Source organism: Eutrigla gurnardus (assembly GCF_963514095.1).
Source record: "Eutrigla gurnardus genome assembly, chromosome: 16".
Taxonomy (NCBI): Eukaryota; Metazoa; Chordata; class Actinopteri; order Perciformes; family Triglidae; genus Eutrigla; species Eutrigla gurnardus.
The window spans coordinates 10,946,446-11,006,503 of NC_139927.1; the positions used below are offsets into that span (position 1 = coordinate 10,946,446).

Sequence of the window (60,058 nt, forward strand, 5' to 3'; positions counted from 1 at the left end):
AAACCTGTTCATGATCAGGACCAGCATGCATTGCAGCACGCTTAATCAATTTTACCATACGTGGTTGAAAGTGGTGTGTGGGGGGGGAAGCACAATCTGATGCATTAACCTGCATCTTTCTTTTAACCCACGTGCATCTGCTCATAAATCATCATTCTGCTTACAACATAAACGTGGGGAGAGAAATGCGGCGTTGCCTTTTGTGCATTATCTCATTACGTGCAAAGTGAGCCGAGGCCACTTTAGCGACGGCATGATTGCTGGTTGTAAATGTAAATGACCACGCTCTCCAGGGAAATGGCCGATTAGGAGGCTCTTCCTGGATGATGTTTAACACCCGGCCTACTTTATCGCAGGAGTAAAGGTTTTGATTGGAGGCTCAATGTGGCAACCTCACAGGGAACACACGGATTTTAGAAGAAGTATAACAGATGTTAATCAATTAGATGAAAATGCAGGCAGGGATGGCAGAAAGTGTGAGGCGTGAAGTGTCACGATGATAGCAACGCATTAATGGAGAACACAAAGCAGCAGTGATGATGATCCAGCTCATTGATGATGCTCTTTATTCCCAGACAGATACAGTTTGTTCTTTTGGCATAAGACAGGAAAAAAAAAAACCTTATATGAATGTTCATGAGAAAGGAAGGTGGACTGGGGTGAATTTTCTCACACTGATACACCAATTTGCTGCATTACCTTCGGTTAAGCTTTCACTTTAGTCATCTTGCGGGTAAATTCAGAAGCTACTTGGCAGTGTGTAATGCTGTGATATTTTTCACACAGCAATATCTCAAGTTTTATAAAGCTGCGCTCCATTTGAATAGTGAGGTCAGAATTTTTTTCCCCGATTGGAAATTTGAACTGGAACGCTGCCTTTCGTCTGAAAGTTGGATCACTACCAACCCCGACCTCAAAATCCAAGATGGCTGCTTATGAAGTCATACCGTCTAAATGCTCTCTGTGGACATGTTGCTACAGCAAAACCCATGAGGAAGGTGTTGCTCTTTCTTGAAGCTTCACATAAAGATCGACAGAACCTCCATCTGTGTATTGTCATCAGCCCTCCCTCCCATTGATTCCTTTACAAACACATAGGGACGGATCTTTTACTCCTCCCCAAACTTCCGCCTACTTACTATGTAAATATTCCACTTATACACATTGAACACTCCCTGCAGCTTTGATCTGAGGCTGTTGCTCGAGGACAAAAATCCTTCTCTGGTATAAACGCAGCGGCCACCACTGTTCCTTTAGTCTTAATCTGTGAATTTGCTTTCCAGGGATGGCAGATTGATCCCGACGCCGCCGTCCACCTGTAATCGCCCACAGAGACCCACGCAGGGGGCAAATGGGGCCGAGGGAGTTTAATTACCTCTGAGCCCAAAAGACAAGGACACGACATTTCATCACTGTTTGACGTCTAAATCTCCTCCACGTCTCCGCATATCCTTCGCAGCACATTTTTCATGTCAGCTCACCGACATCCTTTCACAAAGAGCTCATATGGATTATCATCTGGCTCCGTGTGTCCTGGAGACAGACCTTTCACCTGTTTCAGCGTGGAGCCACACAGCATGTACTGTGTGAGATCATATGATGGAGATGGAGAGGGGGGGTCAGGCCAACCTTTGCTGAGGGCAGAACTGAGATGAAGGCATTTAATAACTTATGGATTTATGCGTTTGCATTTGAAGTTTCTGCAAAAGGTCTCTGTTCTGGTTATGAATTAATCAGGAATGTGTGTTAATTAGAGAGCTGGAGCCGGTCAGGCTAGAAACAGCCAGCTATCTTTCCATTGTTCGAATCATGCCTATCAGCACCTCAGGAGCTCACAAAGTAGCATGTTGTTCCTCATCGCTGCACAGACAGAAATGTAAAAATGTGTGGTTTTAGGCTGTCTTAAGGGCTGTAACATTTTAAGCTCACTAATTAATATATGGTATCTAAATTTTAAAAAGTGTACAGCATCACCTGGCAGAGGTTCCCATAGGTGGATTTTGTTCCCTTCGGATGGAGCCAGGCTGGCTGTTTTTGGTGCTATGCTAAGCTAAACGGCTACTGGCTGGAGCGCCATATTTATGGTGGTATTGATTTCTAATCTTACTTAATCTTACTCTCTGCTAAAACGCAAGCAAGCGTATTTACCATAATGTCAAACTATTGAATTATTTAACTGCTATTTAACTACATTTTAATGCAGAGACATGGCCTCCCCATCTATCTAACCGACTGTAGGTCTGTAACATAAGTTTCTCCAAATATCTCTGAATCCGCATGTATCATTTAACTGGTATTTCTCCTTTAAGATTTTATGTTTCTTCCTCTTAAAAATTGCATCTCTTATATATCGATTTTGATGACTCACAAGGGAGTTTTACTTGCATGGCAGCAATCAATTATCCAGATCTGCATGGTCATTACATTGATGTTTCCCTTTGTGAAGGAAACAAAGAAGTGTCACGTTAGCCAATGACAGAGACTCAAGGCTGCAAACACAATTATGCGACGGTGTGACAATTTTGACGTCTGGATGATGTTTGAGTCGTTCTGTGACAGAGATGAATCTTCCATCCTAGGACACATAGATCCGATCGGCACCCTCGCTAAATATTGTTTTTATGACCCAGAGACCTAAATTAATTGTTATCATCGTGGCGAGCCGAGGGACCGAGCCAATGATGTTCCACTCCATAAAACATCATTGTCTCTGGACAAGATAATCAGCAGTGGCAAATGTATCGGCAAGCAGGTCAGATCAATCACTTTGCGGCTTTGGTTTCTCCAGGCCAATTCCCTTAATTAGATGTCCATACATTTATCAGCAGAGGTGACACGGGGCCACAACCACATGGCTGATGCAGGGAAATCTGCCCTTTGTGAGCCACTTCTGAAGCTGCGACCATCAGCGGAGGCCATGGACTAAATGACTAAGAGGAAAGAAATAACAAAGTTGCACCAGACGTTGAGCAGGCCCAGTTGCTCTTCGGTATGCAGGCAGCGGTACGGCGCAGAGCCGTTTGTTTCTTTTATGTGTTGTTATTTATAACTCTTTATTCATGCAATTCATTTGCTAAAACAGCCACGCAGCGGACGGATAGACTTTTTAAATAAACCGAGGCGGCTTTAACGAGCGTTTGGCTTTGAAGGAGTTATTTGAAGCCGTCAGTGGATCGCCGCTGTCAAAGCCCGAGTTCATCGGGGGACCGAGCTCGGCAAAAATGCAGAGGGTGTTATTTCAGACCGCCGACGCCGGATCAAAGCCTCAAACAACACAACATAATACATTACATGGCAACAACATGAATAAATAAATCAGGGTTCTGACGTTTCATTTACATGTTCATGTTTTCCAAATGAGTGTTCACTTCTACGCCGGGGGACTCGCCCTGAAAAACAGTGAATTGCATTATTTTACCGCCTTTAGCGACGTTGCCTGAGGGAAATACTGCTGACCTTCACAACTACTTCAATCAATCCTCTTTTTTTTCCTTCTGTAATAATTTGACTAACTTTCAAAGGAATATTTCAAAAGTTTGAGTGAAATCTGAAGATCAGTAACACTTTCAGGTCTTTATATCAACAAGTAAAAAGCTGGAGTAAGGAGGCGATAAGCCTAGCTTAGTCTGGCAGCGGGGGGGGGGGCAGCAGTTAGACAGATCATCGTTTGCAATAAACAAACACAGTGTGTGAGAAAGTCAGCTTTAGAGGTGCTTTTTAACTTTAGACGGGGTCAGGCTAACCGCTTCCCCTGCTGTCATTAGGCTATGCGAAGCTAAGCTAATCACCCGCTTGCTGTATGTGTATGTATGTTTAACCAACAAGCACCGGGTTTATTAGATTTAGGTGTGTGTAACTTATAAATTGGAGACAGTATAAATACGTCTGCACCTGGAAGGTCTGATTTTTGACGAGTCAGCATCGTGGCGAAACCTTCACCAATAAGACAAAGGCTTTCACTTTTAAAGGAGTCATCACCTGGTTTTATACGTATCCAGCCCCCCTTGGATCGCTTTGGATCAATTCGTAAAACTTATTAGAAAAAAAAAAAAAATTTTAATCAAACATTGAGCTTGTTCTGACCCTTTTTCGTACCGCGATTTTATCACGCGAGATTACGCGCGAGGTTTTGACTGGTCCGGATGTGCATTGTATAATATGTAATGAGGCGCGCGTTGATTCGCCGCAGGAAGGACAGAGCCGGGGGGGCTTGCCTGCATGCAGACTCCAAAACATAATGGCGGCGCTTCGGCGATTTCAGGTAGCGGACGGGGCGGGGTTGGGTGGTGAAAGAGGGGTGGGCTTATGCAAGTAGCCGCCACGGTGACGTCACCGAAGGCGCAGAATCAAAATCTCGTGCTTTAGGAATGCACACCCTTGTGTGCTATTCCTGTTCGGAAAAAGAGCAGAAGCGAAAAAACGGCGCCACTTTCAAACTCCAGCCTTTCAGGCAAGTTTCAACTGAGGTCAAACACAGATATGCATGTTTTAACAAGAGAAATTGCGATTTCCAGGTGATGACTCCTTTAAGGTTCTTTTCTGTTGGTCAGTGTCATTAAAGCCACATTAATATGATTAATGTGAAACAGACGGATCAGCGACTAATGCCTCCATAGTAGGCTGATGAAACAATAGCTAACAAAAACCAATAAAATATAATGAGAGACTAGATTAAAATAATATAATGAGGTCTTAAACATTGTTTCCCCTTCTGTCCTTGGTTGACTGTCTAACACATAAATATAATCAGATAAGTATATTGCAGATGAGACACTCAGATGTGGACTAACTTTCCCCCGACAGATACTTGGCTTGTTCTTTGAGCACCAGAGGACTGTAGAGGGCGGGCGTGCCAGGAAGAATATTAAGTAGGAGTCACTACAGATGTTTTCCTGAGTTAAGGCCACATCACCTCCTTGAGACTCAGTATTAAGCTGCGATGGCCCAGAGCCACCTGTATGTACATTAAAGGCACTGTAAAAAAAAAAAAAAAAAAAATCATCAGATAACAACCTGTAAAAAATGAGGCTGTAACTCGCCTGCTGAATCTCACAGATACTGATCTCACGCTGAGACTTAAGGCAGCTTTCATTTTCCTCTATACTCCTTTCGAATAACTTTCCTGCAAACCGATGAGGGATTATTATGTCTGCTGAGACCATGCTTTGGGAACATCGGCCACAATTGCTGCACATGCTTCTCTATTTCCATCCAAACAAAAGGTGAAATGTAAGAGACGTCATGTCTGATCCATTAGGACACTCACTGGTGATTTAATGTATACACACACATCAGTACACCCATAAATATTAACGTATTCTCCGCAGGAGCAAAAGCTTTGCATCAGACCTCGACTCGATTAATCCCCTAAAAAGAAACTGAATCACCGGTGAGAACTCTTTTACAGGCAAATCCCTTTTCTCATATTGAATTTGCAGTTTGCAGTTTTCTATTCCATTTTTATGAGTCCAGAGTAATGTACCAGCAAACAGCAGAAGGCTGCAGCGCTTCGCCCTCGCTGCTCAGTGTTCAGGAGGGGTTTTCAAATGGAAATGTGTGATATTCTGCAGGTTCCAAAAAAAATGCCATACGTGCCGACTTAACGAGAGAGTGTTCTGCAAGAAAGTGGAAGGGGTGAGAAAAATATGATAAGGAAAAGGGCAGGGGGAGTTTAGCGCGCAATCCTTTTCTGCTATTTTGTTGAAGGTCATATTTAATCTATGTAATTATTGTCACACAGTTTTATGCCACACTCCACCTGAAGGAAGGGGGCACATATGCAGCGTTTTAAATATTCCATTTGTTTGCTATTTCTCTCCTCTGATTCTGACATCAGGGAAATTACCTTTTTCTGTCTCCTGTAGCCGAATGCCTTTGTCACACAGAGATAGAGCTCTCACCATGGGCTGTTAAACCACACGATTATGCACACACATTCTTATTCAAATGAATGCGTTTGACCGTCTCCTGCAGGATATAAAGCCATTAACATATCCCATTTGTACCGTTTGAGGGGAGATATTATCCATTTTTATTGTGGCCTCGAGGGCAATATCTCATCCATGATGCGTTTGAATGCCTCAAGTTTTCATCTAGCTTTTTCTCTCTTCTCTTCTTCTCTTTTCTTTTTTTCTCTTATTTTTAACATGCTTTTCTTAACTTTTTTACAAATTCGAGTCGTAAAAATGAATGAACAACTCTCTTTTCCTATAGTGGCGGGTTTTTTGACAGTTTTAAACATTAACTAATAAAGAACTTTGCATGAGTTTGTATTGAACTTCCACTTGCCTGTCCAATTTGTTACAGTATCTGCAAGGATTTCCCTATTTTTAGATGTGAGCAGAAGAATATCCCCTTCCTGAAGGTCGGTGGAGAGGGGAGCGGGGTCTCTGTCATCAAAATGTTTGGGTGGAACTCAACACCAATATGACAGACCAGAAAACAATCGGCGCTGGGAGTCAGCGGGATGGGGTGTTTGAGTTTCTGGAATAACTTTGATTTCCTAAAAAAGTCGTGCCTCAGGCAGAATGTCATACTTTGTTTATTTACAGCATCCTAAAAGCACGATCCATGATTTAACACCAGGTTATTGAAGTGTACATCGAAACAAACACAACACTTTAATTCTACTCCTCCACCCTCAATTAATCTTGGCTTAGTAGGCTAAAAGCAAGACAGTGTAAACACTGTTAGAAATAAAAGAGAAAATTAACTGAATCACCAGCTGGACAATTTAAATGAGAACTTTCCTCATAATCACACCTACTCAGATGTGATCTTTTTAGTCACTTTTCCCACAATATCTTCAGAATTGTTAAAGAAAACACATCCATCTTCTCTGTGAACTCCCGTCTCAGAATAAAACGACTCTGAACATCTAGAGAAGGGTATTGATCTCGTAGCATCAGCCACATTTCTCACAGTAATTGTAACTATGTTTTCCGAGGATAATGAGCACGATGTTCAGTGAAATCTCAGGAATACCGCTCATCTTAAACACCCACTGAATGCCACGGATGACCAACGTGTGGGTGTAAAAATTGGTGATTAGCCAGCAGATCACAGCAGGTCACAGCAGAGTAGATCACACATGGCCGTGGGTATATGGGTGAAGAAGTGTGTGTGTGTGTGTGTGTGTGTGTGTGTGTATCTAATTATTTGTGTGCACTTGTGGGTAGGCGGCAGAGAGGAGGGGGGATGTTTGTATATGCTGGTGTGTGCTTGTAAATCTAAATTTGAACCTGAGGTTGCATGTGTATTTGCATGCGCGTCTGCCGGAGTAACATTGTTCCGTTACACAATGTGCGCCTTTGACATTCCTGCTCCACCTGTCAGCGTGCACAAAGGCCTTTCTCCCAGGCTTTGACGTGTGCGACTGTGCTGCTGGCCAGGAGAGATAGCCGAGGCCTGAGCAGGACACGTGTGGGTGGACAGCCTGCAGAGTCCATCCTGACCTCCTCAGCGATCTTTCCTTCACGGGCTGTAGAACTTAGACTCAGTGAGAAACATCACGGATGTGGTGCGTAATCATGAATCAGTGCCCTGTTATCAACCAAACAAACTGACATTGTGTCAGTCTGATTGATGACATTCTGTCAGCACGGCTGTGGGAAGATGCATCACTCGTCTTCGTTCCTTTAAAGGTGCTGAATTTGAAATTCAAAGGGGAACACCGTGTCAGCTGGCCCTGGGTCCTGGGAGGGGGAAGACTGTCTACACCTTTAAATCCCTTGCTTTGGAGATCTTCTTGTCCGGCAGCCCTGTTGATGCGGCATCAGTTGGGATGGCATTATCAGCCGTAACTGCTGTATGAATGCATGAGCTAGCTGGTGCGGCACGCTCACATGCACTAACACGTCTGCTATGTAAAGAAAGCACAGAAGCTCAGATTACAACACAGGAAGGTTACAGTTAAGGTAACTTTTACTCTACAGCAGTGGTTCCCAAACAGAACCAAAACACGTCCAGCTTCAATCAAATGTTGGAACATGGGAGGAATATCAGATATTGTGTTTAAAGATTGGGAACCAAGGTTTGGCTAAGGTGAGGTAAAGGTAAAAATGGAAAAACTCAGGGCAAAAATGTCTTTCCATCAACTGCATCATTCCACTTCCAGGCTACCTGCTGTTATTAAAGCCCTCATCTTCTTCTTCTTTTTTGTATTATTTGTCTTTTTCTTCTTTTGGTGAGAAAATCACCTGCATAGGCATAACAAGCCCTTATGCTGATTTCTTAAATGTTCACAGAATTAGACCGGGGCACACAAACAAAATGTTGACATAAATCTTCAGGTTGCAACAGGATCAAACCTCTGACATCTGAGGTTTTTAATTATAGCTCCCCTACTGTGTGTGGTTTCTAAGGGTTGTGCAGCACGTTTCACGTCACTCAGACTAATGTTGGAGGAGTTGAGACCTTTCTAAGTGTGAAACTTTTACCTTTAAATACAGCGGCCATTAACCCAATGTAGAGTGCATTTTTTTAAAGATGTGAAAATGTATTTCTGCTCTTCATGTCGGGGACCTGCTGCCCTGATAATGGATGCCATTTTGATGAATTCATTTTCATCATCAGAAACCGCTCTTTTTCCACTCAGACTTGAGGGTTAGCTAATGTTGATTACATGATCCTATCTGGAGCTGCACCAACACAGTCACTGCTTTCACGGTTACAGTAGATGGGTTTTATATCTGATATATTACCTCACAACCAGAGTCAGTCACAGAAGTGAAACAGAAAAACACCAGCAGAAATAAATAAACTGCCCCGATGATGTGTTGCTTTTATATTCTCTACCCATCACATTTATTAAGTGACCTTATGGCATTGCTATAAAATCCATTTGCTATATCATTGGATGACTTTCTCTTTTCTTCTGGAGGAGCTTCAATCTTTATTGTTAAAAAACATTCATTGTGACATACTGTGTGTGTGTGTGTGTGTGTGTGTGTGTGTGTGTGTGTGTGTGTGTGTGTGTGTGTGTGTGCGTGTGTGTGTGTGTGTGTGTGTGTTTGTGTACAGAGGAATAAGCTACAGAGAGGTCTACAGTATGCTTGAGGATTGGGTATCGGGCTTGTTATATAAGAAGCCTACTGGCGGTTCAAACAGAAGCCCTCAACCCTACAGGGAGTCACTGCGCAAAGGCACAGCTCATCAAGTCAATACCTCACATATATGTCCATTTAATAGGCGCGAATGCGTCAACATCCTCGGAGAACATTGGGCCTATTAACTCTCCAGCCAGCCTGGTTTCATTAACCCTGAATTAAGCAGGTTTAAAAGTGAGGAAGTCAACAATTAAAGACTAATTTGATGTTTTCTTGTTTTTTTTTTAAATTCCTTTTAAACCAGAGTATCCCATGTTTTATGAGATGAAATATTCACTGGCCTCGGCTGTGCTTTCAAAGCTTGTGTCCACGCTTGAGGTCCGGATCCTTGCCCCTCCCCGGGGATCCTTCAGTAAGGGGATGTGCGCGTCGCTGTGGCAGGAGCGCATGGCGCTGTCCCAGACCCCGGCGCCGCAAACGTGTCCGTGTCCGTGGGCGCCGGCTGCCGCCTCCAGCTCGTCGTCGCCGGAGCGCAGCGCCATCAGCTCGATCTCGTGCTTGGCAGCGGTCTCCAGCACCTGTTGCTTGTTGTAGAACAAGACGAAATTGTTGATGATGGGGTGTATAGGCAGCGCGATGGCGATCACCCCGCACAGAAAGCTGATGGCTGCGTTACACCGACCTAAAGTGGTTTTGGGGTAGACGTCCCCGTAGCCCACGGTGGTCATGGTGATCACAGCCCACCAGAACGACTGCGGGATGCTGGTGAACAAGGTTTCCGGGTGGTCTCGCTCCATGGTGTAGCCCAGTGCGGAGAAAAGGAAGACCCCCACTCCCATGTACATGAGGAGCAGTCCCAGCTCCTTGAAGCTGCTCTTCAGGGCAGATGTGAGGGTCTGGAGTCCGGAGGAATGTCGCGCCAGCTTGAAAATGCGCGCAATGCGCATTATGCGTAAAGCCTGCACCGCCTGCTGCACGTTAGCCAGCTCCATCACTCCAGTGCCGAAGGAGGTCAGGATGAGCACCACGAAGAAGGGCATGATCGCCATGAAGTCGATGACGTTCATGAAAGCCAGGACGAATTTGATTTTATTCGGGGAGGAGATGAGACGCAGGATGTATTCGATGGTGAACCAGCCGATGCACACCGTCTCGATGACCTCCAGAGTCGGGTTCTCCGTGAGGTTCCCCTCCGAGTCCTGCACCTGCAGGTCGGGGAGCGTGCCGACGCACATCACCACGGAGGAGACGAGGATGAAGATGAAAGAAGCGATGGCAATGATGTGCGCAGGCAGCGAGGACTCCGGCTTCTCCATCAGCCTCCAGAGACACATCTGGAAGCGCTGCCAGCCAGCTGCGGACGGGTCTCCTTCTCGGTCCACCAGGATAGTTTTCACTTTCTCCGCGATCTCCGCGAGTTCGTCCTCCACCTCATTCAGGTGGCATTTACAACAGTCGTCCAGGAAATCCGAGTCGATCCTCCAGAACTCCATCTCCTTCACGAAACAAATGGGACAGATGCCTCGCTTCATGTGGATCTCTCCGTAGTAATACAGCTCGGTTATGCACTTGAATGCGTCGGGGTCTCTGTCGAAATAAAATTCCCCCGTGTCGGGGTCGTAGTCGTCACACAGAGAGGATATTTCTTCGGGAGACTTCAGTGAACAGTCGAGCAGTTCCGCCAGCCGGGTGTCCGGGAAGCGATTCAACACGTCCCCGTACAGCACCTGTTTCAAGCCGCCGATGTTCACAACGATCTCCGGCTCTTCGCTGGCTTCAGAGCCGTTGCAGTCCGCGTACCGCGTCCTCTGGATCCCCCACATTGTGATGACAAACAAGTCCACGAAAGTGATCGATTTCCCGCACACAAATGCACTGTCAAAGTAAAAACACGCGTCACCAGGAGCCACGGCGCCGTGCGTAAAACCCGAGAAAAATGTTTTAATCTGTGTTTTTTTGTTGAAAGAAATATATATATATGTTGACTCAGAGGTGACTGCGAGTCTCCGCTCAACACTGCCGTGTTTGGCAGCGAACGGTACGCTTGTGCGCTCAGAAAGTTGGTGTTGAAGTACGCGTAATGACAAGCGCGCCACAATCAAACAGCGTGACTTCCGGTGCAAACTTTCAAACTAATGGCCGTTATTTAGCTACACCTAACACTGGTTGATGCAATTTGAGCCAATTATTAAAAACGTTGTTCATGTATGTTCATGTCCTCTGTTGTTAGGCTGTTACTTAGCAGACGTCCTCTTACAAGTCTGGCAACCTTTCTTCTATAACTCTTATTCTAGTCGTTGTGAGCAACTCTTTGCTGCAATAACCAAAACAGCAGGAAAACACACGCACACACACACACACACACACACACACACACACACACACACACACACACACACACACACACACACACACACACACACACACTACAAGAACAACATGTGTCACTACAGCAAACCAAATAAGGTTTTAAATATTATTATAAATGAATATCAAACCAAATATGAAGATACAACGCTCAAAATAAACAGGAGGAAAACAATGAGATTTAACAAATATAGGTGTTTTAAATAACACTAACGTAACACATCCCCATGCTTTTATTTTAAGGCTGTCTCCGTGCTTTCCGGTCGCGCGCTCTCTCTGTGTGGACGCTTTGACGCAGAGCAGCGCAGCCAGGCGCAGCACATCATAGATCTCCACTGCACGTAATGCATTGTGAAGCAGCAAACAGGGAAATCAGGCGACAGGCACTCAGCTGGTGTCTTGTGGCGACTCGAAGGACAACAATTAAGATGACGGTAATCAATTAACAGGCAGCCCACAAGAGACCTAAAGACAACAGCAATAGCCTATCAAATCTTTTTTTTGTAATTATTTCTTCACCAGACTCAGACGCATTATCCATCATCATTTTATGGCATCATAGGCTAAATCACCCAGACAAAAAGGGCTTAGGTTGAGTAATAATCACTTAATATGGTAGAGGATAATAAATAATAAGCTATTGATTTTTTTTTACTACATTACAACTACATTATATGGCTCGTTAGTGATATCACGTGACAGTAATAGTGGGAACTATATGTACTTGTGCCATCAGTGGGAGCATTACAGGGATTTATTGGATTTTCTGAGGCTTCGTTAAAATATAAATATGAAGAATAAAATATTTTTTTAATGAAGTCTGGGTTCAACAGATCAGTTCTGCAGTAGCGTAAACTTAATTATTGATTGGAAGTCAGGGACCAGCGTCTCAACAGCACTGCCTTGATGTTTGGCGCCACCTAGTGACAACACCTTCACAATACAGCAGCCTGAATGTGTTCATCTGCTTGCAAACATTGGTGCAACTCATAGAGAGAGGATGGGGATTTAATAGATTTTTACATCAACAATGTTCAATACAATAAAGTCTACTGTCTGTGTTATAGACAACTGTATATTCGTAAAGCCAAACAAAAAAAAAACTCACAATGCAGTTCAGTCAAGTCATAATTTGACTTTCTTTTTAATTTTTTTTTATTTCAAACAAAAGTACAATGGAAGAATATAATGTAGACTTTAATTATTAGATTTAAATAATAAAAAAGTTGCATTACAAGGACTTTGAAATTATGCCCGATTATTTTTTTACGTACAATTTACTGCAATTATTCAAGTGCTGACTGACGTTACTTTGCGTTACTTTTAAGATGATGACTTTATGAAACAGGATGTATTGTCGAAGATTAAAGTCTAAAGATGTATGAATAAGCTCCTCTTCAATTGGCTGTGACATTAAAATAATGGTTATTGCATCAGTAATAAAAATAATTCAGGATATGCCTCCTCCTTTCTGGAGACGGGTCCACTTGTCCTTAAAGCACCGGTTCCTCTAAACTACACGGCGCGCGCTGATTGGCTGCGGCGCGGCGTCGCTCTCCGTGGACCAATCAGCGCGGGCCACGGTGAGCTTTCTTCCGATCTACTTTTGCAGGGAGACGCAGCGGCAGCAGTGTGTTGCTAACAGAGGAGACGTTCACAGAGCAGCTAGGAACCATGAGACCGCTTCTAGTTGGTGAGTGACAACAGCAGCAGCTTTTCTCCTTTTTTAGAAAATATCTGTTTGTTTTTTTAAATGTGCGTTTAAAGTGTTCACGTTAGGCGTCCTCCAGCGTTTCCGTTCATGTAGCATGAATAGCCGAGGTGCACAGAACAGTGCCAGGCCTCCGTTGTCGTTGAATCAGTTGATTCATAAACGTCAAATGAATTTTCTGCTATGCATATAACGTGTATTTAAATGGCCTCAGCTGCTCTGACGGTTTTATTGCACACGTTTTTAATTGAACGTTGTTGAGAGTAAGCCTTTTGTTTTCCCCCTCCAGGAGTGCTGGGCTGCACCCTGGTCCTGTCCGTCCAAGCCTTCTACTCCGCCGGCGATGATGTCGTCGAGCTGACCCCCTCCAACTTCAACAAGGAGGTGATCCAGAGTGACAGTCTGTGGCTGGTGGAGTTTTACGCGCCCTGGTGAGTCCATCTAACTCCATAGTTCAGTGACAACAAGTGTCCCCAACTGTGAGACCAGCATCTTGCTCGGTGATGTTGGAGTCGTCTGTTTGTAATTGCTGTATAATAAATGCTCACTGGGAACTTAACATTTAAGGTTATAAACCCGTGCTCTTCCTACTATGTCTTCTGTGGAAGAAGTCGTTTTATTATGGCTGTCATGTGACCTGAGGAATCTGCCAGGTCAATTCACTTAGTTATGTTCAGGAGTAGTAAATTCTGTAGTGAACAATTAGCCAGAAGATGCACATGAATAACGTCTATGTAAGTGTAAGGAGGTGTTAATGTTGAGTCATGTGGTTCAGTGGTTATACAATGAAAAGAGAGTTTATTCACGTCCCTCCTTTCTCTTATTCATCACCTACAGGTGTGGCCACTGTCAACATCTAACTCCTGATTGGAAGAAGGCGGCCACTGCCCTCAAGGTTAACAAATCTCCTCTCTTCGTCTTGCCATTTACCTGTTGAGCTCGTCCTATCAGGGCAACGATGACAGCAGTGAATCATGCTACTGGTCACTGACATGCTGACGTTCAGATTTTGTGAAGCGGCACGCAAATGTTCCCTGAAGAAAATGAGTAATAGACTTGCTGTATTTTCTTCTTTTTTTCTCAAAATCCTTCAGGGTATTGTCAAGATCGGTGCCGTAGATGCAGACCAGCACAAGTCACTGGGTAGCCAGTATGGTGTCAGAGGTTTCCCCACCATCAAGGTCTTTGGAGCCAACAAGAACAACCCAGAGGATTATCAAGGTACAGTAAAACCACTGCACCAAACAAATAGCTTCTGATGCGGAATTCGCAGCTTGGTGGACTTTACCCTGCTAAAAAAGCTGTTCACAAAAGTGAAATATAGTCATTTCTATCAGTTCAGAGAATGAGGGATCTAGACTTTGAGGTTCCATAGTGAGTTTTTGGCTGCATTGACCTACCTCTGCTTCCCCATGATCCCTCAGGTGGACGCAGTAGCCAAGCCATCGTGGATGGAGCCATGAACACTCTGCGCACTCTGGTGAAAGAGAGGCTGAGCGGCAAGTCTGGCAGCTCTGGCTCCAGCAAACAGGTAGATCCATTAGGGAACCTGTGCACTAGTTTGTTGCACTGCTTTTAAATGGGGGAAAGATGAAACACTTCAGTGAACACTATTGAGTAACACTCAACTGTCTTCCAGCAGAGTGGCGGAGGCGGCAGTAAGCAGGATGTGGTGGAGCTCACCGATGACAACTTTGATAAGATGGTGCTGCAGAGTGATGAGGTGTGGCTGGTGGAGTTCTTCGCCCCCTGGTGTGGACACTGCAAAAGGTGAGTTTGGTACCCGACACGCACCATCTCCAGCCGTAGGACACCGGGAGATCCCCGTCACTGTTATAAGAAAGGGGATTTTCATCTCTGAGATTTCTGCCATCCCAGTACAATGACGGTTGTTTTGTATGAATTTTGTGAAAACGTTCTGAAAACAATGTCCCAGTAAATCTAATCTAATCCACAGGCTGAAACTGAATTCCATGTGAAGTATTTTTTCAGTAGACGGTAATCCCTTTTAAAACTCTTGAGTGAGATCTGAGCAGTTTATTTCCCTGAACCATGTCAATCCTGTTTACAGCATTTCCTACATTTGAAGACGGTATATCAGAAGCAGTTTGGGAAACTGTGCACACAGCTAATTATGCATTTTGAATGATCTACTCTTGTTTTTTTTTTTAACCATCTCTCTATTCTGTTTCCAGCCTGGAGCCTGAGTGGGCAGCTGCAGCCTCAGCTGTCAAGGAGAAGACCAACGGCAAAGTTCGCCTGGGAGCTATGGATGCTACTGTACACCAGGCTGTGTCCGGCCGCTACGGGGTGAGGAAGAATCCATACGTTAATGTCGTGCACAATTCTGGTGGAAACTGTCGTACCGTTGTGTTGTAAAAGTAAAGTGAGAACCTGTTCTGCTCAGTGGACACATCGCTGCACAATATGATCCAAGAAATATAGTAGAATTTGTCTGTTGCTCAAGTAATTTACAGCCTTATTAAATCAGGCCTGAGGCAATCTTGACTTCAAAGTCAGTGGCCAACTTGATTTATTCAAATTTATATCTCTTGCTGTATAGATCCGTGGATTTCCCACCATCAAGATTTTCCGCAAAGGCGAGGAGCCCGAAGATTACCAGGGAGGCCGCTCCCGTGGAGACATCACCGAGAAGGCTTTGGATCTGTTCTCTGACCACGCTGCTCCTCCTGAGCTGCTGGAGGTCAGTACACTTGTGTCTTTGCATCACACATTGTGAACGTTTATAGTGCTGCTATTACACTAAATTCCAAACAGTAAACAGTCGAAGACGATGCTTTCTGTAATATTAAAGCTAATGAAAGCTAAAACACAAAACCTCCTGTGCTCTCTGTAAGTATATGTGAAATGATGTGAATTCTCATGCTACACTAAATGTGTGTATTGTAAATGTTTGCCTTCCAGATCCTCAATGCAAACGTCTTGAAGAAGACCTGTGAGGACAGTCAGTTGTGCGTAATTGGATTTCTGCCACACATTCTGGACACAGGTGAGACCAGACACTAGGTTTCTTTAATATGATTACATACCACTGGACGTTTTAAGAAGCTCCAGCTATTTGAATAGATAACCTGTTATTCAGTCACTAATCAAATGCAAAAGAACTGCTGAAACCTGGTGTAGTGTGAGGACATTTCTGATTCATTAAAAGATATTTTGTATTTTGTGAAACTCATGCACTGACCTTGTATCTCAACAGGCGCAGCAGGTAGAAAAGGCTACATGGAGGTGATGATGAAGATGGCTGAGAAGTACAAGAAGAAGATGTGGGGGTAAGGATGAGATATTAGTCATGAATGATTATATACGTGACTAATTACAGCTGACTAATAACCTGCTCTGCCTTTGTCAGCTGGCTGTGGACTGAAGCTGGAACCCAGATGGAGCTGGAGGCCTCTCTTGGAATTGGTGGATTTGGCTACCCTGCCATGGCGGCCATCAATGCACGCAAGATGAAATTTGCTCTGCTCAAGGGCTCCTTCAGTGAAACAGGAATTCATGAGTTTCTCAGGTGGGTTTTTCTTTTCACCATAACACAGATTATTGTAAAAAAAAAAAATAGGCTTCAGAGTAAGATGAATGATGTCGCTCAAGTGAATCATCTTTTTCCTCAGGGAGCTTTCTGTGGGCCGTGGCTCAACCGCCTCATTGGGAGGTGGGGTGATACCCAAGATTCACACTGTGGAACCCTGGGATGGCAAAGACGGACAGGTGAGTGGGAGCATCACAGTGGCCTCACGTACAGAGATTTAACTCCTATTTGTACAGATGGTTTGCACATTACATACTCTGCACGTTTTACTTTACTTTTATACACAGCCAAGACCCAGCTCATGTATGATCAATCAACCAGGTCATGAAAACTCCAAGTTTATAAAGAAAACATCCACAACAGTGTTGACCAAAATGGGGGGGAAAAGGCAGCATTTTGTGAAGTTGTAACTGAAAGCAAAATATAGAACTGCAGATGGATGGAATCATGCAGACAATAAAGTCTGTTTGTTATAATTAAAAATCAGTTTTATTTATATTGCAGCACAATCTCTTTCAAGACAGCCAGCCAAAATGTATGACATGCCAGAAATCCAACCAATCATACAACAGTTGATTGTTCGGGTAATTAATCGGCGCCTTGATCCCCAGCAAACTGAACATGCAACAACAGGGCAGAAATTTGGCCCGGTTGTAAAATTAGTCGGGGGTTAAGATGGGGTTAAATGCTTGGTTAGGTAATGCAATAAATATCCACGTGCTCTTTGCTTCCCATGTATTGCAGTCATGCACACAGAAGACTTTATCAAGACAACACTGTTATGTAATAGGGCAGATTAAGCTCCCTCCAGAAATCCAGATGTTTCTTTTCTCACAGTGAAACGTCGATCTAAAGATATGTCTCACTTCACAGAGGGTGCAGTTTTTTTGTTTTATAGTTTATATACTTTAGTTTTTTTAAATAAAATCAAATTTGGCATGTGTAATCTGTAAATGAGTCGGAGTTAAAGTATCATGCTTAGCACTATCTTTACAGTTTGTCTTCATTTTCAACAGCTTCCTGTGGAGGACGAATACGACCTCAGTGACGTCGACCTGGATGATGATTTTAATAAAGACGAGTTATGAGCCCAAACGGGGCGGGATCCGACTGGCTTGGTTGGATCTGGTCTGATCCTGAACGACCCGCCTCCCCTCTCCTGTGGACGAATGGGAGGCCCAGTCGCCCAGTTACTGAAATAGTCCAGAAAAGACACACAAGAGACACCTGCAGTTTCTCACATCATCTTTGTCAGTCACACGGGGACAGGAGGGAGGGGGGTGTGTGTCGTGTCTCTGGAGTGAACTCTGCCTCACATACCTGCTGAACGGAAGAAGCTGCATATTTATACGGCCGCCGCCAGCTGAGAAGTGGACTGAGGAGGATTCTGAATGTGGCTTTTCAGTTGTGCATTAAAGTCTTTCCCCCCCCCCCACTCCAGCCACCCTCATGCACCCATTTTTTAAATTTGACAAAGTAACACTTCAATGTCCAACCTAATGTGACTTTATATATTTCTTTTCTTTTTAAACCAGTAAATCTTGGTGGCTTTTCATGTCTGTCCAGGACAAGGGGATACTATGGAACTTCTTGTGTAGATTTTTCTTACACGACTTTATTTCAATTGTGTGAAAACAAAATTTTTGTTACAAAAATAAAAAGGAATAAAAACAATCGCAGCCTTCTTATTCACGTAAAACTGTTACAATATCAGAAAACATGCAATACCAAAGGCATATAGAACTTGTTCAGAAGAGCAACTTGTAAAGCTAGTTTATATCCTGAACAATAACAATAAGCCATCTTTCAACACGGTTAAATCAAATTATAAGAAGTGGTGTAATTAGTTTCCTCTTAGTGTAACATTATGGGATTCATAATACTTGTGAGCACATAATCCAGTCAGTACAAATTTACGATATGGCACTTCACTTATGGAGAATGGGTTAAAAAAAAAAAAAAAAAAAAACCTTTCAAGGCAAGAGAGCTTTGGAAACGCATACACACAAAATACCTCCACGGAAGCCACATCATAGTCAACAGAAAACGAGCCACATTGACAGAAGAGAAGTTTCCATTAATGTAAACAATAAGACGAGGAGTGTAATTAAAATGAAAATGTCTGGTGAGGGGCTGTGATGATGACCGGCCGGTGGATGTGCGTTCGTGATTGTGTTTTAGAGTGTGTCTGTAATTGTCACTGTCACTCAGAACTGACGAGAGGCTCCCTGATCCGACTGCAGCAGTCTGACAATGGAGGGGTCGCTCTTGGCACCTTTAATGAACTCCTCCAAAGACAATCTACCTGTGAAGCAGAAGCCACACAAAGATTCAGAGTCACCAACGGTTGAGCATGTGATGGAGGGGTGAAATCACGCAGCAACCACCCACTGAAATCTACAGAAATCTTTTATTTTTCATTCTTTGAAGTGTGTCTACAATGCAATCCCTGCTGCCTGAGAGTACACAGTGCAGACAGTACTCCATGTCTAAATAAATTACTTTGAATTTGCATTAACATTTCATGACTGAATGAGTCATTTATAGCTGTCAAGTTGAATCAACCAGCGGTGGTGCTATTCATGTAATTCAGAAGATATTCTGGTGCACTGTTTACTAGCATTGATTTTACAATAGATAAATACAACAATACAATTTATGTATTGCATTTTGCATTATGCCAGCAGTATTTTGTTTAGATTATAAAAGATTATAAAAATGACAACACTTCCTTTTAGCAATTAATTTATTCATTAATAAATTAAGTTAGAAATTCCTTTTAAATCATTAATTAAATTGTAATGGCCAAATGGCAGCAAATGTTGCACACAATTATTCAAGTTTTTATTAATCTACCACAAAGACACAACACAGTACACCAAAATGTATTTTAAAGAACTTCCACTTTCTGCCAAACAGGATCTTTCTAAATTGCATTAAAAGGAGGCTTAACTGCAGCTGTAGCTGTAGGCCTGGTCTGTGGCACCATGTCATGTTCTTAAACTTGAAAGACACAGTTTGACTTCCAGTCTTTCTGAACCTTCTGTTTCTGAACAAACCAAGCTGCCCACTGCCATCTGAATAGCTCTCAATATTTGATCGAGATGGGACTTGTCAAAAACAGTCATAACAGCAAGACTTGGTGTTAGGGCCTCGTCTGCCTCTTACTTGGTTTGAGTGGCTGCTTTCCTTGCAGGCACTGGAGGCAGGCAACACCTGCACTCACCAGCGACATGTGGGCCCTGTGGGTCAGCGCTCTTCTAAAAAACCCTTTTGAAGCTCAGTCGCTGGCTCACTCTCCTCCCTGAGACTCATTTATTTGACATTATGGTTTGTGGTGCTGCACCATACAGTATTGCACTTTTCCACTCGATGCACTCACATTCACTACCACATGCCACTGTTTAAGTTTTCCTAGATTTAAATTTGCATAGATAAGACTGTTAATTATATATATCACGTTACGTGAAATCCTATTCCTCTGCCTCTTTCTCTTTCATCCACATTTCCTGCTCTGTGGTGGCAACTGTATAATGCCAATACTATATTAAGTAACTAATGTTTCAAGATATGTCTATATTTGGTAACGTAAGTTCCCCTATTTAGCTTTCATAAGCAGTATACAAGCATTCGATTATTAAAAACACACTATATTGAACGCTAGATCTATGCAAATTACATTTTTATTAATGTACAAAATCTGTAAGCACTTATAACGTCTCCAAAGACTCCAACAACTGTTTTACTCTTATTATTTATGTCCTGAGAGAAGAAGGAAGCAGTCGGTCTTATTTAGGACTCCCTCTTCCTTTCATTGCTGAGTGACGGGTTATGACATCTCCTCACAAATGGATGAGCACACAAAAAACAAAAACACCAGCCTTACCATCATTGTCAATGTCCATCTGTCTGAAGATCTTATCTGTCCTTTTCTCAGGCGTTGATTCATCCTCAGGCATCTTCATCACTGATGATACCATCTTGTAAATAGCCTTCAAAGGAATGAGAATGATTGCCGTTGTGTGCATATCCACTTTGTTTGTCAGCTGTGTGAAGCTTTTAGGCAAAAGACTTTCACAATAAGTCACTCTGAACATGTATCATATATGTCTATTTGTATCTCCTGCAATTACACACATTTCGGATCATGTAAAGGTCTGTGATGAGAGAGCTGAAAACAGAAAACATTCGGCAATAACAAAAGCACAGATGCTTTTGCGTGTTTTTTTTTCTTCTTCACATTCATTTGTATCCACAAACACAACGGACTGAGCCAATATTGAAATGGCCCTACCGTCTGCTCAGCTCACCATATTGGAAGAGTAAATATAGCCACAGTGATAAGAAACACAGAAAGGGTGGCCTGCATCCATGACGTGAAATATCTTCTGTATTTTCCCCCGCAAATGACTACTGAGCCTTAAAACTCGACCCTGACTCACTCGACAGAAGGAGCACTGAAACTATTAGTTTAATCAATAATTGGCAGCTACTTTGATAATTGATATTGTTTCTGCAATTAATCAAACAAAAGTATCAAAGAAAGGATGAAGAGGATGGGGGAGGTTTCGCTGTTTTTTTGCTTTAAATGTACAAACCCCTGTCGCTTCTCTGGGTCCAGACTAGCAAAACTAGCAAAAAGTTTTAAATTTACAATCCTCCTACTTGATTAAATGTTCTATAATGTGAGATACATCACTAGAACCTCATCGCATTCAAACCTCAGAAGATGCAAAATAAGGCCGATCCTGACCCACTTTGCATGAAACTGATTCATACAGCATATATATCAACAAAGAATCCATATTCTGTCATACAATATGTTTTTACCTGAACTATCTCCAGCATCTCCGCCCGGCTGATGTACCCATTCCCGTCCAGGTCGTACATGCTGAAAGCCCAGCGCAGCTTCTGCTCCAACCCTCCACGGGACGTTACGCTCAGGGCGATGATGAACTCCCTGAAGTCGATGGTGGCGTCCCCATTGGTGTCAAACGTGCGGAAGACGTGCTCGGCAAACTTTGAGGCGTCTCCGTAGGGGAAAAAGTTGGCATAGATCTTCTTGAACTCCTCCACAGTCAGGTGGCCGGTGGGACAGTCCTTGAGGAAGCCGCGGTACCACTCCTGAAGCTCGTGGTCAGTGAACTCTGTGTTTTCTCTCAGGTCGTTCAGGACCTCGGGCCGCAGCTTGCTGTTCTGTTTCCCCATGACGCAGCACGCTCTGACAGGCAGATGGCTGGGCTGGTGTTTCTACCTTTCACTTCTCCACTCGCCCTGTGCTTTTACTCTCCACGTCACCGGCTGCTCGGCTTCCTCTGCTCCTGCAGGAGACCAACAAGGCTAATTAATATCCTTGTGTGAATATCATAAATGATTCAATGGTTCAATAATTCCTCTCAGCTTGCAGCGGTGTTTCATCATAAAACATGCTGATAATGCAGCCAAGCTCAGGAATAAATCTGAAAAAGTTGAGACAATGTCCATACACATGAGAAAAATAAAGATAAGATTACAACTCAGATGTCATGAGGTTACAATATGCATGTGTGTGTGTGTGTGTGTGTGTGTGGTGGGGGCCTAGATGTGTCTCCGCGGATACACCACTAATCCTCTGGCACAGTGATAACTTATCGACCCTTAACCGCATGGTGAAAGGACAAGTGTCCTGGGGCATTGTAATTCTCAATAAATCCACTTTGTAAAAGGTCAGGCTTATACCAACTGTTGTTACTGAGAAGGCCAAACATTCACCCCAACAATAATCCTCACCTTTATGTGAAAATGAATATTCTATTTGAATTAGAAGAAGGTGGAGTTCATACACTGATTAATGCGAGAAACAAAGATTTGTCCACCTGGACCTATTCACCCTTGGTTTCTGTGGTTTGTCTAAATTCAGTTTCCATGGTTATACTCTGCAAAATGTGTTTATTCATGTACGCAGGGGTATTTATTATTGAGGATATGAGGAGGCATAAAAACAACATATCCAGGTCAAAACCATAACAACATAATAAGTATTGAATGGCCAACTCTGTGCATGCAAGCCACTGATGAAGCAGAGGCAAACATTGGTGTGCTAGTAAGCAAAAAGGTTATGACACTTCCGTTTTTTGCCACACATAAGAGGAGAAAATATCTGTAGAATATATTTGTCAGCAAGGGAACGGTGATATGAAGATATCAATTCATTGTCACTTAGCCTTCACGAGGAAATAAATCCGTCTGGGTATCCTATTTTCCATATCACGGTCTGAAATTTGAAAAGAGGTTTTAGAGCAGCCTGAAAGAAAGGAACAGAAAGAAAGAAACGATATGGTTGACATTTTGGAAATCAAAAGAGGACATTTTCCAAAACCTGAGCAAATCTTTTACAACACGAATCTGGTAGAGTGTGCATGGGAGGGAAAGAAAAAGAGATGTGCGAGGGCAGGAGGAAGAAAGGATGGAAAAAAGTATGACACATAGAAAGAAAAAACTATTTCCAGCTTATACCAGTGGTTCAATTACATAATTATCCTTCTGAATAACACCTCCACTCCTCTGTGTTACGTATAATGAATTTATGGGAGAGAGAGTTATGTATTATCCCCTTGCTCGCTCTCTTTCAATTATTGAAATCCCATTGCTCCCATGTCATTGGCACCAGAATGATTTTATCTGGTGTACAACAAATGAGAGCAGTGTGAATTTGGATGAGGTTTTTTTTCTCTATGCGGACGCCCTCCTTTCTCAGAATTGTCACATGGGTGTAATTTCCTGCAATTTTATGAATCAAAGTCTCGGAGTAACACGAGAGGCAGGCAGGTTTGAGGAACAGCCAGTAACATAAACGCTCAACAATGTCACTCTGGCTTATGGATGGAAAAGAAATCAGAAGCCAGATGCATGACGCATTTCAAACCGTTTATCTCTGAACAGTTTTCTTATTCAATTTCATTATATTATAAAATAAGCAATAAAAGGGCACAACAACAAAAGGTTATATAAAGGTTGGGACAGATTTTTTTTAAAACAATCCCATCATAACCCTTCATGAATGAGGCTTCATGTTTTGTTTGGTACAAGTTTTAAAATTACAATGCAATAATATTTAATTCCAGATTGTTTAATTCGTTTTTGGAAGTATTTTAAGATTTAAGAGTCTTCATGATCTCCGAAGCTGTACATAAACACAGTGGTTCTTTGAGATAAACATGTTTGCAAAACAAAGTCTGTGCAGAATTGTGTGCCAATCCATCGAGTAGAACTTGAGATATTTCACTTTATATGTGCTGGAGGTGCTAGGGGGATCAAGTCAGGGAATCACCACAGTCATGGCATGGCAAAAAAGAATATATTACAAATGATAGTGTCTCAAAACAAAAGCCTTCCATTGCATTTTGACATAGTAACTATACACTGCCATAGCATAGTATTTTGTGGTTCCGTAACCACCTTTGTGCCAAGCTTGTGAACGTTACGGTGCAGGAGTGAGAATTTATGATAATTTCCTGCTGTGTTTTAACAGGGTTTATGGTGAAGGGCTATGAATTACACATTGCCCTGCAGGACGGACTGAAGTCTTCCGCTCTAACCTACAACAGGATGAGGAAGCGGCAGCATCTCCTCAGCTCTGGGTCACATGGACTTTTCCAGGACAGCTCAGTGAGCAGGCTGAGCTGGAGCAGACGTAAATAAGGGCGTTGCTATTTATTCCCTCAAACACACAAAACCACATGAAAACCAGATTCTCGGCTGGAAGAATAAGAAGTGCTGCCGCGAAGGACCTCTGCTGCTAAATTAAGAGTTTGCTTTCAAGAAGAGATAGTTTTAATTTGGAGAGAAAACAACAAAACAGTATGTACTCTGATAAAGAGAATGTATAAACACGCTCGCAAACATTTTACAGGCTTCTGAAATATGCTCATCAAAGCTTAAAACTGAACTAGATTCACACAACTAAAATATGGGTTGCAATTAAGGCGTATACCATACTTCCTAGAATAAAAAGAGAGAAAGTAGGACAATTTAAATGATCTCTTGCTTCATATAATGGGCACTTAACTGTATCATTGTTCTATTTGTAGGTAATGAATGCATACAGGCACATAGTTTAGACGTCACAGGATGTTTGAGATGTTTTCTCATCTGGGAACTTGGCTAGTCATTTTCTAAAGTTGCTACTTGAGGCAGTGGAAAATGTTTTAAATGCAGTCAGAAATAACTACAAGATATTGCTCTGACATCTACATGACCTGCTTTGCAGGGAGATTCACGCTCTCGCTGGCTCGACTGCTAGAGATGCAGAATAGGTTTGTAACAACAATGTCTGCGAGCGTTGTTTGATACACAACAGCCCCTCGAGATTTCCATTCCAGATTCAGTGTTTGCAATTCCCCTTGATTACACAGCGACAGTCTCTCTTCTTGTCCCCAACCCCCATAGTCATTCCTGCCCTGTATGGTCCCATTTTTCCAGTGGGTTCCCTGCCTAATGAGGCTCCAGTGCAGCAAGTATCCCCCGCCAGCTTCACGACTGTTTGCCATCCTTAGGCCCACATCATTTTCTGGGTAATGCCTTGTCACAACAGAGAAAGTATTTTCCCAGATGTTCATCTTGTGTTAGCAAAGAAGAAATCTCAAAAACTGTGAGAGATGATGGGTGTGTGTTTAGATACATTGTAGTACTGGTCCATCCATCCATAAAGCATGACACAACGTGAATGTAGATCATTATGATTCTGACAGTACCTCAGTTAGTGAGTAAACAAAACAAAACAACAACTGGTGCCAATATTTACATCCAATTGTAAAAAGAATAAAGTATGAGTCAATGGGCAGAATTAATCAGTTTATTGTGTAAGTCATTCTGTAAGGGACAAATACCACCTAAAAAATAGAACTGACTACATTTCACATTTCGTCCTAACTCTATATGGAAACATATTTTCCATGTTGTCTGTGTTGTGCCTTTTTTGAATGGAATGTATATCAAACAAACTGATCTGGCTTGGTGCGCAGAAAGAAAGGAGAGTTACCATTTTAGTGGTGCGTGCAGCCTGCTGTGCGGTGGATGAGCAGAACAGCACTGCAGCCTGAAGTACTGCACTACTGGTAACTAAGATTGCATCAGGTGGGTGAGGAGGAGTTTGTCCGGTGTAAGAGGAAGAAAAAGAGAAAATCAGCTCGCAAGTTTTTCAGCGCTGCTTTCTGGCAGTCTTTCTGAACTACTGTCAGAGTAAATCATGCAGTGGATAAAGATGAAGTCCCCTGACACACCAGTAGTCAAGGCAACACCATAGTAGTGCTAGGGCTTATGAGAGGAAGGCGGTGTAACTATCAATCTGGGGCAAATGCAGGGCAGGAGATATATTGAGACTCAAGAACATATTTTCTGCATTTCAAATGCGTACTGCATGGTTACTGCTGGTTTCAAAAACAGTTCAATCTAATAGGACATTATTCTTACTGTTTGTGGTCATCCACAATGATTTCTGTAACATATGCATTGCTCAAAAGTTCACTACTGTGTGGAATAGTAGTTGAAAATAGTTAATGGCAAGACACGAAGTTCCAATGGATGGATAGTCCCAGAGAAGGCAAATGAGCTTGACTTTCAGCAGAATCATACAGTGATTATATGAACTTATCATATAACAGTTCCACAAATATCTGTTGTCCAAACTCAATTTCTCAAGCAATATAAAAAAAGGTTAGTTATTTGAAAAAAGGTTAGTTATCCCCATTGGGATCAAGATCTTTTCGAGAGACCTTAGAACAAATGACATATGCACATCACAAAATTCATACAAACACATTTACACTATTAGTTAATTATTATATAAGGTTATGAATATATTTGTTTTAGGCTACACGTATAAACGTTTACCAACAGTGGACAACAAATGCTGAACGGTTGCATCTATTATGTGGTTGTGCATACATTTGCAATGATGTGATAAGGCACAATGCAATTCAAACATATTACCAAGCAATAAAAAAAGAGCTACTTCATCTTCACCATAAATATAAAATACATTCAATTTATTTTGAGTCTGTTTAAACCTACTTGCAAAACTCGCACTGATCAAAATGTATTTTTGAGTTCGCCAACGGCTTAAAAAGGTAAACATAGTTTTAACACATTTTGAATTGTAGGTTGGATGAAGATTTTGTGTGGGTGTAGCTCCTTCCCTCCTCTGTTTCGGGGAAAATTGCTACAGCACACCAGGATAGACTAACATCAATTACTGGAGCACTCTGGACATTACAGTGGCTTTAACCAGTCTTTTTTTTTTTTAATAGTCGTGTAAACTCACCTTTTTTTTTAGGAGTAACGGTTGTTTATGAATCTTCCGCTTGAAAAGTCCTCCTTGGTCGAGCCCACTTTCCTACCTCACGTCACCGATAGCCAAACGTTAACTTAACCGTTAACTTACAACCAAACCTAACACCTCCGCTTATTGATAAAACTGTAATAAAAAAACCCCGCAACAACAACAAAAACAACACGAGAATAATGTAAGATGCTCGAGCGACTTTTACGGCCGTCTGATACTTTCAGAATGAGAAAAAAGACATGGAGTTGAACCGGGTTAGCTTGAATGTTATTGTTTTTTTAAGCTAGGTTCTTATTTAGTCGGTCCTTCCTCCAGTTCCCGGTGAAGTGGCTTTATCATTTAGTGGAAGATGTGGCACAGAGCTCGGTTTTCATCCGAGCTGTCGAATTTTTTAACTAAAGGGTTTTCTTTTCCTTTTGAAGGCGATTAAACATACTTGGTCCGTGTGCTACAGGAGTGAACGTGGTTTGTATTTATAAATACGGCGAATGCGCGTCGAAAGTAAATCAAGTCGTTATTTAAAACGTATTTTTATAACGATTTGACAGACTTGTTGTATTTACATCGCCCCCCCTTTTACACTGAATGGATCCGTCCACACTTACTGTTCCATCGTAGAAACAGTCACAGCGTTCTGTGGAAAATGATCACTGGAGACTATTATTAGCACAATATCTAAAATAGACGGTTCACATCTGAAGGAAAATATTGATACTTGGTTAAGTACAAGAGTGGTGCAACTGTACCGAACGCATTACCACGCAGAACCCCACAGACAAAAAAAACAAAACATAATTAAATGCAACTATTCTCGTACAATACATATCCTATAGGCGACCATTTTATTGGCATACTTCACTATTATTAAGAAGTAACCCCGCGCAAATGTACAGGAAGTGTTTGAGTAGCCCAAGTGTTGACATCATATCTACTTGGTGAACAATCTTTTTAATTACAACCTACAAACACCAGCATCACAATGTAGCCTACTCCAAAATAAAAAAAAATCCACCACACGCCCATGTGTTAAGATACAAGCTGCACTATAAAGTAGTGCCATTACATAATATTTATTACATAATATCAAAGCTATAACCTAATTTCATATTTCCCCAGTTTAACGTCTCTTTCAGCTCCTCTGAAGATGTACACTCAGGTCCATCAGTACCTATGGCCTTGATGTCTCTAGTGTAGGCTAATGTGACACTGCAGGCAGGGCGGTGTGTATGTCAGCATTTCAGTAAGTAGATAAATAATTAACTGTGTGTGTGTGTGTGTGTGTGTGTGTGTGTGTGTTCCTGAAGCCTGACACCTGTTTCTATAAGCACATGGTGTGTTTATCTCTACCTAAGAGTGAGTACAATACAGACTCGATGGGGGGGTTGAGGCAGTGATAAAGTAGTCGGAGATTGCTTTTGTTGTTATTGCCAATTTGTAACTAAATACTGTCACAAGCCTGTTCATTGCTGGAGAAATGTAGATGAAGTAAATTGTTGTGACTTCCTTAAAAGCAGTAGGATCTATTTTAATATTATTGTGTGGTGCAATTCACCATTTAAAAATAAAAATTGGTTATTGTGTAGCCACACAGTTAAAACACCATGTTATGGGCAATATAATTATAGTGCAGATGAAAGCATTACATGGACAATTCATTTTAAGATTGGAAAAAGTCGTTTGACCAAAAAAGAAGAGAAAAAAAGGTCCCACACAGTTAAAAGCTTGACCTGAAGATCATGAGAGTTGAACTCTCCAGAAAAAGCTGATAAGTGGACCATGACGATCTAAAATGTTCCTCCAAAAGAAGCACTGTCAATTCATTGGGTCTGTTTCTAAACTGAAACACACAGGAAAAGCCCAGTGATCATGGTTAATGGTCAATGTTGTCTTATGTTGCAAATTAGCTGAACATGCTGTTTTGCATCTTATTATATTTAGAGTGTAGGCATTTGCAGTAGATGCTCCAACTTCAGCAAATAATTCAAATTGAGTGAGCAAGGAATCAATATATTACATCTTCAGAAGGACACTAATAACAGGACATAATGACCGTTGCTGTGTGAACATGAGACAATACTGTATGGAGGGGGACAATTTCTGCATTGTGTTGCAGAAATAAAATGAGCCACTAGAGGTCACTGACAGCCCTCCACTCTTCTGGTACTGGAGTGCTGTGGGTTGGTCGTGGGTCAGTCCTAAAGCAACCTGATGGGTGGGATTTATTGGCCCAGGCAGGTTTGCCTGGGGTGTTTACAGGCACAGTCCCCTTCTAGCCAATTACAAAAGAGTATTCTGTATTTGGATGTAGTGGTGCCATGTTGTGCCATTTCTCCTTACTTTTCGTTTGGCAATACAATATGTTCCACCAAAAACATATACCACTCTATATCCACAGCAGATATGTTCATGCATACACACACTTCAAGATGCATACACACACTTCAAAATGCATACACACACTTCAAAATGCATACAACCGCATAGACACAAATACAGGTTTCATCTAACCTGTTTGTTTTTCTCTTTTGCCCCCAAACAAAAAAGTATTGGATTTGTTACATTATAAACACATAAATCCATTGGTGCTGAGGAAATTCTGAACAGGTCACATTTTGCAGTCATAAAGAAAAGCATCCACTCATTAATTGATTGAATTGATTTTCGGCCAATAATTTAACATACACTATATTGCCAAAAGTATTCACTCACCCATCCAAATAATTTAAATCAGGTGTTCCAATCACTTCCATGGCCACAGGTGAATAAAAGCAAGCATGCGGACCATTTTTGAAAGAATGTGTCACTCTCAGGAGCTCAGTGTATTCCAGCGTGGTACTGTGATAGGATGCCACCTGTGCAACATGTGTGAAATGTCCTCCCTCCTAAATATTCCACAGTCAACTGTCAGTAGGATTATAACAAAGTGGAAGTGATTGGGAATAACAGCAACTCAGCCGAAAAGTGGTATGCCACGTAAAATGACGGAGTCGGGTCAGAGGATGGTGAGGCACATAGTGCGCAGAGGTCGTCAACTTTCTGCAGAATCAATCGCTACAGACCTCCAAACTTCATGTGGCCTTCAGATTAGCTCAAGAACAGCGTAGAGAGCTTCATGGAATGGGTTTCATGGCCGAGCAGCTGCATCCAAGCCATACATCAGCAAGTGCAATGCAAAGCGTCGGATGCAGTGGTGTAAAGCATGCCGCCACTGGACTCTAGAGCAGTGGAGACACGTTTTCTGTAGTGATGAATCACGCTTCTCCATCTGATAATCTGATGGATGAGTCTGGGTTTGGCGGTTGCCAGGACAACAGTATTGTCTGACCGCATTGTGCCACGTGTAAAGTTTGGTGGAGGGGGATTATGGTGTGGGGTTGTTTTTCAGGAGCTGGGCTTGGCCCCTTAGTTCCAGTGAAAGGAACTCTGAATGCTTCAGCATACCAAGAGATGTTGGACAATTCAATGCTCCCAACTTTGTGGGAGCAGACATGTTCCCACATGACTGTACACCAGTGCACAAAGCAAGGTCCATAAAGACATGGATGAGAGAGTTTGGTGTGGATGAACTTGACTGGCCTGCACAGAGTCCTGACCTCAACCCGATAGAACACCTTTGGGATGAATTAGAGTGGAGACTGAGAGCCAGGCCTTCCCGTCCAACATCAGTGTGTGACCTCACAAATAAGCTTCTGGAAGAATGGTCAAAATTCCCATAAACACTCCTAAACCTTGTGGAAAGCCTTCCAGAAGAGTTGAAGCTGTTATAGCTGCAAAGGGTGGACCAACGTCATATTAAACCCTATGGATTAAGAATGGGGTGTAACTTAAGTTCATATGCAAGTCAAGGCAGGTGAGCAAATACTTTTGGCAATATAGTGTATATTAATTGTATATATTAAAAATAATAATTGAACTAAATACAGTAAAATGTGACCCTTGAGTACAGGAATTTATATTTAACCCAATATTTTATTAAAATCTAAAAACACTTCAGATATATAGTAGAATACGAGATTAGCCATGGACGGACACAGAACCGATACGTGCACAGACACACACGAGCAATCACATGATCCTCTTGGTTGAGATAAAAAAAATGTCAATCAGCATGGGACACTGCATGTGTCTTTAGTCTGAGTTTATCTTACGTCAAGGGGTTTAAGCAAGATTGTCTGTACAGTTAAAGAGATAATATTCACTTATTCTTACTTCATATATACTTTTCTGGTCACTTGACAAAGATACAGTGCCACCTTACAGTTAAAGATTAGATCAAATCAAATCCATGTCTACACATATTGCAAGATACATGTCTTCAACAAGTTGACCCTCTGTCCTTCCACCATGGCAGATCTGTTCCTTTCAATCCTCCACGAGACAAGCAGACACTGCGGCTGCACACACTCCTCAAATATTGACCTGCCTGTCTTTACATTAACAGTGTGAGGGGCAATGCTCTTCTGTCAATATTTATGGAACACGTGGTACTGAAACCAAGGTTTGAGACTTGATTGAGTCATTATAACATGTTCATTTTCTATGCGTTCAATTCAGTCCACTTTATTCCTACAGGATACCAGGAGGCCAGACACACAACTCCAAATGAATGTTGCTTCCTTGGCTGGATGTGTAATATGCAACTGTTTGTTGACAAGTTTGCTGTATCAATTCAAAAAGTGATATTAAATTGTATGTTTGCAGATGGCCAACAATATCAGTTATTTCATATTTAAGCAAAAAAATAATAACTAGTCATCCAATGGACCAATTTGAACACTATACTGAGGTTACAACTTTCAGAAACTGTACAAAGGTTTAGCAATGACAGTTAATTGGTTTTATATAATCACCGCGATTTCCATCTCTGCATTTAGCTTCTTTGTCACGTATACAGTATAACCGTGCCATTTTTATTTTTCCTTTTTGTGGCCTGAGGTATGTGGCCATTTACATTTTGGTAATTATATATATATATATATATATATATATATATATACGCGCACACACACACACACATATAGAATGTATGTACACGCACACATCTATACGGCTACATCTACACATCTTCTTGGAGATGTTGCAAACAAAAGAACATGATAAAGCTGCAGACAGAATCATGTGGACATACTGATAAACTGATAAGCTACATGTGCTGTAAAACCTGCAGCTTGCTTATCATTTTTTCACTTTTTAATGAGTTGTGTTGATAGTGGCAATGCTGAGTAGACTTTCCTAGAAATTTCCAGATGTAGATTGCAAGTGAATGACTGCCTGACTTGAACCCACAGACATTGAAATGAGATTATTTCTAGCATTGAAATTGAGTGATAGGCTGTGTATTCTATATATCTATAAAACTACTAAAAAATGATGAGGTCAAATTGTATTGTATTGTAATTATGTATGATGTCATTTTTCACTCGTGCCATGAAAACAGACATTCAAGGTGACCATAGTAAATATCCTACTGGCTTTACTGATCCTCTGACTTTTCCTCTATCCTCACTGCCATATCTAAACATCAACAATATCTAACAACCTGACTGATTGCTATCAAATTGTGTACAGATATTCATAGTAGCCAGATGATATGACCTACTGATGATCTGATGAATCCCTCTAGGTTAACATTTTTGTTTTTTACTGCTATATCTTAACGATTGAATTTTATAGTCCTAACTGCTAATTAGCAAGCGTTAGCATGTTAACACTAACTAAGATGATGAACATGATTAACATTATACATGCTAAATTATACCTACATGTTAGCTCACCGTGAGTATGTTAGCATGCTAATGTTAACATTTAGCAGTGAGAAGAACTATGAGACCCTGTTTCTATGAGGTCGCACTTTCTATGCTTTCAGTTAAAGCTGTAGCTTTTATGTATAGAAAGGCCATTGTTTGTGTGCATCTGTGTTTCCTTGTGACCACCACTATCATTTACAATTCATACCATACCATCAAAACATGTGTTTATATTGTTGTACCTAAAGTTACTTTTGGTGTCATATGGTCAGTCAGGTCTCCAGAGTTAGGAAGTAGAACAAAGGTTAAATCCAACACATTTTGGCCACTCAAAGTCCAATGACAATGTGTGTGTGTGTGAGTGTCTGTCTGTGTGTGTGTGTGTGTGTGTGTGTTTGTGTCTGTGCAAGTGTGTTCATCTGTGTGTATATATGTCTACTGGAAGGAAGCCAAAGTTCATATGTTCTGTACAGACACAGTATACTGCATGTACTTTGCAGTTGAAGAACTGTGTGTGTGTGTGTGTGATAAGCAGTCGATAGGAAAGGAACTCTCAACTAGGAGGATGGCTAAAATAATTTGTGTGTGCTTATGGGTGTAGTGCTCACATAGAAAGGTTCTCTGGTTGCAAAATATTGTCCACACTTCTGAATTCTTCTGAAATGTGAGTCAATTCAGTGACTAAACTCCACCTTTTAAAATAGAATTTTTTTATGATATAAATGATTCAATTAGTAATGATACTGATGCAATTAATTCCTGTGGAAGTTCATCAATGCAATGACCTTTATTACCTCAGCCAAGGAGGCCTCTGCTTGTTTGACTGTGTTTGACCAACTCAAATTAGACTGAACTTTTGCTATGCAGTATCATACTTCTACAATAAAGACACAGTAGGACCTAAGACGAACACATTTTATATTTAAAAAAACGGTCACTTATTATTCATTGACATAATTAGCGTTCTATTCAGGGATTTATTTAATTATTTCCTCATACAATACTTTGGGTACAAGGAGTGAAAACAATGACATAAATACCTGTGCAGCATTAGGAACTCTAATGCTCTAACTCTCTTAATAATGCTAACCCAACTCAAGAATCATGAGTTACATTTTTGCAATATTTTTTTTAGATAAATATGCCGGGTTGGTTGAATGCCACTTAATTTAAATACAAAATACAGCATAATTTCTCTGACTTGGTGGTCCTGAGACTCCCTTAATATTTGAGCATAAGGATGTTTATGCTAGTAATGCAAATATAGAATTCCTGTACATGTGAATCTTTTGTGTGCATATCTGCCAGCATATATTCTCTATGCTGTGCAGTAAGTGGCAAACTTTGAGCTCTTTATAGAATGGTTCTATCAGTGGAGTTTTATTAGGTTTGGTCTAAAGTGCTGTCAGCTATAGATAAAGCTGAAGAACAATATTGCTTTGAGGAACATGGTGATTTATGACACAACGATACCCTCTGCATGACTACATTGTGTCTGGACTTTCAGCCAATGTTTGTCCAACAAGAAGATTGACTAATATTGTAGGTCAGTAAACTGTAGGAGAATATACTGCAAACTGTATAATTCCATTTACAGTGTTGCAGGGCCATGCCTAGTTTATGACCAGATCTTCATTGCTTTAACTTTTCCCCCTTTTTGCATTGAGGAGACATTACATATGCATTAAAAATGTACATATATTTAAATTCTCACCATGACATGGAATAAAAATGGTGTGAATAATACAGAAAAAAATGTATCCCCAGGAGAATCCAACAGAAGGGCATTGGTGTGCAATGACCCAGCCAAATCATTCAAATAATATTAGATTGTTTATTATAACTACATTCCCAACCTCCGTTTAAACCTCCTATGATCTGATTAGAACTTTCTTTATCCCAGCCCTTCCATTGGCCTGTTTGACCATCCCACCCCGCTGCAGCGTCCTGATTCCTTAGTTTTCCTATGGTGTTAAATTATAATTGGATATTATATTGCTGTTATAGCCCTTTTCTTTTTGTGTTTATTTTTCCCACTTAAATATCAATACAATAATGAACACATTGAGAAGTGTGTTGCTGCATTTTTTAATTATCCTTTTTAAGCAAAGTGCAAATTACCGTCAGGTTCCATGGGCATGTGGCTGGATGCACATGGCAAACCTGGAAACAGGGTGGTGCGAGAGGGAATCCAGATTATATGTTGATAGCAACTGTGCCCAATTGCATCAGCTCCTCTCATGCTTTTTAAAGGCATTGCCCTGCCCACAATGACATGCTGATTATTTGGTTTTGGCAGCAAAATGTACAGCAATGATTTTACCAAAAGTAAATATTTGTGTTAAATTTGATTAGCTTTTTCTGATAATATTAGAAGCCCTGTCCTCGTGTTTTCCATGTACAATTCTTAAAAATTATCCACCCAATTACCTAATTTTGTGAGGTTATTGTATTATTGTGTGGTCTTGATTAAATAAAATATAATACATAAAATGTCTATTATAATTGTGATTTGAAGAGCTACAGAATGGTTGGGTTTTAAAAATAGGTAGTCAATGTGTGACCTTTGCCAGATTGAGGCATTTTGACAATCTTGTTTAAAGTAGCAGCATGCAACTCTTATTTAATGACAAAGCTGGTGTTTGCGAATTTGGCTCAGCACAACAATCCATACTGATAACCAGCAACACATACAGCCGATGCTGCACTGCTGTATCTCTTTCAAAATGTCATGCCTCCGTCAATGTGTCACTTGATCATGCACAATCAGGAGGCTAGTTAAGAATACTTAACTAGAAATACAATTTTAAAATGGTTATACTTATAATAATAATACTTAGAAAGCACAATCGTGGTTCTCAGTGGATTAAACAGTTGAATTTTACGCCCAACGTCTGATTAGGCAAGAGTCCTGCAGTTACCCTGCAGGAGGACTGCACATGTCTCTCTCCTGTAATGTGGGTCACAGAGTTTAAAATCTCATGGGCCTCATCAGGTGGACAACAGAATTAAGCGTTTCTTTTGACTGTAAATGACAAGAGCATTGATGTAATCAGCTCACTGTGGCCAATGTGTTTCTTCACCATCTTCTCTGACTTCTCATCTTCTTCTTATCTTAGATTATATGTATCGCTATACCCACCTAAATCAATCTCACAGCTTCAGCTTGGTCAAAATACTCATAGAGACCATATACCTCAGTCTAGGCCCTAACTATACTGTTGATCTTTCTATTAGGGTGCCTGTACTTTGGAACAAACGGCCTGAGGAAATTTGGGTAGCAGAAATCAGTTTCATCTTTTAAATCCCTTGTAAAAAAATACTTTTATTAAGAGGCATTAATGTGAATAACTCTTTTACATTTTGTAGTGAATAACTCTTTTACATTTTGTACAAATGTATCTTATTTGTATCTGTTTTATAAACTGTTAAGTGGTTAAGTCCTTTTGTTTTTCCAACCTGTTAAAGGATAACTTCAGTATTTCTGTCTAAAAACGATTGTTTTATGTCAGACTGATAGTGAATTTTTTTTAAATTAGTTCTGTAATGAGTTTTATGCTGCAGCCTGCGGCTGCTAAAGATGCTGTAAAGAAATCATATCAGGTAATTACCGACAGGCTCAGATTGGTATTATAGATATAGATAGATATAGATATTCACCATTTTGGAAAGGAGCCTAAAGAGTTATAAAACATTTTTCTTACCTTCCGCTTTCTGTTTGTCATTGCGTCATGAAGACGATACAGAAAGTGTAGTTTAGTGTTGTCTTAAAATATTTTCTCTAATGTCATGGCTGAGTGTTTAGCTGATTTTGACATTGTGGATGCAACGGAAAAAAAATTCAGAACAAGACACATTACGAACAGAAGTGGTGTCAAGAAACAATATTATTTCTCTGTACAGTATTTACATTATTAATATATTATATGTATATTATTACATACAAGCCTATTTAACAAATGATAAATTTCCCTAAATATTGGACCAATTTCAGTAATTGTTCTCACCATTTGTTACTTACAAACATGGGGTGAAATAGGGTAATAAAGTCTATTGATTCTTGAAATGATTTTGTGATAGAAATATTTCACAAAAAAGCATGTTGTGTATGATTAAACAACGAGTGTACTCTGAGATCATTGAGAGTGAGGAGATGCATTCTTCAACTGCAATGAGGCTTAAACCTTTCACTGTATCGCTATAACTGACTTTCAGCACAAATGATTGTTTATTTATATAAAAACCTGACATGATGGATTAAAGCTGTCTAAAGAGGCTGGAGCCCCTTTGGACTCAGTCTGTCAGTGTAAACACTTTTAAAAGAGGATATATTGCAACAGACCATTACACAACGTTCAAATGTAGCTATGATTTACAAGGGTAAAATCTTTTCAGATTCAGATTCAGATTCAGATTCAGAAAACTTTATTGTCTGTCGTAACAGAAAATCATCTTTGACGTGGCTCGACATACAAACATGAAAATGTACTGATAGGCATTCATACAACAACGTTGATCTCTGAGAGCACACAGTGTGTATAGATTTTTTCTTTTTTTTTTACTTTTAAACTAGAAGTAATGTAAAATACTAACGAATAAACTAGACTGCAGTCCCAAATTAAACACCAAACGAAAAATTCACATGAACATTTGAGTCTTTGTAGATCAAAGTTCATCATCTAAGTCACATCGAACTTTGGCAAATGTTTTCGCTGTTTTCATTTTGGCTTGTGGCAGTGGAAAACAACGTACTACACTGTAAGTACTACAAGTAAAATGATTTTAATTGTTAAGATTAGCCACATTCGTTTTAATAAATGTATGTAAAGATATTATTAAATTAATGTAAAACTAACCACTACAGATAGAATATAGCCGTTTGCCTTAGGTGCATCAACAGCAATGTTTATAAATGTGCAAATAAATAGTAAATGAAAATGACCAAACCCAAAATTTAAAAGACAAATCCAATGTACACAACAGGGATTTGCTGTTTTAATGTGTTGGCTTGTTTTTTGGTTGATATCATCAAAGGATAAAGCAGCTGACAAGTTTATCATGTCTTTCACATCTAGAGGGACTTTGTGTTTGGAGCATGCCTTGATCACTCAGTGTTCCCTTATGAGTGTTTATCAGTAACCTTATTTACACTGGGGCTGTTAGCTAATTAACTTTATTGACTGACTGATTTTTACAGAAAAAGTCCAGAAAACTATGAAATATTTTACCCATATTTTGAAGTCAAGGCAAACTACTTAAGTCAAACCCTTTGTCATGTGAATCTTCATAACTAACAGTAAATCACAGGAAATATAATAATTCTTAAGGAATGGATATCTCACATACATTAGACATAGTGAAATATCATAAAACCACCAGCATCTAATAAGGCTAAGCATTAATGTGTTAATCGATCAATGTCCTACGTGCATTGAAATATCCATGAAATGCACATTTGATGCAGTTAGAAGAGACCATTTTAAAGATTTAACAGAATTGAGTGTTTTGAGTATCTTTTTAAACCTTTTGCCTTTGTCCCTCCACACATGAGGGTACGGTGGACTTTGAGCGTTCAAAGCCCTGTCTGTGCCTCCCAGTCCCTTGATAGAGTCCAGCTGAGGGTATAAAAGTCCCAAGCTGAGGCTGTGAAATCAGTCTCGACTGAGTACTCGCCAATACCAAGGGAGAGAGCTTCAACGAACCCATCATGGGGGACTCAAAGCTCTGCCTTTTGCTGCTCCTCAGTACATCTGCCTTGGCTTGTAAGTACTTCTTTGAAAACATTTCTTTGAGCATTGCACATGGTTTGATATAGTTTTGTAGTTTAACAATGTAAAAATACATTTTCAATTTGCCGCAGGATTGTTTATTACTGTTTTGCTGCAAATCATTTTTTTTTATATCTGAAATGCATTGACTGAAATTCATGAATCATGAGTGTGTTCTAGTCCTGCTCTATGTATACTTTCCTGAGATCACTTTTGTTGTGATATGACACAGTAAATAAAATTTAATTGATCGAGGCCATGCATACATGAGTATTGAATTTGAGCTGTGGCTCTAAGAATTTAGAAAGAAACACAACAAGATACATTTTTTTTTTCAAATTCAATAAAAGATGATAGCCAATGATGGACATCATCCAAGTATGCAGTTAGGATCTCACTGCCTGGCTGGGTGACTCGGCAGGTCATTTAGAAACTGGAAAGCATCAGGCCAGGGACTGAACCCTGGGGAATAGAAAACTCATTCTATTGTTTAAGATGGGAGATTTTTCTTGGTCAACTTTTACACACTAATCTCTAGTTTGCAGTTTGATATGATCTGATTGTTTTGAAAAATGTAATGTAGACAACTTGAGACAGGAGTGTGCCATGGACAAAACTCTGTTATAATGTGCATTAAAAATAACGTGTGAGAATTTGTCCAAATTGAAATGCTACCCACCTATGTATAAAGAAATGCTACAATGATATTACCGAGACTCTATGGATTAGTGTTTTTATAATAGTACAGTTGTAGTCAATTGTATTAGCATTACTGAAGTATGAATTATCTGACTTTTTTCTAAACAGTTGCCCAAGATGAAGATCAGCCAACCTGCCTGTGTAAGTTCATATAGTTTCATTATACTTTTTGTGTGACATCCCATCTTCACATTGCCAATGATTTTATGGGAGTAAATAGTTGGCGTTTGCATAAAAATTACTTTAACATTGATTTTCTCTTCTAGTGGCCCAAAGATACAAGACCCTACACAAGTATGAATATCGATATGAAGCTGAATCTTTGAATGCCATCAACGGAGCCTCACAACTCAAGAACGGACCAAAGGCCTCTTGCATGGTGCGAGAAAGATCTTTCACAATCAATTTTATCATCTAATTTTTCTCTTTCCATCTTAACTTGAGTGAGATTATAAAAAAACATTTACGTTTTCTTGCAGGTTGAAATTGAAGTACCTCAGACTTGTAGTTTCATCGTCCGCACCACTGGTTGTATCCTGAGTGAGGTGGTAGACATGGATGCAGAGGGAAACCCTGTGTTTGGTCCTGCACCCAGCTCTGATGCCTTTGCTGCTGAGATGGAGAAGTATGTCACTTTGTAATTTCTTTGTCAATCTGTCAATTTTCTTTAAGTTTTTTCCACTGATTATTAAGCACAATTATCGTACTTTTTCCTTTAGGTATCCTCTGAAGATTGTGGTCGAGGGTGTGTACGATGTGAAACTGTACCCCGAGGAAGGTGAGACAACAACCACCCTGAACATCAAGAGAGGTATCGTCTCTGGCCTGGCTGTGCCTCTGCTGGAAGAAGACAAGAATAAGAACATGGTACATTAATTAAGCGAGAAAATGCTTAAAAGCTACATATTTTAGTGTCACCTTGAAAGTAAATGATGCTGGTATTTACCGTTCGGTGAAAAAAAACTGTAGTACATTCTAAATATATGTTTATTTGTTTTATGCTGATCTTCTATTTCAGCCAACTGTACACGGCAAGTGCAAGACCTATTACACTGTCAACGCCAGAGAGGACATCGCAACTGACATCAGCCTCAACAGGGACCTGTCCAAATGTGACAAATTTGTCCCAATGAGAGATCACACCAGTCCCTTGGCGCTTATCTCTGGCATGGTAAGTTATCAAATTATCCATGGTAGAAACATCAACTTTTCAAAAATCTTCCAAACTTGATTAAATTAATACCCAATTCATGAAAGTTTTTTACAAAAATCACATGTACTGTCACACATCCAGGGTTAGAGAGTTTATAGTGTGGTAGAAAAATTGCATTAATTAGGTTGAGCTGTCATAGCAACTATTTGGAAAAGACAGAAAAGGAACAATCAAGAGGAACTTAAACTTTATGGGATTAAAATCCAAGTAAAACACCTGACTGCATCAATTTGATTGACAAGTGGTATTTGGGATGTGAACTGCAAAGTTCTCAATGCTTCCTCTATATACTATGCATTTAAATTATTATTTGTTTATTTTTTCAGCACTACCCTCTTGCCCAGATGGTCAGAAGCTCCCAATCCTGCAACTATAAGTTTGACAATGAGAAGAAACACATGACCTCTGGGTCCTGCACAGAGAACCACATCATTATTCCCTACTCTCACAAGTAAGTTCAACCTTGTATTAGACTCTGTAAAATCATCTTTCAAGTCACATACTGATATATGTTGTACAAAACATTGGGAGTATATTTAAAAATGTGTTCGTTCTGACAGGGGAGAATATGGAGTTACCAATGTTGGAAAGCAAGAACTGACTCTGGTTCAAGTCTCTCCTCACAATGACAGAGTCTTTGACCACAGTAAGCCCTTTATTTATTTGTATAATTTTGATTTATAGTAGATCATTCAACTATGGTCCCTAAAGGGGACATTGAGTCATTTATAACTATGTTTCTTGTGTATCACAGGTGATATTGCCAAGGGTCTTCACATGGAGGCTGTCGAGGACAAGAGTGTTGTCCAGGATAAAGATGCAGGTCTGAACCTCCTGAGAGAACTGGCAAATCTGCCCGAGGCCGAGGGTGAGAGGAGAGCCCACCTCTTCCACAAGCTTGTCACCATGGTCCGTGGAATGAAGACTGAGACCCTAACTCCTGCCATTCCTGAGGCTCTTGCCGTGTCCCGTGTCCTGACCTACCAGGTTCTGGTCCAGTGTGGAACCCCTGAGTGCAGCAGTGCCATCATGCAGATCCTCAGGACTTTTGACAGCTCCTCACTCGAGGTAGATGCCAGTGTCTTTGCTCTGGGACTCGTGTCCAATCCCTCTGCCCTCCTGATCAATGACATGCTCGAGATGGCCAAATACAAGCCCAGCAAGCCCATCATGTATGCCCTGAGCAATGTTGTCAAGAGGTGAGTGAAGTTAACCACACTTTATTCCAGAATAAATACATTTCAGAATAATATTTTATGAAATGTTTTCCCTCTTTGCATGAAATGTGAAACCCAGACATGAGTTCTAAATACTTCTTCAACAGGTTTTACAAAGCTGAGGGAAAACTGATCCCTGAGATTTACGCGGTTGCTGGGTTCATGGCTGGCCAGTTGGGTGACTGCTCTGGTGATAAGGACAACACTTTCATGACACTGAGAGTGGGTAGCCTTCAGTATAGATAAAAATGTAAATCACTTGTAACACCAATAAGCAGAATATTAACATGTCCTTTGATCCCAGGTTATTGGAAACATGGCTCCAGCTCTGGTATCTGCTGGTCCCGCACTCAGATCCATGGTGATCCAGTGTGTGAACCAACCTGATGCCTCCCCGGCTGTGCAGCAGGCTGCCATCCAGGTGTTCAGGCTGACACCCGTTCCTGAGGAGGCAAGTCAAATAAATTCAAAGGTTTGAAACATTATTGGAATGATTATTTCTAAAGTATACTCATTGTATTGATTTTTATTGGTCACAGGGGAGAGAAGTTCTCATGCAGGTGCTTTTGGATGGTGCCAGCCCAATGCAAAAGCGCATTGCTGCATATCTGGTACTTATGAAGGACCCACAGCCCACTGAACTGGCCCAGTTGGTTGATGCCTTAACCAATGAGCAGGACAAACAAGTCAAGAGCTTTGTGACCTCTCACATTACCAACATTTTGTCCTCAACTGAGACAGAGACCCAAGAGTAAGTGAAAAGCAATTTAACATTTATATTTGTATTTTTTTTTTCACTACATGTGAGTAAGTTTCCCAATGTGTTCACAATCAAATTTTTAATAGTTATATTGTTACTTCCTACAGATTGAGGCAGAAGATTCGTGATGCCCTGCAGGGTAATGAGGTTGGGCCCACCATGGACCCCACCAAGTTCTCTCGCAACTTCAAAATCGGATCTGTGGAGGGCAACATGATCTTTGAGGATACCAGCTATCTGCCCAAGGAGGTCATGCTTGAAATGACTCTGAAGGCATTCGGCTATGACATTGACATGATGGAGGTAAACATTATGAGCTGTTTTAATCCAAATTGTGCTTTGAGAAAAACATTTTCAGCCAATTTATGACAGTGATAAATGTGTCACCTTAACAGATTGGTATGGAGGGGAAAGGATTAGAGCCAACCGTTGATGCCCTGTTTGGAAAGAATGGCTTCTTCCCCGACACTGCCCTGAAGACAATGTACTTTGTCTCTGCCAACATGCCACTCAGAGTCAATGAGATCCTGCAGAACATGATCCCTGCTCTGAAGAAAGACAGAATGAAGAGACAGGTAGAAAAATCTGTTTTGTACACATGACTAAAACATAGGTCTGTAACAATGATGATTAATTTTCCGTAAGGGAAAAATATTTGAATACAGGATGCACATTTATGTTTAGGTCTCCCAGAACCTGATGAGGGAGATCGGACGCAACCTCAACAAACTTGTGAGGGAAATGAAGGCGGCGCAGTCTCCAGAAGCAATGGTTTACCTGAGACTTTTGGGAAATGAGCTGGGATATCTGAGGACCAACGAAATGGAGGAGATGGCCTACTCTGCTGCTATGATGATTGACAGCATGTTCAAGATGTTCCCAATTGATGTAAGGACATTTATTAAAGAACATTGTTAGCAATCACCCAATTGATTGCATTGGTTTAGAAATGTCTTGTCTATGATTTAAATATCCTGTATGTGTCTTTATTTGCAACAGATCATGAAGGCACTGATGACCAAGGCTGACAACACAATCTTTGCCCACTACATCTTCATGGACAATGAATTCTTCCTGCCTACTGTCACTGGTGTGCCTCTGAGGATTACAATGTCTGGTACTTTCACCCCTGGCATCAAGGGTGGACTTCAGATTGCTCGTGATATGGTAATAATCCATGAATGTGTTTAAATGCCACCAATACTTCAATATAAACAGCATCAACACAAGTCTTCATGTTTCTCCTATGTGTCCATACAGAGTGAAGTGACCTTCATGCCCTCTGCTAGCATCGCGTTTGTATCTCAGATTGGCTCCTACATTCCTGAATATGTCAACTCTGGATTAAAAATGCACACCAACATTTTCCACGAAAGTGGGCTGAAGGCCAAGATCTCCATGGAACCTGACAATGTCAAGCTGACCATCCCTGCTCCAACAAGTCCTGTAAAACTCATCAAAATGACGTAAGTCAAAGTCAGATTTTTGGAAAAAGCAACAGGCAGGATGTGCTTTGTACCTCTAATTGTAATACAACTGCAATGACAATGTTGAGCATGGCCATGTTTGTAGCTAGAGTGCAACATTATTTTTCTTTTAGTTATCATGGATCTTATATTTGATTGCAACAATTTCAACTTTTCTACATTTAGATAAAAAAGAAACAAATTTCCATTCAAAATGTTATACATTTAAAATTTAGGAACACCCTGGTGGCAGTGACTGGATCCGAGGAGAAGGCCATTCCCTCTATGTTGATGGACAAGGTTGATGTTAATGAGTGCACTCCCGTCTTTGCTGGAATGAAATACTGCACTGCTCTGTACTACACTGATGCTTTCTCTCAGGAGACAGCCCCATACTTCCCCATCACAGGAGACAGCAAGTGAGCAGGACTTTCTAAACCTCCAGCACATAATTGAAAAAAATACAAAACAAATATATCACTTATCATTTTGCCTGATAATCTGAATTATCTGTGTAGATGGGCAGTGGAATTCCACCCCACTGGTGAAGTCACCGAGTACACAGCTTCTATTGCCTACGAGCTCCTTAGGGAAGGAGAAGAGGGCCGTCAGAAGGTTGACTCAGTGAAATTTGTCCTGAGGGCTGAAGGTAATGTGCAATATTGAAGAATTGTTCAGACTCAGCTTAATTTGGAAAATCTCTGAAGTTTAGGAGATTTACGGAATATTGACATATTGGTTGGTCAACAACAGGTGCCGAGCCCACTGAAGCCAGAGCAGTCATGAAATATAACAGAAGAAAGAATGTCATCACAGCTGACATCCAGATCCCCGACTACGATGTGGAGGCTGGACTCAGGCTGGGCGTTGTTGATGGAAACACCAAGGGCAAAGGAACTCATTCCATCTCCCTCGACCTCATAAACAAGAACATCCCTCAGCTCTCTCTGGTTGGTCGTGCCAAGTAAGAAATTAACCATAAAAAACCTCATAATGTAACAATGGAAAGTTCATCAATGTTAGTCACTAACTGACATTGTCACATTATACAGTCTCAAGGCCATGAAGGAGGGTATGCTGCAAGTCCAACTTCTTGTCCCCTCAATCAATGCTGATGCCACTGTCACAGCTAACATGAAACGTGATGAAGAATTGGAGTTGGAGCTTAAGAGTGAAGTCAAGGTCATGGCTGGCACCTCTGAGCAGAAAATCGTGATGAAATATGGTAATTTTCCTTACTTCATGGATAGTTGCATGTAAACCTGGGATGCATCCAAAATGTGCCTAAATGTGACATTTTAAGAATTGTGGTCAAATGTATGGGACCAAACATGGAACAATGTCATAATTGATTTTGTTTTGAGTAATTGTATTCCCAGATTAAGTGTATCCTGGATATTAGATCAATGTTGCCTTATGTCTCATTATTCAATTAATTTCTCTTATTTGTTGCAGATGCCAACAAGTTTGAGGTTGAGTTCAAGTCTGATCTGAACACTTATGACATCACCAGTTTGCCAACTGGTGATATGGTTGACGTGTATGGCAACCAACTTCTTGACATGCAGGTGGGGCAGACTGACATGAAAGTCCGTCACATCTTCCAAAAGTTTGTTGAGGTATGAATCGTAGATTTAACATATATTCACACTTTCATTGGTAAAAATTGTGAGGATGCATGAAACAGTGTTTGCTCTTTTCTTAGGCAGCAAACACCTACATGGAAAAGTATGGTGCTGATATGCCTTACATTCAGGACTTCAGAGTACCTGATATGCCGGAGATTTCCATGCCAGAGACACTGTTCCTGAATACGTAAGTGTCAACAACTCTGAGGTGAATGTTTAAACTATTTGATTTTGTTTAACATTTAGTGATGTTTCTGTTGTCTTTATCACAGTGAGGCAAAGGCTGTTTACAACTTCAACAATGAGCGCTTCACCATTGCTATCCCTCTCCTTCTTGGTGGAAAGTCAACAGAAGACCTTAACTTCCCTACAGCTTTGACCACACCTAGTGTGTCTCTACCCCAGTTTGGACTGGAGATCGTCTCCATGGAAATTCCCATCCCAGAGCTTGTTGTCCCTGAGAGCCTTACTCTGTCTATTCCTCTTTTCGGCAAAGCTGAGGTTACAACTCTGATGAAGAGCAACCTATATGACATGGAGGCCTCAATGGCTGTCGGAAAAGATGCTGTTGACACACCAAGCTACTCAGCTAAATTTGATGTGAAAGGAACCTCTCCGATTGACATCCTCTCAATACAAATGAAAGGTATTTCATAGTAAATATTATTCATGAATTTAAGATTTTTTAAGTTGGTATCATCAACTCCCAATTAAATTCAAATAGTAAGTGTGATGTGGGCTTTACTCTTGTTTACAGTTACTTTCTCAAATACCGCTGATGTAAAATAATGTGTGTTAATTTCAGTTACAATATTACAGTGTTCACTGAAAAATATCTCTTATCAAGCTTTTAAAAATCCTCTTCTTTTGTATTTTTATGTAGGCTCTGGAATGTTGGCCACCACTGATTCCATCAAGGCCCAATTGAAAAGCTCTTTGGCTCACAAATTCCTCGAAGCCAGTATTAGTCTTGTTGAGGATGCAACCATCACAGACAAAATCAATTTGAAATCAAGCAGTAAGATTGAAGCCACAAGTCCATTCGGTCTCAATGTTGTAGTAGAGCACAATGGCATGGCTGGAATCAACACCGAGGAAATATCTGCTGATAGCAACTTTGATGGAAGCTTCACTGCTGGACCCATGTATGGCAAGACCATTTCATCTCAGTCATTCACCATCTCCCCATTCAGACCAGAAGCAAAGGTTGATTCTAGTGTTCAGTTGGACTCCACCATTGTTAAGGCCAAGAACACAATTGCAGCAACTCTTGCCAATGGTGAATTCTCAGTTGTATCTAACACCAATGTCTTTGAAGACACCTTGACCCATGTTGCTGACCTTTCCTTCAAAGACAGTAAGCTGTCACTGAAATCTGATGCAAATGCCCTTGCTTTTGGCATGAAGATCCACAACCAGGCTGAAGCCTCTGCTGGTGCTGGTGAAATTGTAATGAGAATGGAGACAAATGCAGACCACACTGAAAACCGTGTTTACTCTCTGCTTACTGCCTCTCTTGATGTCAATGGTCTGGCTGTAAACAGTGATGCCACCATGAAGCTCCTTGAGAATGAAGCTACTCACAAGGCTACTCTGAAAATGAACAAGGAAGGTTTGACCACAAGTGGAACAACCACCCTGCAGAGCCTCCTGTCCCTGGAAAACACCTTCAATGCTGGACTTGATGCTTCAAGAGCTACTCTATCCATTACCAACAAGGCTGCAATGCGTGACATCAAGGTTGATAATGACAACACTCTGACCATTACACTCTCTAGCCTTGACTTCAACTCAAAGGCTGAAGCCACCGCCAGTGAGTATGCCTCATACACTCATGATATCACCATCGACCTGAAACCCTACACTGCCTCTGCAAATGTTAACAACAACCTGAAGCTTCTGTCAGTCGACTTCATTAATGAGGCTCAGCTGCAGGCAGAGCTTTACAAGATGGACCTGACTGGAAACCTGAAAGCCATCTATGGTGAGGAAGAGATCAAGCACATTTATCAGGTAACCTATGCTGATATGATGGCTAACGCAAAGTGCAGCACCACAGGGAAACTCTTTGGAACTCACATGAGTCAGAACACTGAGCTTGAGATTGTTGGTCTTGCTGCCAGGATCACCAATGATGCCCGCTTCAACTCACAGCCAATGCGCTTTGACCACACCATCCGTAGCAGCATTGTTCCCTTCGACTTCAACCTTGATGCCATTTTCAATGCTGATGGAGACATGACCATGTATGGAAAGCATAGTGCCCAGCTCTATGGCAAGTTCCTCCTTAAAGCACAACCCCTGGCTTTTGCTACCTCACATGAATGCAGAGCATCAGTAAACCAGCAGCTAGATACTGGATTCGCTCTTGAGACTACATTTGACAACAAAGTGGACACTGTTCTGTCACTTCAAGAGCAGAAGACCAGTTTCAGAATGAAGTCTAAAATGAATGACCATGCCTTTAATCAGGACATGAGTATTTACAACACTGCTGAAAGAACTGGAATTGAGGCATCTGGTACCATCCTCACAAACATGCTCAATGCAGAATCCACAGAGAACCAGGAGTTCACCATGTCTTCCTTCCTCAAGTATGACAAGAACACAGATAGTCAAATAATTCAGTTCCCTCTGATTGAGAATCTGCCTGCTTTCTTGGAAAGCATCAAGGGGGCTGTTGTGCAGGTTGCAGAGGCACTGCAACACTACATCAACAATGAGGAGATTAGGGCAAAACTTGAGGCTCTTCCTGAGTATGTCAGTAACTTTGTTTCTCAACTAAATATAGAAGACAAGGCCATTCAACTGAAGCAGTATTTCAATGATTTTACCCAAGAATATGTCATCTCCATGGAGGATGTGGAAGCCTCTTTGAGCAACCTGAAGGTTACCGTTGAGAAACTGCTGGACGATCTCACTCTTTACATCCAACACTTTACTGGTATGGTGAAAGAGATTATTGTGAGCGGCACCCTTCCTGAAACTCTCATTCAGAAGATCCAAGAACAGATGAATGCCATTAATGAGGAGTATGACATCCAAGCAATGGTTGTGTATGTAATTGACACCATGAGGGAGATGATCCAGCAGATCAACTTGGAAAAACTCAAGGGCAGCAGCATTGCATTCCTGCATGATATCGATACCCAGTACGAAATCAAGGCCAAACTACAGACAGTCATGACTGATGTGAAACAAATAATCGAGACCTTTGACATACAGAAATTTGTTTCCGAGCTGAAGAACTTGATTTCATCCATCAACTTTAAATCTTATATTGACAAACTAATAAGTCAGATTCCCACACAGATTTTCAGCGATATAACAGATTACATTAAGCAAATGATTCAGGACCTGGACGTCGTGGGTAAAATCAACACATTCTATGCCAAGATGAGAGAGTTGATCGTAAAGTTTGAGGCTGACAAAAAGTTCCAGGCTGTCTTGGAAAAGGCTGTTGAGCTCATCAAACAGTTCAGAATTGAGGAAACCGTCAGGGCTGTAGCCAACATGGTGAAGGACGCAGACATCCCTACTAAATTCATGCAAGTCTTCCAGGATGCTATCAACTACTTGAAAACAACTGAGGTTAGGGACATCATTCAACAACTGAATATGTACATTGAAAGCATTGTGCAAAAGCTGAGGTCATTGGAATATAATGACTTTGTGGATTCTGCCAATCAAATTATTTCTGGCTACACAGTTTACGTGAATGAGCTGATAAGAGCTTTGGAAATCCCCCAGAAACTTGAGGCAACAAGAGATATGGTCAACCTTTTCTTATCTTCTGTCAGAGGCTTAATGGAAAACATGAGAGAAATCAAAGTTGCAGAAATGATTAAATCTGTAAAGGATATCATTGACCAAGTTGTCCTGGACAGCGTAAGGAGATTTGCTGAATTTATAAAACAGGGAATTTCAAATCTTGATGTCAACACTGAGATTACCTCCTATCTGGACTTTGTGAGGAAATACTACACTCGAGTCATCACTGTGGTGACTGACATCTTCACCTATACAGTTGAGATAATTAAGGACGTGGTACCTGAGCAAAAAATCCTCAGCGAGATTCAGCAGATAATTGAAGGGCTCACGACTGAACTTAAGAAAGCTGAGTTGAATACGCCATCCTTTACCATTCCTTTCACTGATCTTGTTGTACCTTCTATGAAGTTCAGCATGGATGTGTTTGAACAGTTAGAAATTCCAACCCAGCTGGACATCCCTGAGTTCACCATCTTTGGCATCTATACTGTGAATCCCACCATCATTTCATTTGATGACATCAAGCAGCGACTCATTGAACTTATTGATTTCATTGTAAACTTTGAAATCAAAATGGTTGATGTGGATGCTTTCTTTGGAGATCTGTCAATGAACTATCTTCCACCCATGCCAGAGATGACCTTCCCAGAAATCACTCTTCCTGAGATCACATTCCCTACCATTCCACAAGTCCCTGTAGAAAAGCTTGTCAGGTCTCTCCAGGTTCCTGAGATCACGCTGCCATCCATTCCAAATCAGATGATGGTCCCATGCTTTGGTAAACTCTATGGTGAGATCAAATTCCAAACTCCCATTTACACCGTCAAGACTGCTGCTGAGTTCCAGAACTCCACTGAGAGTGAAATGACACCTCAATTCACTGGATTCCTTACTTCCCAGGGCACATCTCCAAGTTTTGAAATTCTTAATTTCAAGCTCGACTCCACTGCTCGTATTGCAATCCCAAAAATGAGTCGTGTTGTTCTTGCAGAGACTCTTAAGTTCAACCATCTTGCCCTTGGAGTTGAACATCAGGCATCTTTAACTCTCTATGGTCAATCAGCCCAGTCTCAAGGCAAAACTACAATTAAGGTAATGACTACACCTTACACTGCTGACTTCATGAACACAGCCTTTTTCGCTATGGAAGAGGGAATGTCTGCTTCTCTCGATACAACTTACAATCACATAATGGACCTACCAATTGTCAACTTCAGAAGTGAGGCCACTGTAACTCAGAAAGCAATTGCTCGCCAAGTTGGCTACACCCTCACTCTAACAGTTGACAATTCAGGCACTGGCAAATGCAATGCTGAGGATGGCACTCACAAGAGCAACTTGCAATTCTCACTCACTCCCAGCACCGCCACACTAACCTTCTCTGGTGACACAGACTCTACCATCTTAAAGATGAAACAGCAAATTACTGCTGAATCCAGCACCCTTTCCTACATCAAGTTTAATATCCGCAATGAAGCAGAGGCACCAGTAATTAAGAACAGTCTAATTGTAGCATCTGGAAATGTTAACCTTTATGATATGAAGGCTGAACTGAAAGCAAACCATGACACAGAACTGTATGGTAGTGTCAGTGGAGTCCTGTCCAACGGAATCAACATTGCAGTACGTCCTGTGGAGTTTGTCTTTGAATTCCAAAACAAAGGAAATGCCAAGGTCACCCTCTTTGAAAGTGTGATTGCTAAGATAGATCTGCAGAATGATTACTCTGCCACCTTCAAACCTAACAGCCAACAGATGAACACAGTAACTCTGGCTCGTCTCAATCAGTACAAAATGTCCTACAACTTCACTGTTAACAATAATGAAAATGAGGCTGGCATCTTTGTTGCCATGGAAAGCGAGGCCAATCTTGACTTCCTGACATCCCCCATTAGCATTCCTGAGATTGACCTGCCTTTTGTTGACTTCAATACTCCAGCTATTAGTGATCTGAACTTGTATGAGCAGACTGGATTGAAGAACATTTTGACTACCACTGAGCAGTCTGTGGATGTGGATGCCAAGATTGTTTACCAGAAAAGCCAGGCTGCCCCAATTGTTGATATGATGGGTCTGATCCGGATTCCATCTGTCGGTAACCTGATCACAGAGTTGTCTGTCAAGTCCGCCATCATTAATTTGAATGTCAATGCTGGACTCTCTGCTGAGGATGATATTGTGTTCCGTCTGGGAGCTACCACAGCCTCTGTCTTCGAGGCTCTAAAAGCTAAACTTGATGGCACCACCAGTCTGACCACCAAGAGAGGAATCAAGTTGGCCAATTCCCTGTCACTTGAAAATCGTCACATTGAAGGCACACATGACAGCACCATCAGCATGAGCACTGACACTTTTGAAACTGCCGTCACTGTGGCTACTGTTGCAAAGATTGCCCTGCCTATACTCAACCTGGAGGCAAACCAAAATTTGGTTGCAGACACCAAAACCAAAGCAAATGCTGTCTCCACCTTGAGGATGAAGGGTGATTTTAACCTGCCTGTGATCAAAGCTGTTGGAAAGGCCGAGGCAGACCACACTCTGAAGCTGGAGGGAAGCTTTGAGTATGTTTCCATGGAGTCATCTACTAAGGCCAACATGGATTGCACAATGCTTGAAGACTATCTACTTTTGGGAGTCCTGGATAATGACATGAATCTGTATCTAAATAATGATGGCCTGCGCTCCACCTTCAAGGTTATTGCTGATTCCAAGCTTAACCAAGGCACCAACAAAGTCATTGCCATGGATGCAAATGAAAACCTTGCTGTTGAAGCCTCCCTGAGCCGTGTGTATGCAGTGCAGAAGTATATTGGCAACAATGAGGCAAATTTGTTTGATTTCAACACCAACGGAAAGCATGTTGTCCAGGCTACCATTGATCTTGCTCCAACTTCTTTGTCTGCTGATATTGAGATTGATATCTCTCAGCCAACCAGCCTGGGTGACTTCAATATCTTTGAAAAAACTGTTGCTGAGGTGACAGCCACGAAGCAGAAGATCTCTACCAATGGCAAGTTTGTCAGCCCACTGTACACCACAACTCTGGCAGCAGAAGTAGAGGGTGATGCTCCCGTCATCAAAGTCACCTTGAAGTCCTCTGCAACCTCTGTCATCGTGCTTTTTGAATATGACATGGATGGTGAGTTCATTAACATAACTTAACATGTTTATCTGTTTTATTTTGAAAGCATTGCTGAGCATTAATTCTTACAAACTCTTTCCTTATATAGCTTCTACTACTGTCAACTTTGAGAATGAAGCTCTGAACATGGTCAGCAAAGTTGCCCTGACACACGCTGACATGACCATGGATGTCAATCATGTCATTACCCAAGCCTTAAGGTAACATTCTGCATTTGTTTTGCTATATTTGTTGAATAATTACTTCAGATATTGAAGGTTTAATGTAACAAGCTCCTTTTTTACATTCTTTAGGAAAAAGCGCCAGGTTGACGATAGGTAAATATTTAGCCTCAAGTTTTATTTTCCATTTACAGATTACTCCTTATTAAATATGAGGTTGAAATTAATCATGGCTTTTTATTTGAAATATTTTCTTTTTCTTCCAGTTACTCCAGCCAAACCCTGAATGTGGATATCACCAGCCCTACTTTCACTGATGCAAACCTTCGTTATGCTGCTCGCAGAGATGGCATCACTGCCTCAGTATCTACTCCGTCCACTGGCTTCCTGGGCCTTCAGTTCAATGGCAGAGTTCCATCTCAGATGATCGCAAGAGTCTATGGTCGTTATCCTGTGAGTATCACTAACATTATTACGATATGAGGGAAACCTAAATACCAAAATGAAAATATAACTAAAATGATATTTTATTTCTTCCATTTAACAGTCTGCCCCAGAGGTTGATGTTGACATCATGGTCATCAGATCATCCTCGAAGGATGCTGATAAGATGAACCTACAGATTGCCTACAACATGGATGCACCCAAAGCAATGCTTTATCAACTCAAGATGAGACTCCCTTCCATCATCTCTACATTCACAATGTTTGCAGAGAAGTACCAGATCTCAAGCAAGATGGAAGATGTGAAGAACACTGTTGTTAACCGCATCAGTGAGGCCTATAACGCTGCAATCAACTATGACACTCAAATGAGCCAGCTGTCAATCTTCTTCAGGAACATCATTGTCCAGTACCAGAAGACTGTCCAGGTATTTCTGGATGCTGTCGTCAAGGTCTTGAGGGAAACCCAGTTCAAACTGCCTGGGTCTGATGAAATGACCACTCTCCCTATGGCCCTGAAGAAGCTGACCAGCAGCATTGCTGCTATGCTAGACACAACCCTCCAGACTATCTATGCCAACGTGGAGGTCTACTATATCTCCTTTGTTGACCAGTTCAGCAGTGTGAAATTACGCATGCCAGTTGGTGATGCAATCACTGGAGGCCAGATCTTGGATCAGGTCAAAGCAGCTCTCAAGAACATCTTTGATGAAATGGTGGACTTTGTGAAAAATATGGAGAGTCTTGACACAATGCTCGTGAAGACGGGTGAGACCCTGAAGGCTATTGTTGAGAAATCTCAAGAGTTTGTTGACTCAGTCAGGTCCGACTATTTAGATGCACTGTTCATCAACATTAATGTTGTCTACCTTAACCTCGTCACAGTCTTAAAGAATGTTGTTGACCAGATCTCTGCCCTTAATATGGCACAGCTCAACGATTCATTTGAGTACATTATGGACATGGTCATTTATGTCGTAGACCAGTTCAATAACACTGTTAATGGTGTCCTGCAGCAAGCTTCAGAGGAGGCGCAAGTCTACATGAAAGTTAGCGAAGGAAGGCTTGAGATTGACCTTCCATTTCCCTTCCAGCAGTGAGGATCCTCAGTCTGAGGCCTAAGTCCATCTGAAACACTTAGCATCTGTTCAAAACGCTTGGAAGGAGTATGGACAATTTGCTCTTTAACCATATTTATAACAATGACTTCAACAGAAATGTATGTTGCATCATTATCATTTAGATGGTTTATTGTGTACAAACATTGATAATGTAACATTTTACTGAAACTCACCTTACTGCAAAGATTGAAAAACATCAATAAAATAAATTAATGCTATCTGTAAATGTCTGATTTCCTGCTTTGCAATGAATGTCCCTGACTTTATTTAGCATCATAATCCAAGAATTGACTGGTAGTCTGGAGATGACGAAAAATTAGCTGGTTGAATTAGATAGTGAAGTCACTAATTATTGGTGATGATAATGGAAATGGAAATCCTTGTAGACTGTATGTTATTGTTGCTAATTTCAACAAAATGTGTACTATTACTAAATATGCAGTAGGTCAGCCCTAGTTTCTATATAAGCAACCCAACTACAAAGTTCTATGATACAATATGACTAACATAATTATATAAACAGCCTGATAGGTTGCCAGTCAAAGAACAAACAGACGTTAAGAAAACACTCATTCTCAGCAATATTTAGGGCACTAACACATCAATACAACCTCAAAGAACTAGAATTAAGTGGTGACATAGCTGTGGAAATTAATCGCAAAGTCACTTTTATGCTATCTATATTTTTTCTCAGCTAGTTATATTCTCTTCTCACCTGTGACCCTGCATGATCAGCCTTGCTGGCCCCTGGTCCACTTTCTCCTTCCTGACGCTGCTCTTTCTATTATATAAAGATTAAAAAAATATGTGCAAAACAATAGTGAGCACAAGTTCTGTGCAGAAATTAAGGAGGAGTGGGTATATTTCTAGGTGGTAGAGTAGCCAAAAATTGTAGTCAAGTAAGAGTGTTGTTACTTTAGAATAATATTGCTCAAGTAAAAGTAAAACGTATTTTGCAGTAAAACAACTCTCAAGAGTACAATGTATCCAAAAAGTTACTCAAGTAAATGTAAAGGAGTAAATGTAACTAGTTACTACCACCGCACCTAGCAAGCGATTCAACATAACTAACAGTTAACAATTGTTAACTATCTTAACTTGATAGGCCTATATTGACATGTATTACATCATTGAGCTAAACATTAACTACATGCAACAGAAATACTCAACTTACATGGTTTGTTTGGAAAAACAGTAAGGTTTTTTGCCTCTTGGCTGCTGGTTTGCTGAACATGGTGAACAAGATCTGAATCAATGTCTGTGTGATTGAAATCACAACACGACAGCGGTGTTTGCCGCCTGCCTTTGCCTGCTCATGGTGCGTTCGAAGGCGGCTCGGAAAAACGCGTTTCCACGTGTAAAAATGAATTGAAGGGTTGTAATGGCTGTAAAAAGTGCGGGGGACAGAGGGCACAGATACGGGAAGCCCGCGTCCACTACGCCCATGGTTCTGAACCTATATCAGAAGAACTAATGGTATCACTTTCTATGATGGCCTGCATGGAATTCCATTTTAGTCAACAAATAAGTATGCCTATGAAATAAATCCTGAAATATATTTCTATCTCTTATATTCAAATGAATGGGGCGTGGCTCTTCGCCCAATCTCAATGTCCACATTCACAGACTCACAGACTTTGATGTGCATTCCTATTAAGTCCTTGAGGGCTTAAGGCTGTCCCACTGTCAAATTCATGCATGAGGGCTTAATCACAAGGTAGCTACGATTAATCACCATTCATAAATATATGCAAAAAATTCCCATTTTGTTGTGGGAACAGAAAGATAAATGACAGCAAGCATAAATGCACCAGAATTTGAAGCCACGACAAATAGGGATGCACCAATACCACTTTTTTTCAAACCGAGTACAAACACTTAAATTTCAGTAATTGTCGATACCAAATGCTGTTATGAGTACTTAACAATACCATTACAGTTCTAACAATAACTATTCAACTTTGTGGCTGAGGCTGCGTGTTTATTGTTTGTTCCATCTTTGTTTTTTAACTTTAGAGCCAACAGCGTTAATGCATTAAAAAAAACATGCCTGAAACTATTTCTACTTTAATTTTTATTCAATATATTTAGTGACTTAATAGGTTAATTGTAAAATTTGGGTTCCTTCTGTGGAGTTTTCATGTTCTCCCCGTGTGAGCTTGAGCCGGATTGTCCGGCTTCATCCCACAGTCCAAAGACATGCAGGATGGGGATAGGTTAATTGATTACTCTAAATTACCCGTATGTGTGAATGTGAGTGTGAATAGTTGTCTGTCTCTACATGTCAGTCCTGTCCAGGATGTACCGCGCCTTCGCCCAATGTCAGCTGGGATCGGCTCCAGCATCCCCACAACCCTGAATACAGGATAAGCTGTAGACGATGGATGGATATCCACTTTTACACGGAAAAATAACATTTATTTTTACAATCAACACTTTTCAATCAACAAATTCTTTACACTTTTTTTTTAAATGAACCAAAACACTGACAATGAGGAAGATCTGGTTTACAGATGATAAGATTAAATATTAAATAAAATCAAACAGTATTACTAAGCTAGTTTTTAAAGATATTTAATCAACCCTGATCCTACATCAGGATAATAACCAATGTGACAAATGGAAGCAATAATTACTATGTTGACTTATCATTCAAAATATGGGCAAGTTTTATGTTATCACGTTACCACAGCTCCAGTATGGGAAGTGGTAATGTTGGGTTTAATCCAAATGAGAGAAGTGTTTGTGTAATGTATATACTGTATATATATATATATATATATATATATATATATATATATACACACACACACACACACACACACACACACACACACACACACATACACATACACAAACATACACACACGCCAGTGGCTAGAAAAGGCTGGTCTGAAGTATAACAGAGGCACTAATCATTGCAGGCGTCAATAGATCCCTGGTGTCTACCACACCAGATAGGACCCCAGGTGCAGGCTGTGCAAAGATGCCCCTGAGACAGTCCAGCACCTAACAGTGGAGTGTAAGATGCGTACGGCGTACATGGAGCGCCATAACCAAATGCTGAGTATTATGAGCTGAGGTCAAAATGGGGTGTAACCCCTAAACTGGGACAGTAGCTCAAGCAGATTCCAGGATCTACATCTGATATCTCTGTCCAGAAGAGCACAGTCTAGGACTGCAAAGCTAAGACACTGAAGAACCCTCAGGCTCCCAGGTCTCTGGTAGAGGACCTGCGCTTTTATATATATATATATATATATATATATATATATATATATATATACATATAAAAAAATCTCATTCTCACACCTGGTGGGGTGGTATCTGTGTCATCCTCAACCTCGGGTCCTCTACCAGAGGCCTGGGAGTTTGAGGGTTCTGCGCAGTATCTTGGCTGTTCCTAGGACTGCACTCTTCTGGACTGAGACAACGCTAGCCTTGACCTTCCACATCTGTTCCAGCTGCTCTTTCAACCCTTGGTACTTCTCAATTTACTTGTGTTCCTTCTTCCTGAGGTTGGCGTCAGCTGGGATCGCCACATCTATCACCACCACTGTCTTCTGCTCTTTGTCCACTATGTCCGGTTGGTTAGCCAGGAGCTGTTTGTCAGTCTGGAAGCTGAAGTCCCACAGAACCTTGGCCCTGTTGTTCTCAGTCACATTCTGTGGTATGGCCCATTGGGATTTGGGTACTTCTATTCCATACTGGTTGCAGATGTTCCTGTGTACTATCCCAGCCACTTGGTTGTGCCTCTCCATGTACGCTGATCCAGCTAGCATCTTACACCCTGCTACTATGTGCTGGACTGTCTCAGGGGCTTCTTTGCACAGTCTGCATCTTGGGTCTGATCTGCTCTGGTAGATCCTGGCCTCTATGGCTCTCGTGCTTATGGCCTGTTCTTGTGCTGCCATGATTAGTGCCTCTGTGCTGTCTGTCAGTCCTGCATTTTCCAGCCACTGGTAGGATTTCTTGATATCAGCCACTTCCTCTATCTGACGGTGATACATGCCATGTAGGGGCTTGTCCCTCCAGGTTGTCTGCTCCTCCTCCACCGCACTCTCATCAGGGTTCTGCTGCCTGAGACATTCACTTAGCAGTTCATCCGTCGGGGCCATTTTTTCGATGTAATCTCGAATTTTCGATGTTTCATCCTGGACCGTGGCATTGACGCTCACTAGCCCTCGGCCTCCCTCTTTCCGCTTAGTGTATAGCCTCAGGGTGCTGGACTTGGGGTGGAACCCTCCGTGCATGGTGAGGAGCTTTCTAGTCCTGATATCTGTGGCTTCTATCTCCTCCTTTGGCCAGCGTATGATACCAGCGGGGTATCTGATGACTGGTAGTGCGTACATGTTGATGGCTCGGACCTTGTTCTTACCATTCAGCTGACTTTTCAGGGCCTGCCTTACTCTCTGGAGGTATTTGGCTGAGGTTGATTTCCTTGCGGCCTCTTCATGGTTTCCATTAGCCTGTGGGATGCCAAGGTACTTGTAGCTGTCTTGGATATCACCTATGTTGCCCTCTGGTAGGTCGATCCCCTCAGTCCTGATCATCTTGCCTCTCTTTGAGACCATCCGACCACAATCGAATGACATCCCTATGTCATCACTGTAGATCCTGGTGGTGTGGATCAGTGAGTCTATTTCTCGCTCGCTCCTGGCGTACAGCTTGATGTCATCCATGTAGAGCAGGTGGCTGATTGTTGCCCCACTACGGAATCGGTACCTGTAGCCACTCTTCGTGATGATCTGACTGAGGGGGTTCAGGCCTATGCAGAACAGCAGTGGTGATAGTGCATCTCCCTGGTATATGCCGCACTTGATGTTGACTTGGGCAATCGGCTTTGAATTGGCATCTAGGGTTGTCTTCCACATTTTCATCGAGTTCTGGATGAAGGCCCTTAGGTTCCTGTTGATCTTATACAGTTCCGGACATTCCAGTATCCAGGTGTGCGGCATTGAGTCGTAGGCTTTCTTGTAGTCAATCCAGGCAGTGCACAGGTTGGTTTGTCTCTTCTTACAGTGTCGGGCGACTGTTCTATCAACCAGTAGCTGGTGCTTGGCTCCTCTGGTGTTACTGCCAATTCCTTTCTGTGCCTTGCTCATGTATTGAGCCATATGCTTACTCATCTTTGCTGCAATGATGCCTGACAGGGCCTTCCATGTTGTGCAGAGACAGGTAATTGGCCGGTAGTTGGATGGGACGGCACCCTTCTGGGGGTCTTTCAGGATTAGGACTGTCCTGCCCTGGGTTAGCCACTCTGGGTGGGTCCCATCCCTCAGCAGCTGGTTCATCTGTGCTGCTAGGCGTTCATGGAGTGCAGTCAGCTTCTTCAGCCAGTACGTATGGATCATATCAGGGCCTGGTGCTGTCCAGCTCTTCATCTTTGACACTCTTTCTTGGATGTCTGCCATTGAGATGGTTACTGGTTCTTGTTCTGGGAGGTTGCTGTGGTCAGCTCTTAGGTCCACTAACCATTGGGCATTGGTGTTGTGTGATGCCTCTTTTTCCCATATGTCTTTCCAGTATTTTTCAACCTCAGTTCTTGGCGGGTCTGACTGGTTGTTGTTTCCCTGCCACTGAGAGTACACCTTGGCTGGTTCAGTGGAGAACAGCTTGTTTATTCTCCTGGCTTCTCCCTCCTTGGTGTATCTCTTCAACCGGGTGGCCAGAGCTGTAAGTCGTTGTTTGGCAGTTTCGAGTGCCTCTGGTATGGAGAGTGAGTTGTACTTCCTGGGTGCCCCTTTATTCACCATGTTCCCTTTCTGCAGTTCAGCCAGCTGGCTAACTTCTCTCCGTGTTGCCTTTATCTTGGCCTCTAACCGTCTCTTCCATGGTGGGCACTGTTTGTTATGTCCCAAGCCCACCTTGTACCCAAGCATCTCCATGGTTACTGTTGCTGTACTATGTATCAGCTTGTTGG

At 41.4% G+C, this 60,058-nt stretch overlaps 3 protein-coding genes and 1 pseudogene across 7 annotated transcripts; 2 read left to right on the top strand and 2 right to left on the bottom strand.

The window, feature by feature from the left end:
• Positions 1-8,757: 8,757 nt before the first annotated feature.
• Positions 8,758-11,005, bottom strand: LOC311026955 (voltage-gated potassium channel regulatory subunit KCNF1 pseudogene; annotated as a pseudogene). Its single transcript has one exon. The product of its transcript is annotated as a voltage-gated potassium channel regulatory subunit KCNF1 pseudogene (transcript).
• Positions 11,006-12,976: 1,971 nt separating this feature from the next.
• Positions 12,977-18,352, top strand: pdia6 (protein disulfide isomerase family A, member 6). 2 transcript variants are annotated; one of them, XM_084031288.1, is made up of 13 exons: positions 12,977-13,107; positions 13,415-13,556; positions 13,963-14,020; positions 14,220-14,346; positions 14,550-14,656; positions 14,765-14,895; positions 15,321-15,435; positions 15,689-15,829; positions 16,051-16,135; positions 16,346-16,418; positions 16,499-16,657; positions 16,761-16,857; positions 17,695-18,352. In XM_084031288.1, the coding sequence occupies exons 1-13, from the start codon at positions 13,089-13,091 to the stop codon at positions 17,764-17,766; spliced, it is 1,326 nt and encodes a 441-aa protein (XP_083887414.1). In that variant the 5' UTR covers positions 12,977-13,088; the 3' UTR covers positions 17,767-18,352. The 2 variants fall into 2 exon arrangements, with proteins under 2 accessions (XP_083887414.1, XP_083887415.1); XM_084031289.1 differs by having other exon boundaries at positions 14,768-14,895.
• Positions 18,353-18,502: 150 nt separating this feature from the next.
• On the bottom strand, positions 18,503-27,309 carry hpcal1 (hippocalcin-like 1). 2 transcript variants are annotated; one of them, XM_084031290.1, is made up of 4 exons: positions 26,975-27,309; positions 21,509-21,993; positions 20,565-20,670; positions 18,503-18,983 (listed from the first exon to the last, which is right to left on the bottom strand). In XM_084031290.1, the coding sequence occupies exons 2-4, from the start codon at positions 21,884-21,886 to the stop codon at positions 18,886-18,888; spliced, it is 582 nt and encodes a 193-aa protein (XP_083887416.1). In that variant the 5' UTR covers positions 21,887-21,993; positions 26,975-27,309; the 3' UTR covers positions 18,503-18,885. The 2 variants fall into 2 exon arrangements, with proteins under 2 accessions (XP_083887416.1, XP_083887417.1); XM_084031291.1 differs by lacking the exon at positions 26,975-27,309 and having other exon boundaries at positions 21,509-21,999.
• An 11,129-nt stretch (positions 27,310-38,438) lies between these two features.
• Positions 38,439-54,331, top strand: apobb.1 (apolipoprotein Bb, tandem duplicate 1). 2 transcript variants are annotated; one of them, XM_084030129.1, is made up of 29 exons: positions 38,439-38,508; positions 39,322-39,354; positions 39,480-39,592; positions 39,693-39,838; positions 39,933-40,080; positions 40,232-40,384; positions 40,753-40,877; positions 40,987-41,072; positions 41,181-41,625; positions 41,751-41,865; positions 41,948-42,094; positions 42,183-42,394; positions 42,511-42,706; positions 42,799-42,978; positions 43,088-43,291; positions 43,403-43,570; positions 43,664-43,869; positions 44,106-44,288; positions 44,388-44,518; positions 44,623-44,833; positions 44,922-45,094; positions 45,325-45,488; positions 45,575-45,684; positions 45,770-46,143; positions 46,381-52,407; positions 52,499-52,610; positions 52,704-52,727; positions 52,838-53,024; positions 53,119-54,331. In XM_084030129.1, exons 1-29 carry the CDS (start codon positions 38,454-38,456, stop codon positions 54,112-54,114), a joined length of 11,424 nt encoding a protein of 3,807 aa, XP_083886255.1. In that variant the 5' UTR covers positions 38,439-38,453; the 3' UTR covers positions 54,115-54,331. The 2 variants fall into 2 exon arrangements, with proteins under 2 accessions (XP_083886255.1, XP_083886254.1); XM_084030128.1 differs by lacking the exons at positions 38,439-38,508; positions 39,322-39,354; positions 39,480-39,592; ... (7 more) ...; positions 41,948-42,094; positions 52,704-52,727 and having other exon boundaries at positions 42,187-42,394; positions 53,119-54,330.
• Positions 54,332-60,058: the final 5,727 nt, after the last annotated feature.

Coding starts and splice junctions, on each gene's coding strand:
- pdia6 (XM_084031288.1), top strand. Junction 14,021..14,219: donor AGGCGGCCACTGCCCTCAAG/GTTAACAAATCT, acceptor AAAATCCTTCAG/GGTATTGTCAAGATCGGTGC. Junction 14,347..14,549: donor CAACCCAGAGGATTATCAAG/GTACAGTAAAAC, acceptor ATGATCCCTCAG/GTGGACGCAGTAGCCAAGCC.
- hpcal1 (XM_084031290.1), bottom strand. CDS start 21,886: ATGGGGAAACAGAACAGCAAGCTGCGGCCCGAGGTCCTGAACGACCTG. Junction 20,671..21,508: donor AGATGCTGGAGATAGTTCAG/GTAAAAACATAT, acceptor ATTCCTTTGAAG/GCTATTTACAAGATGGTATC. Junction 18,984..20,564: donor GATGGACATTGACAATGATG/GTAAGGCTGGTG, acceptor TCTGCTTCACAG/GTAGATTGTCTTTGGAGGAG.
- apobb.1 (XM_084030129.1), top strand. CDS start 38,454: ATGGGGGACTCAAAGCTCTGCCTTTTGCTGCTCCTCAGTACATCTGCC. Junction 42,707..42,798: donor ATGACATTGACATGATGGAG/GTAAACATTATG, acceptor TCACCTTAACAG/ATTGGTATGGAGGGGAAAGG. Junction 44,519..44,622: donor ATTTGTCCTGAGGGCTGAAG/GTAATGTGCAAT, acceptor GGTCAACAACAG/GTGCCGAGCCCACTGAAGCC.